This window comes from Aphis gossypii, unplaced genomic scaffold (assembly GCF_020184175.1).
Source record: "Aphis gossypii isolate Hap1 unplaced genomic scaffold, ASM2018417v2 Contig00398, whole genome shotgun sequence".
NCBI classification, from domain to species: Eukaryota; Metazoa; Arthropoda; class Insecta; order Hemiptera; family Aphididae; genus Aphis; species Aphis gossypii.
Window position 1 is genome coordinate 1 of NW_026083091.1, and position 72,089 is coordinate 72,089.

At 31.4% G+C, this 72,089-nt stretch overlaps 4 protein-coding genes and 3 pseudogenes across 4 annotated transcripts; 3 read left to right on the forward strand and 4 right to left on the reverse strand.

The window, feature by feature from the left end:
- Positions 1-137: 137 nt before the first annotated feature.
- Positions 138-1,177, reverse strand: LOC126554005 (uncharacterized). The gene is made up of 4 exons (XM_050209122.1): positions 897-1,177; positions 651-790; positions 341-577; positions 138-283 (listed from the first exon to the last, which is right to left on the reverse strand). The coding sequence occupies exons 1-4, from the start codon at positions 1,013-1,015 to the stop codon at positions 174-176; spliced, it is 606 nt and encodes a 201-aa protein (XP_050065079.1). The 5' UTR covers positions 1,016-1,177; the 3' UTR covers positions 138-173.
- An 8,364-nt stretch (positions 1,178-9,541) lies between these two features.
- LOC126553998 (uncharacterized) lies at positions 9,542-10,293 on the forward strand (annotated as a pseudogene).
- A 13,101-nt stretch (positions 10,294-23,394) lies between these two features.
- Positions 23,395-24,809, reverse strand: LOC126554004 (uncharacterized). Its single transcript, XM_050209121.1, has 2 exons — positions 23,827-24,809; positions 23,395-23,747 (listed from the first exon to the last, which is right to left on the reverse strand). The coding sequence occupies exons 1-2, from the start codon at positions 24,206-24,208 to the stop codon at positions 23,722-23,724; spliced, it is 408 nt and encodes a 135-aa protein (XP_050065078.1). The 5' UTR covers positions 24,209-24,809; the 3' UTR covers positions 23,395-23,721.
- A 13,887-nt stretch (positions 24,810-38,696) lies between these two features.
- LOC126554003 (uncharacterized) lies at positions 38,697-40,249 on the forward strand (annotated as a pseudogene).
- Positions 40,250-45,867: 5,618 nt separating this feature from the next.
- On the reverse strand, positions 45,868-49,371 carry LOC126553999 (putative nuclease HARBI1; annotated as a pseudogene).
- Positions 49,372-60,378: 11,007 nt separating this feature from the next.
- Positions 60,379-63,061, forward strand: LOC126554000 (putative nuclease HARBI1). Its single transcript, XM_050209119.1, has 5 exons — positions 60,379-60,493; positions 60,584-60,702; positions 61,462-61,658; positions 62,246-62,393; positions 62,519-63,061. Exons 1-5 carry the CDS (start codon positions 60,379-60,381, stop codon positions 63,059-63,061), a joined length of 1,122 nt encoding a protein of 373 aa, XP_050065076.1.
- A 293-nt stretch (positions 63,062-63,354) lies between these two features.
- LOC126554001 (uncharacterized) lies at positions 63,355-66,852 on the reverse strand. The gene is made up of 5 exons (XM_050209120.1): positions 66,083-66,852; positions 64,181-64,425; positions 63,851-63,904; positions 63,629-63,775; positions 63,355-63,529 (listed from the first exon to the last, which is right to left on the reverse strand). Exons 2-5 carry the CDS (start codon positions 64,225-64,227, stop codon positions 63,355-63,357), a joined length of 423 nt encoding a protein of 140 aa, XP_050065077.1. The 5' UTR covers positions 64,228-64,425; positions 66,083-66,852.
- Positions 66,853-72,089: the final 5,237 nt, after the last annotated feature.

The following is a 72,089-nucleotide window of genomic DNA, read 5'->3' on the forward strand; positions in this document are numbered from 1 at the left end:
TCTACTACCTCATCATCACTGACATCTAAGTACATTTAGAACAGTTAATCAACTCTAAGTGAACAGTAATAAATATATAAAACAACTTTATTCTTACCAAAAATATTTCTTCTTTCATGATGGACATCATGATTTTCAACAACTTCATCTGAAAGAAAATAAATAAATGCATTTCATGTTTTAAACCATAAATTCATTTTATATTTACCATCCATATTATGGTTCAATACTTCTCCATTGGGTATATCTAGCAACTGAGGTACTTGATTTTCAACAGCTTCATCTAAAATAAAACAAATGTAATTTATATTATATTGATATATTGCTTTCTCTAAATTACTATAAATTTGTCCTATTGCCAGTGCTCGCATTCTTTCTTCATATCCAGCTACACTATAAGAACAACGTTTTAAAAATGTTCCTACGCTTATTAATCCTTGCCGAAGTTGATGACTTGCAGACTTAATCCGCTTATCGTTGGCGACATATTTTGCCCGTTTTGTATGTAAAATGACTAAACCATTGTCTGTTTGGTTAAGCTTTATTGAATAGTTTTCAATAAGTTTGCATATATTTCCTTAAAAAAAAAAAATTGTTTCAACACAATAAACTAGGTTATAAATGTAGTGTAAAAAAATGTTTTATTTTACCTAAAAATACCCAAATATTTGGATGAGAAGTCTGGAACATTTGTCGTAGTTTATTGTGAAACGATTCAACATTATTATTAGTCCTAAATTTTTTTTTGTATACAGACAGTACTTCTACACCAACGTTTTGCAGCCAATATCTGTTAAAAATTAATTTTAATAATGATTTTTACAAATATTTAGTAGGTATTACAAATACTAATCATTGCAGTCATTGCACTCAATTAGAGCTTAAGGTTTACATACCGTTCATAGTAATTGAACAACCTGAGCATATTTACATTATGCATAGATGCATAACGCTTTGCTTCAATAAATCCTTCTTCAATTCGTTGAGCTGGAAGTAAAGGAATTACCATAATCATCTTCAATGTTTTTAAAGCGGCTTCATTAGTGTTGATTAAATTCAAATAACCTGAACATTATTTCTTTTTACAATTTTGATCGAGCCTCGACATAGGTACTTTGACGATTCTTTGCATTTATAGTACCTATAGTAATAAATTATAATTTATAAGTTTATCATATAAAAGTTAAATTTATGTATTGCATTTAAATAAACATTTAAACATGTTTGATGGTATATAGGTATCTAATGATTATAATTAATGATAATTCCTAGTTATTAGAAAATATTGAAACATTAATTCTATATTTTTATAAATCATTGTAAGATATAAAGATGTATATTAATTGATTTATACATTACAATAATATTTAAACATATTATTGAAGACAATTAAATAATAATTGCCACTAATATTTTGGTTTATGTAAGAATTTCATCTATAACACAGTATTGCAAATTTGATTAAATTAAGATATATTATTAATTGGATCCATGTAGGTATAAATGTATTTTATATCCATTTAGTATCCACAAAATTATAATTAAATAATAAAAATAAATAATATATAGAATAGCCCAAGAACATGAATGTAACTACATTTTGTTAAGTAGGTAATATGGAAAAATAACTACTTGCTTTGTTTACATAATAATTTCCTTAACACCCCTGCTATTACTTTTGGATTCTAAGAGAAACAACGAAGCTAGTGGTTTTACACTAGTTTATTTCTTCTTTTTTTATTCTATATAGGAAGCTACAAACTAGTTTTATATTTGTATTTGATGTCAAAAAAAATTGTTTATAATAGATTAAAAAAATAAAAAAGAATAGAAAAAGATTACACATTTACAAATATATTATTTGCAATAAATTCAAAATATAAATGATTACAGCATAGGCGTAACAAGACTTCAAAGTTGGAGGCTTTAGTCATTCATAGCATTTTTTTAAAAAGTAAATAAGGTGGAGGCTTTGCCCCCAAATGTAATATAAATTTAAATCAATAAATTAATATTTTTTTTATTATTAAGGTGTGTGTATAATAATTATCATAAAAAGTGCAATGAGGAGGTAAACATAAACTATTAAAATGTGTTATTTTAGTTAAGTACAAAGTTCTTGATTTTTATATCAGTGAAATTATAGAATTTATATGGGTAACATAATAATAATACACTTGTCATTACAGTTTAAGCTTCTGCTCACTGTATGCTCAATAGGTAGGTACCTATATTATATTGGCATTTTTTAAAAAAAAAAAGGTTTCAACAGCTATAAGAGACAACTTAGAGAACTGATTTAGAAATATAGTTGAGTAAACTTGAGTAGTTGACATTGATGAAAATGTTATCATATAACATCACTAGATGTGAAACTTGTTGAAACAGAAAGTGATAGATGTAGTATTTTATATAAATTTAGAAAAACAGATCACTACTTCTACAATTAATGTTACATTGGGTCTATTATTCTGGGTGAAGATTATTTTTGTGTTTACTTTATTGACAATTCCTATGCAGTATGTAGGTACTGTATAATTAAAATTATACTTACTTGGTATTGTTTCTTTTTGAGCCATTTTTTACATAAATGTACCCTTGATGCTCCATGATGATTGAAACAATTTAAAGATAAAATATTAAATTTCAACTCACCAAAAGTCTATAATCTATATTATGGATATTAATATATTATACAAACTCGAAACTATAGATATTAATACTAATTTATTAATTGTGTACGTTTTATTTTTGTCTGAGCGATATTGTAACCAAATACTAATCTATAGTATTTGTTGTAACTATTATCTTATCAGATTTCTATAAATAGTATTAAAAACTATCTTAAACCACACGCACATCGCCCGTATTTTATATGAAAAAAAAACGTGGGCAGAATTAAATAATAATAATTGTGAAATTTTTAATTCGATGTTTATTACGCCTATAGACAAATATGAGATTGAAAGATAAACACAACAAATCAAAAATCATACAACTTTCTTTGAAAATGGTCTAACAAATCTTATTCTAAAAAAAACTGCTAGTATACCATATCGTACCCACTGACAAAATTATTTAATCACTCAATCTCTTTGGGTATCTATTTATCCATTTATTTGCTTAAAAGATGTATAATTGTACATACACCTGATGACCCCACAATCTGTAATAACTATTACTATAGAGTATAGACCAATAACCTTATCTTTATTGCTATCTAAAATATTTGAAAAATGCCTAAAAATCAGAATAATGACATTTTTAAATAGTAAACATTTTTTCTCTAAAACCTATTTGGTTTATGACTGACAGGTATACTGATGATGCATTATTTGAAATTAATAAATGTATTTATTCAAACCTGGATTAGATGTAAAAAAAGATTTTGATTGTATAAATCATAGAATTTTTTTAAAAAAAATTAAACTATTGCGGGTTGAGAGGAAAAATGCATCATGAATTATTAATTAATACCTATCTAACAAATAGATCGTAAGTAGTTAGGGTTTACGATTCTATAGTACGCCATTAGAGGTACCATATGGTGTAAGTACCTCAAGGTACGGTTCTGTAGGCCTATATTTTATTATATGTATAAATGGTTTGCTGAAACTAATCTAAAATATAAACACAATTTGCTATGCAGATGATACTGCTATTTTGATTCACTTTTTCTAAACTCAAATATTATTATAAACAAAATTAAACCTTGGTTTGATAATAATCTATTAGAAATAAACCTTGACAAATCGAAATATATTTATTTTTTTATAAATCTGGAAAATATTGATTCGAAATATAAGATACTCGTTAGTTTAACAAACAATCATAATATAGGGCATAAACAATACAGGTGATAATAAATCCACTGCTTTGCTTTCTATAAATAAAATTAAATACCTTGGTGTAACACTTGATAATAAACTTTAATGGGATCATCACATAAACAATTTAACCAGTACAATACATAAGTTTTTTTTATATCTTTCATGATGTTAAATATATTTTCATTATACAGATGAAAAGACTTATATATATTTCGCTTGTTCAATCAATAGGCATTGAATTATGGAATAATTGTGTGGGGTCAGGCATATAACTCACATGCAAATTCTTTAAAGTCAACTATAAATAGCCTACTTAAATTCTTATTAAATAAACCAAAATATTCCAATAATGAATATGTGTACCATACTACCATGATCTAAATGTATATAACGTCAAAGCTTTATATTTTAATAATATCTCAATTGCTCTATACAAACACAGACATGATACTATATTTTCTATCAAACACGAATATTGTACTAGATACAAAAATTATTAACATATGTTAATAATTTTTAATATTTAATTAATATTATTATATTATAATAGAAAAATTCTATTCCTATTGTAATACACTTTGAAGGGTTCTGAAAATTAATATTATATTTGATTTTCATAGTTTAAGACATTTTAAGCTGTAAATAAAACACAAAAAAATGTTAACGAAATTGATATTGTATAAATTTTACGACCTTTCACTGGTATTATTTGTTTTGTAATATTGTTTTTGTGAACTCGTTACAAACCCTCCACCACAAGCTTTTAGCTTATTGGAGGGTTGCAAATATGTATATACTCGTATTATTTAAATATCTTTAAATTTTGTTTTTATTGTAATTGTTTTTAAATACTGTGGGATATTAATTTGTATGTACGAAAAGAAATTATTTTCAAAAATAAATTATTATTGTTATTATATTATATATGAATCGTGTTTGAAAAACATAATAATAAAATCAAAAACTTGGAAAGCATACGCGATTATAATTTATAAAAGCAGCCCGTTGTCGACGGAAATTGAAACCTTTTGACAGACATTATTACATTATTATTATTAGGTACATTCATTGGAAATTTTTAAATCAATTTTTTAATCAACAAATTGATGATTCAATTAATTTATTTGCTTCAAACAAAAGGAGATGATGTAATATGTAAATTCAATCAAATAAAGTTGTTTTTTGTTTAAACTTTATTATGTTTTTCTTATAAATATTAGAACTAATAGTGTAACTTTATATGTAATTTTTCTTTTAAAAAATTATTAATGATACTATGACAAAGTATAAGTAGATGAAAGATGTTGCGGTAAATCTTCCCATAAGTATTTAGGTACTTGCAATTTTTTTGCCCCACTCCCCTGAGCTAAATTCCAGCGGGCGTCCCTGCCTACAGGTATGATCATAAATAAATGTTTTTATATTACCTACATTGATTTTATATGGTTATATAGGTACATTGGTTTTATTAGTTTTTCACTTTTACCAGTTTTAGCAAGTCACGTTTTTTTATGTAAGTACCAATGTCTTCGGGTAGCAATACTGATCTAAAAATTTCATATATATCTATCTCAGGATTTATTTTATTTACAAAATGTATTATAGATGATCTCCTTAACTACAACAGTGTCTGATAGTTGATACATTGGTCTAAGACTTAAAAACTTGTTTTTTTTCTCCTTGTATATTTATTACATAATACATATACTTGTTATTCCACCTTGGTTCTTTATAGGTAACTTTTTAAAAATTCGAAATAAAAAACTACTGACAATTTGAGAAACAAAAGTTATTTGAGTTAAGTATACAACAAATATTACCTACTAATAAAGTGAATGTTCTTAAATAATTTTTTATATGTTTTGGCACAAGTCTTAGTCACTACAGCTTGATTCTGACAGAGACTAATTAACTTTAGTCTTATCCCCAAAATTGTTAAAGACTCGACACTTTATTAACGAAGGTCTTTAAGACCATACTAACACTTTTTAAACAATTTGAACCAAATTAAAATCTAAGAAAATTATAACCATCCAAATGGATTGCCACTCATGCCCCTTAAACAGAAATATGTGGTATTATGTAAGTCCAGAAATCTACGGTCCAGGTTTGTACGGTCCAGATTTGTAAGGTCCAAAATTATACGGCCCAGATATGTACGTTCCTGATATGTTAGGTTTGTACAGTCCATAATTCTACGGTTCAAAATTATACTGTCCAGGTATGTACGATCCGGGTTTTTACGGTCCAGATTTATAAATTCCAGGTTTATACGTGTCCCCTTTTTTACCTTCAAAGCTTGAATTTTATAGCACTCTAACCGATGAAAATATTACTGATGACGATTATATACATGCGAAAAATGTATGCAACGTGTTTAATATAAAGACATTAAGTGAATATAGCGATCATTATTTAAAAACTGATGTTGGTATACTAGCTGATGTGTTTGAAAATTTCAGAGACTTATGTTTATCTACTCTTGAGCTAGATCCTGCTTATTATATGACTGCTCCAGGATTTGGGTATGACTGTATGCTTAAATATACTAAGATCGAATTAGAAAGGTTAAAATGTCCTAACATGCTTTTGTTTATCGAGAACTCAATTCGTGGGGGAATAACTCAATCAACTAAAAGGTATGCTAAAGCAAATATACCAAATATTGAAGGATTGAATTATAATTATAAAGAACCGATTACATGGATAACATATCTTGATTGTGTAAATTTATATGGAAAGTTTATGTAACCTAACCTTGCCAGAGGTCGTAATTAAACCGCGTTACTACACTACGTCTAGGAAATATTTTTCTCGCTGGTCGATGTAGCTCATTAGCTATACTCTCTAAGGTTGTCATTAAACTATAATATTTCTCTCGCGTAGTTCTTCTAAAATAGATATTATTTCATTATTAACACCAGTATTACCAATACTTTGCGATGATGTTAAAAGATTTAATTTAGTTACTAGTTCATTCGGGTCGTCATAAAAACTAATTGCGTTTGCGGTATTACATCTTTATATAAACCTGAACCTTTCTTAGGTGCAGTGTTAAGTAAAATTAAAAAAAAATTAAACATATTTTAACTGCAGGATTTGTAACCATAGAACTGTTTGCTTCTGGATTAAAATAAAATGGTTCGTTTTTCATGGTCGTATCATCATTAACATTACTACCTACGTTTAGCGTTCGAACTAAATAAATGATCCTTAATTGATGTAAAGTTAATTTGAGGAGATCTAAGGTTGTTCATTTTAGCTATATGTTCGTTTAACTGTTTTTCTTCATGTTTCATTCGTTCATATAGAGGTTTTACAACGACTGACCATTCATGATACTTTGAGGTTTTAGGTTTCTCATCTTCTTTTAAATGAACTCCAGTAGTTTTCAAAATGTAATAGTTTTCTATATCTTCTATAGTTGTTTTTTTCGGTTCCTTCTCACATAAAAAGACCATAGTCCTATAGTCCATGGATAGTATTTATCGAGCAGCTGTAAGTTACCATGACTAAAAATTATAACATGTTTTCCAATTTTATATGAATCACTGACTTTATCATAATACATACCGTAGGATTTATCATATCGTTTTATTGTAGAACGTTTATTATTAAAAAATGTTCAAATGATGAATTTAATTTATCGTCATCATCTTCGTTACTAGAGCATATGGTTTCTATTTTTTTTAGTTCAGTTGGTTGTGAATTAGGTACATAAAGTATTTTTTTCTGTCCGTGTACTTAATGGTTCGATTATTGGCTTAAATACATCACGGTAATAGTTGTCAGAATCTATAACACCACGTTTCATTTCCATTATTTTCCGTTTAATATTTTTTTTTGACGCTATTCAATTTTCTAACAAAACTTTTTCTTTGTTCATTGTAAATTATAAACCCAATATAACTGTATCGGATGACTACTGATAGCACTATGTACGGAATAACAGTACTACAGTGTATATATATATATATATATATATATAAATTATTTTATTTTAATAAACGTATGGAAACCGCATCTATATCTTCCTTCATTCATTTCCGAGTTTTATCGATAACCAAAAACCCATAATCACTGTGATTCCAACAGAAATGAGACATTTTCCGAAATTCTGAGAAATCCATATCTGCAGACGAATGATCGTTAAATTTATGTCGTAAATTTGTATAATCTGTTTCAGTATTATTAAAAAGTTTGAGTTATCTCTTACTAACTGTTTTGGTATTTTTAGAATACGTTTGCGCCAAATAAAATTCAGAGCTAGCACCTGAATGTCTGCAAATGCTGATGTATTCTCTGATTACAGATGTGGACCACATATAACATCATCAAAAATTATAATAGAATTTTCTTAGTTAAGTTCGATTTTATAACCTTATCAACGCTTGTAAATATGAAAAAATTAGCACCTTGTACATCGTCTATTATTTTTTTAATAAAACATATTTTTCCTGATTTGAGGTTATAGAGTATAAATAAATATTTTCAAATCTTAACCCATTTGCATGAGTGATCAGATTATACATTATATTTGTTTTTCCTGAATCGCTGTGACCGACTAGTATAGCACGTATAGTGTCAGGTAATAACGAACTGTGTCTTTATGGTTTTTTTACCATCTGAACATCTACATTTATAACCTCTAATTTATCTTTTTGATCAATCAAATCCATTTTTTTTTATACATACTCTAGAATTTTCAATTGTTAATCAGTTATTGATGACGCGTTCAACTCGTAAGTTAAAATCAAACGAGACTGACAAAAGATTTGTAAGTTCCCTTATAAATAGTCTCCCAGTTGAAGCATGTTTCAGGCTATCAGTATTGTGGTCCTGGTACGAAATTAAAAAAAAAGACAAGATCGCGGTGATAAAGGAATAAACCCATTGGATGCTGCTTATCGTGATCACGATATTGTGTATGAAAGGAGTAAAAAATTAGACGATAGACATAAAGCTGATAAAGTGTTAGAATATCGTGCTTGAGAAAAATTTAAAGCAAAAGACACTCCTAGAAAGAGAAATTGGTTGTGTACGCGGTAAAAGACGTGATGAAAGCTAAAAGAAAAATTGATATGCTTGTAAAGGTAAACGGAAACGTGTTACAAAAAATAATAGTATGCTAGCTGCGAAGAAAAAAGAACCTCGAAGAAAAAGAATAGTGTAAAAGGTTGATTTCAACCCCAGGACAGTCAGGAGGTGCAGTTCCCTTAATACCTATATTAGCAGGATTGTCAGCACTTGGTAGCTTAATGTCTGGAGGTGGTAGTGTATATAATGCGATTCAAAATTCAAAAAGTAAAAAAGGCAATGGTTATTATATTAAACAATAATGGGTTGAGAAAAAAAAATAATAATAATGATTACGCTACCTGATAGATCGCTTTCGACCCAAGATATTATAAAAATACGTTAGAAAGTTGAAAATCAATCATTTCCGTGGTGTGTTTTCACGTGATAGCTTGCCTAAAAACCGCACGTCATTGAGTGTGGTATATTAAACTTAGACATATCTTCAGGCGACTGGAGCCATTGGGTAGCGTTTCATAAAATGAAAATAAAGTCATATATTTCGATAGTTTTGTGATTTACCTCCACCAATTGAATTACAACGTTTTTAAAAAGTTTAAAATAATATATAACTATTCTAACTATCAAGACTTCAATACATTTAACTGTGGACATTTATGTCTTGATTTTTTACAATGCATGAATCTTTTACACTAAGTTTAACTGGAAGTTCGACTGTATTGACTGCAAATTATTTTCCATCTCTAAACGTTTACGAGGATTCAGAAATAGCTTTGTTATCTTTACAAACGTTCAATTCATTTCCAAATATTATAAATGCATTTAATAACCGACTAAAAATAGAAGTAATTCCTTCAAAGAGAAATAAGTATAAATTATACACTTTTGAAATCAGTTTGGAAGAAGGATGCTATGAAATAGAAGATTTTAACAATAAAATTGAAAAGAGTTATCCCAAGTTAATAACAAGTATGGAACACAGCTAACATTCAGTGTACGTATTGATCCTGTTGATTTTAGAACGTACATAAAATGTAATGGAATACTTCAGTTTAATACTCCATATAGTATAGCACCTGTTCTTGGGTTTAAAAAGGTAAGACGTGGACCGTTTTATGAAGCTCGTAGATCGGAAAAAGCAGCAAATTTAAACACAATAAATTCTATAAAAGTAATGTGTAATATAGCTCAAGTATCATTCAACAACCATCTTTAAAGTCATTCGATTTACGAGTTTTTCCCGAGTGGAAGGACAGGATCTAAAGTAATTCAATCACCGTCTAATTTAATATATTACAAATTAAACAAAACAGATATTAATTCAATAACTGTTCAGTTAGTTGACCAAAACAATAATCCAACTGTCGATTTTAACGAGACGTTGACAGTTGTTCTGCATATTAAACGTCACGGATCTCATTATTAAATTTATATCTTAGATTTTAAAATATACGAGTCAGTTACTTTAAGTTTAACTGAGAATGCTACCATATTATCTGTAAATTATTTTCCGCCTATAAACCTTTACAAGGACTCAGAAATGGCTTTGTTATCTTTACAGTCATTTAATTCATTTCCAAATATTAATGAAAATAATAATAATTTTGTATAGAAATAGTTGACAATGAAAACAATAATGCTCCTATGATGTGTTATATTAAATTGGAAGAGGGATGTTATGAAATTGAAGATATTAATCACCGAGTTAAGAAGCAAATAGATGTCTATAATAGTGAAAACTTAACCAATTAACATTTGATATTTCGGTTGATCCTAATGATTTCAGATCGTATATAAAATGTAATGGGATACTACACTTTGAGATTCCATATAGTATTGCACCTGTATTCGGTTTTGAAAAAAAACAATATAATAAACCAGTGTATGAAATTCTTCGATCGGAAAAAGCAGCAAATTTAAACACAATAAATTCTATAAAAGTAATGTGTAATATAGCTCAAGTATCATTCAACAACCATCTTTAAAGTCATTCGATTTACGAGTTTTTCCCGAGTGGAAGGACAGGATCTAAAGTAATTCAATCACCGTCTAATTTAATATATTACAAATTGAATAAAACAATTATTGATTCGATAACCGTTTAGCTAGTTGATCAAGATCATAATCCGATTGATAATTTGGTGAGGCATTGACAATCGTGTTACATATTAAACGTTACAGATCTTGATATGGGATTAAAATTCAATATAAATCCACTACTTCGGATCAGTTCAACTAGTCATAAGACTAAAGTGGTACCGGTAAACATCAAATAAAGTAAAAAATTGACGTTGAAAAATAAAAAATTTTACAAGCTCTGGGTTATCAATTAAAGCAAAATGCCCTGAAAGTGATAATTTAGATATAAGTTCACGGTATGAAACGGATTCTAAATAACAAAAATTGAATATCATTCATACACGCCGTATACTACATCCTTAATAATAACGACGAAATACATAATATATCAATCCAGCAAACAGATGTTTATCCGTATCTACACGAAAGCTTTATTTTTTGGAAGGAATGTTTCGGAACCTGACAAAGTTAAACTATCTAATAACGGTACTCTTATCTCTTCGAACAAATACGCGGCTGGAAATCAATGGTATAGAAGTTGATTGCACGCGTGTTCTTGAATCACTAGCTCGTTGAAAGGATACTTATCCGGTACACCAGACAACTATAATTGTTATGAAAATCTGGCTGGAATTTCAAAAACGCAACACAATCAGCAAATGATAAAGGGTGAATTTAGTGCTTGCATTCCATTGAAATATTGGCTAAGTTTTTTTGAAGACTATAGAAAAATATAGTTTATTCTAGACTGGAATTAATATTAACTCGAAGTCATAGCGATTTAAATGCATTAAGCTTGAAAAGTGGTATAAATATTACTACAGCTAAAGTTTCTTTAAACAAAATAGTATGGAAGGTTCCACATATCACTGTTGACGATGGAGAAAGGTTTGAAATTATTGAAACTTGTAGAAAAAGAAAAAGTTTGTTTATTCCTTTCAGATCTTTTGAAACTTTTGAATATCCTGAACTAGAACCGCTAAAAAAGTTGTATGGAATTGAAAACTGCATTGAAATTAGAATAACCGCGATTTATAATAATCGGATTGCAAAAAGGACGAAAAATACGTTAGAAAAAGACTGTAGTATATTTGACCATTGTAATCTAACAAACGTTAGAGTATTTCTGAACTCAATAGCTTATCCGTAAGATAATTTGAATTTAGATTTTACAAAAAATAATTTTACCTTATTATATGATATGTAGGTATACGGAAAATCCGATATTGAGTCCTTCTACTTTTCTTTCAAACGCTCCACTAGTCATTGATACTTCGAAACAGAACGATTCAGCCACAGCCTCAGCAGTAGATGTACAATTAGAAATTGAAGCTTCAGAATCGCTTACAGTGTAACTGCTTATTGTTTATTGATTCATGATCGTATTGTAGAATATGTACCTTTTACTAGAGAAGTAAGAAAACTTGTGTAAATACAATTTATAATAATAAAAAGTTTATTTAATATTTGTGTCTTTTCTTGAAATAATTATTCAGTAGGTGAACAATATACTCGTATGTGTTAACACCGTATTGTGTTACATGGTAAATCTGAGTTAGCGTAAAATTTTAATAAAAAAAATTTTGAGATTTTTTTTTTTTTGTTACACAGTGAACGTGTGTAGAAATCTCTCTTTGTAAAAAAGGTGCTCAGAACATACATTATGTTTTTTGAAAATCAGTGTTTTTTACTGATACAGCGGAGAAAAAAAAAGTTTGAGGGGAAAATTCTCCCTTAAAATTTTGAAATCTCCGTAATCAAAAGGTGCTCAGAACATACAAATATATACTACTCATGTACTAGTATTTACTTATTCTTGTAGGTGAAGAAAAAATGTATTTAAGAAGATGCATTTACATAATAAATTATGACTATAAAAATGTATATACTATAATTAAATTAAATATATTTTTAAAATACTGATCATATTATATATGATGTTAAAATATTTTGCAAGAACATATTTTTATCTTTACAATGATATATTTTTAAAACATCATCAAAATGTCTCACTAATGATTATAAAATATTTCAGAAATATCAAACCGGCGGCCAAAAATATTTGTACATATTGTGAATATATTTATTATGTTCTAAATACCATCTAAAGTTGTTTTTAAAATATTTGTAGTTCATAAATGATATTTTAAAAATAAGTAGTTTATATTATTGCTATGTGGGATATAGACAACTGAATTTTCAATTTTTCTGAATTTTTTTTTAAGCGTCGATAAATTTTTTTTGGCCCTATAAGATACTTGAAAATTTTTATACAAAGTTCCTCATATGTTATTCTTATAGTGATAAAAAATTTATAAGAATACATAGCCACAATTTTTTTATTAGATTTTTTGAAGTTCACATTTTGACGAAAAATTCGTCAAAATTATGAAATTGCAAATATTGTAGGTATAATCATAAAAATGTTTGTATGAGCAGCTAGAGTTGAAAATTAATACAAGATTTTTCATAAGTTTAGCTTACAATAATTATAAAAGTACTTACATTTTGGTGTATTCAGGCCATTAAAACACAAACCACCTTTTTCACCAATGTAGTGATCTCTCACTATCGTTTATAAATGAGTGCTTGACATCTGCAGTTGGATCAAGTTGTTGGGAAAAGATTACGGTTTTTAAAAGTGAGACAAAGACACAATGTTAATACAAGAGTTTATTAAAATTAAAGTTATAATTTGTTACAATAAAAACAAGTGTATAAGAATTTGAGGACAGCACGTTAAGTAGCTGCCCGAGAAAAAGTTAATCTTAGCAATTCGGACATAGACTAGCTCTATGCGAATGTGAAACTAATTCTAAATTTTAAGACGGACAGAGACCTGTATTTATATGGTTCTCTGTACCCCTGGTTGTACATGATAGAGACTAGGAAATGGACAAAAAGGTGTGTTATAGAATGTTGTCATCGTAGCTGCAAAAGTGGTTTTGCGCCCAAGACACTTGACACTGGATGGACTTGTTGTTGTGCTATTAAATCAAGGCGTGCGCATCTATGAATTATGTGCATGGCTTGATTGTCAAAAAGTGTTAAATAAAAGTCGTTTGTGACTGTGTTTTCCCATACGCTTTGATTCTTGGAAATTGCCATCAGAATTAATTGCGTATCGCTACGAGTATGCTAATAAAATATTTAAAAGCGAAGGACATTGTAGTACATGTAGATAAGTTAAAATAGAAAAGAAAAATAGTGAGAACGACTCCGGCGGCTTACTACATTCCTCCCCTCGAAGCTGGAAGTCCCCGACTTTCTTACTTAAAACCGTAAGGTTGTAAATTTGCATAGTGGGGCTCCGGGCTATTTCTTGCTGTAAGTGGAAATTCAATTATGTCTTCGTTTTGATTTCTTGTTACTGGTGGATTAAGCTCTTGGCTTTCTTCTTGAGTATGTTCTGAAAATTGGGTTTTGCATTTTTCCGTTAATTTCGTTTATGCTGTGTATTATCATCAGTGTCATAATTATAGCGACAAAACTTATGGTTATATATAATGCATAGTTAAACATTTGTTGTATGTCTTGAATTTCCTTGATTTCTATGTTGATTTTGCTTTGACTGTCCAATTGATTTTTTGAGTTAGACACTAAGTGTAAGTCGTCCATGTTATTTGTTTTTACATGATAGTCTTTCATTAAACCGTTAGTCTCTGTTCGTGGTGAATATTGGTTACGATCTATTATTGATTTTGGATTAAAATCTGCGTATTCAGATCTGTAATCAATTTTTCCTGGTAATAATATGTCTCTTGTGGCGAAACCTTGCAAGTTTCGTTTAAGTGTATTACTCCTACTCCTTCGATTGTATGGCTTGTTGATTCTTTGTCTTCATCACAGGTAACGAATAACACGTCATAGTTGGTTACGTATATCCATTCATTTTTGAATCTTTTTTATGAAAGATAGTTGTACCGATTTGAACATGCATTACTTCACAATTGGTTGGAACTTTTGGTGGATCCTGTAATAGTAATACTTCGCATGTGGGTCTAATGTTACGAGGATGTAAAGGATTAATTTCAGGACATAATAGGAAGTCTCTAGCGTGTTTACAATGAGTATAGTAAAATTCATCATAGGTTGCATAATGTTCTTTAGACTTACTTATAGCTAGATACTTATTAATAGGTTTTATATAAACGCAATCGTTGCCAGTACATACTGGTACAGGTATTAAATTATATAAAATAAAATCATTTTGATAAATTAAAGGTAAAGAAATTATAAAACTAGGTTGTCGTTAGCATAATAAATAGCAATATCTGAGAGTTTCACCAGTTCATAAATGTTAGTTATGACTAAGTCAGTGGGTAAATCAGTTCCCCCTGGTAATGATACTTTAATATCTTTAACGTGTTCTAATAACTCCTGTGGAGTTATTAAACTTGGGTGAATAACTCCTATCTTTGCTTGATGTATTATTTCTAGTAACGTATTTGTTTCCAATATATGTTTTGTAATTAATAGATTAACTTGTATAAATGTTTTGTTAAGTAGTTTTTAACCTGTTGTTCATCTGTAATATTTGTTAATTCGTTTATTTCTAATGACATATTAACATATTTGTTTGTTCCTATATCATGGTTTAGTTGAACCACTTTAATTTGTTCTTTAATCAATTTAGATTGTGAGGTATTTTGTGCTACTCCTATGTTAAAGTTAAACTTTTTATGCATTCTAAGTTACATATTCCATAAATTAACCTAGCTGCTTTTGCTGCGAATTTAAGAAGAGCATTACGTTTACTAATTACGTGTCCTATAGAATCTAAAACTTGTGTCTTTTTGTGTTGTAAATTGTTAATTATGTCATCGGTTACAGTAAGTAGACCGTTACAGTTAAAGTTATCTGTTACTGGGTTATGCATATGTGTAACACATAATACTTTGTTTTTTCAATCATAGTATTTATGTAGTCAAATTGTTCGTTATATTTAGTGAGACTAATATATGCAGTAAGGTCCCATTGAGAGGTTATAAGTTTCAACGGTCCGCGATTTTCGTAGTAGATACCGGAATGTTGAGTTAAATGTTCGTCTGTGAATCTTAATGTTCCCGACGTGAACGGTATCATTAACATTATTAGTCTGAAAGTTGTTTATGAAATTAATAAAAATGATTATTCATTTACTATATTGTTAAAGTAAATTGTTATGAACTACCTAATATCAGTTATTACTAAAAGAAAGTTGTATTTATATATAATATATATTCCAAAAAGTAAAAATATTAAATAAATGTATTTAAAATAAAAAAATAAACCCAAAAATAATAAAAAAAATAATATAAAAAAATAATATACCCATTTCCATAAAAATAAATGCCAATATAAGCTGAGTTGGCTTAATAAAATAATGAATACGTATATTATATAAAGGAAATTTAACCACTGATGGCGTCATCTATCTGGACACTATATCTAAGTCGTAGATATCTAAACAGGCATCCAGACCAAATTACATCGGTTACGGGGTTATGTGCTTCTATGCACCCATGATCCCTCCACAAGTTAGACCGTGTGCTTCTGTTAGACACAGCGCACGACCGTTTTTTGTTATATCTCCGATATAATGGGAAACTATAATTGTTTTTCCGTACAGTAGTTGTAAGTAAAATTTTCCGTTGGAGTCAACGTCCCATCCCCTCATTGAAAGAGCGATGTGCGGTGCCCTAAAGCGTCAAGTATTTTGATGTCTGTACTACCCTCCCATAGTACGATCACATCGTAATTTTTATTAAGTTAAGTATTTGTTTTTTGGTTAAGTTAGTTTCAGTTGAGTGGTCCGAGTCATATATCTGGGCAAGTACTGGGTACAATGTTTTGGGTTTGTCTTTAAAATTCTTACTAAATGGTGAACCATGTCTTTCCATTCTTTTGGCGTAACCGCTCTATTTTCTTTTAGTAGCAACGCGCGCCCTTCCAGTTTCGTTACTAGACCTGGCGAGTGTCGACCCATTAATGCTCCTGATATAAGAATTAAGTTGTCGCGCCCTAGATTCGTAAACTCGAAATCCATGACTGCGTATTGAATACTAATTCATTATCCACACAAAAGAAAAAAATACTTATGTCAAAAAAAAAAACAAAACACACAAAAAAAAATAATAATAAAAATAAAATGAAGTAGAAATAGAAAATTAAATGAAAATAATAGACAGAAGGAAACAGATTGAGAGGTTTAGAACAAGACTAGATTACAGAAACGTAAGTCTAACATAGTCAATATGTCTGTTGCGTCTTCGGCATTGTCTATAAGTTTTCAAGTAATGACAAAAAGGTTTTGTAAGTGGACGTTGGCTTTTTGTCATGTCGTGTGTAAAATGGTTTAGTGTTCTAGTTATGTTTAAAATTTCTTCAGCTGAAAAAGTTTGAAGTAAATTTTTGTTCGCTAGATCGATATGTTTTAATAAACAATTTGGTATTTCGTCGTGAACTAAAACATCAGCGTTGTGCTGTTCGCGTCCTATTACGGCGCTAAGTTCCTTTAGGAAAATATGTTGTTTAATTCTAAAACAGAAAAATAAAAGAAAAAAAAAAATTGTAAGGATAGAAAAGTAGAGAAAAAAAAAACTGAAAACTAAATGATTGTTAATATAGATTAGACTTATTGACTTGAACTTTGTTCATCGTCGTAATACCGTTTACATTATTTTTATGAATACGATACTCGCGTCTACCTTTTTGTATTGTTATGTTTTCGTTGTCATGTACTAGTAACACTTCGTATGGCCCTTGCCAATTAAAGCTTAGCACGTTTTTCTTATTATGTTCTCTAATAAGTACTTTGTCACCTACGTGAAGTTCAATTTCGTTTAGAGATTTGTCATAGTAAGTTTGTTTGTTTCTTTTTTCTTAATTAAATTGTCCCTAGCTATTTTATGAGCTTCCTGCATCATACGTTTAAGATCGAATACATAGTTATCGTAATTGTATTGTGGTTCTGGGTCTTTATTAAAGGCTGATGGAATATTTGGTTTAGTACCGAACACAAGTTCGTAAGGCGTAAAATTAGTTGAAGTGTGAACAGTTGTATTATAGCAAAAAGTTGCGTAACATAACAATTTATCCCAGTTGCTATCTTTATCGACAAAACTTCGTAGATACGTTTTTTAACGTTTTATGACTACGTTCGAGAAAACCGTTTGTTTGTGGATGCCAAGCAGTTGTCTGTACCTTTTTAATGTCTAGTAGTTTACACATGCCCTTAAAAACATCGGATAGAAAGTTGGTTCCACAATCGGTTAGAATCGACTTTGGAATACCATATGTGCATACGTAACATTCGACAAATGCTTGTGCTACAGTAGGTGCGTCCGTAGACGATAATGCTATGGCTAACGCGTAACGAGATAACTCATCTTGTAGTGTTAGTATATACATATTTCCTAATAAAGTTTTTGGTAATGGTCCTACTATATCTAGGCAAATGCGTTCGAACGGTTTTACTACTGTGCTGGTAATTAACATCGGTTGTTTTGTTTTATTATGGGATTTATTTTTCTGACAAAGCTCACAATTTTTAATATATCGTTTTACGTCTTTTTTAATATTACGCCAGTTATGGTTTATTGGAGTCGCTTTACGGTACGCGATACTCCTGCGTGACCCCCTAGCGGCGAATCATGATGCTCGTAAATTATTTGTTGTTTTTCTTCTTCTGTATACTGTCTACCACTATATATTTTAACTACGATGTTTGTACCTTTAAAGATATATCTGAACATCGTTCTGATTCGTGCATAATTTGTTAAAGAGGACTGACCGTCTAATTTAATGGTTGAAAAGGCGGTTATGTCGTTGTTAATACAATACGTTTTAATGTCTACTATTGCTTGGTACACGCCCTCTGGTTCAAGAGGCGTGTTATGTGTTTTTAGCATATTATAGAAAATCATCAGAGGCAACGTATCGGAAATTACACAAAACCGGTTTTCGTCCGAAAATTGTATTTTATTAGATTGACATTCTCTACGATACCTCTTACCTCGGAATGGGTTATTTTTTTGTCCCCCGGTATCGGTATAATTGTGGTTTCACTTTCAATGGCCTTGCTAATGCTGTCGTTAACCTCTACAATTTTCGAATTAAAAATCGGTTTGTCTTCCGCGGTTCGAAATTCTCCGAATGTTTATTATCTACTGTTTGATCGGTTTGTATTACTCGGATACGCGATAAACAGTCCGCGTTTGAATGTTCCGGTCCTGCCCTGTATTTATATAGTATAGTCGTAATCAGCCAACTGTAATCGCCAGCGCATTAATTGAGACGATGCGTCTTTAATACCAAACAGGTATGTTAAAGGTCGATGGTCGGTGATTATGGTAAAGTGTCGGCCATAGAGATATGGTCTAAAATATTTCACGGCCCATACGATGGCTAACAATTCTTTTTGAATAACGCTATAGTTATTTTCGGCTTTGTTTAGTGTTCTACTCGCGTAAGCTATAGGTTGGTCATTAGGTACGTCCCCTTGAGAAAGTACGGCTCCTATGGCATATTGTGAAGCGTCAGTACACAAGTTAAATTTCCCTGCTTCCCAGTCTGGATAGACTAGCAATGGCGGGTTCATTAAAGCCTTTTTAAGTTCTTGGAAACTATGTTCGCAATTGTCAGTCCATGTAAATGGTACGTCTTTTTTAAGTAAGTAAGTTAGTGGTTTTGCTATTTTCGCAAATTGTCGACGAAACGTCTATAGTAATTTAGTAGTCCTAGAAAAGATTTTATATCTTTCGCGTTTTTAAGCTTGGGATAATCTTTAATGCATTTTATTTGTTAGGATCTGGTGACACCCCGTTTTCGTTAATTACATGTCCCAAATAGATAACTTCTTTCCGTAAGAAAGAACACTTTTGAGGTTGTAATTTTAATCTATGCACGCGCAGTCGATTGAAAACCTGTTCGAGTTTGTGTTGGTGGTCGTTTAGACTGGACCCATGTACGACGATATCGTCAAGATACGCTGTACACATTTCCTCTAGACCCATAAGAACGGATTTCATCGCGCGAGTAAAAGTAGCGGGTGCTGAACTTAGTCCAAATGGCATACGTAAATATTCGTAGTGACCCGATTTAGTGGAAAAAGCAGTTTTATGCACATCAGATGGTTCAATATTAATTTGGTGATATCCGGAAGCTAAATCTAGAGTACTAAAATATTTAGACGACCCCAGAGATTCGAGAATTTCGAGCAAGTTCGGCAATCCGTATGCTTCGTTCTCGGTGACTTCGTTAAGTTTTCGGAAATCTACACAAATTCGTAACTTGGGTTTCCCTGCCGAATCTAAATTCTTTTTCTTTACTACTACTAATGGAAAGTTAAATGGTGATTTAGAATCGCGTATTATATTACTATTTTTCATTTCCGTAACTTGTTTTTCGATTTCTTCTTGGTACGCCCAAGGTAAACGATACGGACGTATGTTAATAGGTTTTGTGCATCGCGGCGTGTTTATTGTATGTGTCACTACCTCTGTGGCACTTAAATAATCGCCGGGCAAGTAAAACAGGTCCGCGTAATTACAACAGAGCTAAAATATTATCGCGCTCCTCTTTGTTTAAATCGTTCGTGTTAAGTTCGTTTTTTAATTTCGTTATGCGATCCGTTTGGTCGTTATCTGCAAAGGATGCTTTAAGTACGGTTTCATAATACGGTTCCCATTCAATATGTCGTGTGGTTAGCTCGTCGATAATAAAAGGTTCCTCCGAAATATTTATTATATTGCTTATTATTGTATTAGTGCTAACCGGACTGATGCTATTTGCTATAATAACGTTTTCGTTGACGTCTTGTTTTTTATAGTTATCGCGTCATGTTTAATATTTTCGTCGTTTTTAATTAGAAGTACACAGTTACTTCGCGGTGGTAATATAATATCTTTTAAACCGGTTTGTTCGGGTATGGTTAACGTATTTTTATTATAGTCCATAATGACTTTGTTTTGTTTTAAGAAATTTCGCCCGATTATACCTGATTCGTTTATTGGAAAATCGTCGAACACGACGTCGAATTTTACAAGGACGCCTACTTCGCTAATTTGCATAGTCGTCACTATAGTCCCGATCGTAAAAATAGGTGTTTCATTGATACCTTTGATAGTTCGTTTTTCGTATTCATTGATAACTACCTGTCCGTTTAATGCGGAGAGTTTAATGAGATTCATTTCTGCACCTGAATCGATTAATAATTTAATATACTGTGGATCGAAATTATGTGAACTACAGATTATGTGTTCCTCCTCGAAATTAGTAACTACTCTTACGTGATTTCGTTTTATTTCACTGACGGTTCGATTCAATTGACTAGTAGTGGAATTTTCGTTTTCATTCTCGTTGCTACTAGTGCTATTATTTTTTTCTTCGTTATACCTACGTTTTCTACAATCCTTAACAGTGTGGTTATTTTTTTTACAGTATGTGCAGAACCTAACCTGTCCTTGATATTCTTTTTTACTACAACGGGTTTTTCGTCGCGATTACTTATGGGATTTCTAAAACCTGTGCTGCCCGATGTGCTCGCGTTACTACGACACTCGTTTGCATAGTGCCCATTTTATTACATTTATTACATTTAATATTTTTTTTATTCGCGTTATTTTTCCCGTTATTTTTATTCGTGTTAAAGCGTCTATTTAAATTTCTTATGTCCTCCTCTTCTTCGACAGCAAGCGTAATAGCTTCTTCGAGAGTAAGAACGTTTCGCGCTCGTAACAGACTTCGAATTGCGGGTTGTGCCCCGTTAATAAATGCATTGCGCGCTCCCGATTTATGCGTGTTCGCGACTGCGGCGGCGTCATTTTTATTTAGCCCTACCGTTAGTGCGCTTACCAAATCGTGGTAACATTTTTCGGTGCGTGCGGCGAAGCTTTTAATATCTTCGTCGTATTTTTGTTTAATATTGTATAGATTTGTTTGTAAAAAACCGATTGAGTGCGTTGCCCCGAATACTTCCGAAGGTGGGCTTCGAGTGCGGGCCAATCCGGAATACTGCGATAGCGTACTGCTTGAAAAGCTTCCCCCTTTAAACTTGTTAACATTCGTTTGAAAATCATAGGTTTAAGAGTTTCGTGGACGTTTTCCATTATATAATTACATTCAAGTATATATGACGCTAAATCTGTCTCAGATCCCCCCGTAAAGGTCGGAATCATGCGTATTGCAGATTCAATTCCTAAAGTTACACTCATGATGGTTGTTCGTAAAGTTTGTGGGTTGTATTTAATTATTTCCCAACACCGATTAGGACTCTCAGACATATACTAAAGAATTTATTTGCTTAACGGCAACTTACAAAGTGTTCATTGTTTGTCTGGCCCTGTGGTTGTCCTGCTTTGAAAACTGCGCTGCGGCTCGCTTCGCTGCTAGGCTCGATTTGTTGACTTGTCGCAACTTATCCGTGATCTCCTTCCGTTGATCCTGATGTTGACACACTCGAGGTCCGCTGATGTACTTGATTTTGGGTTGGATACCAAAATTCTTCTTTCAGGTGACCCCACACCTGACACCAAAAACGTGTAGTGATCTCTCACTATCGTTTATAAATGAGTGCTTGACATCTGCAGTTGGATCAAGTTGTTGGGAAAAGATTACGGTTTTTAAAAGTGAGACAAAGACACAATGTTAATACAAGAGTTTATTAAAATTAAAGTTATAATTTGTTACAATAAAAACAAGTGTATAAGAATTTGAGGACAGCACGTTAAGTAGCTGCCCGAGAAAAAGTTAATCTTAGCAATTCGGACATAGACTAGCTCTATGCGAATGTGAAACTAATTCTAAATTTTAAGACGGACAGAGACCTGTATTTATATGGTTCTCTGTACCCCTGGTTGTACATGATAGAGACTAGGAAATGGACAAAAAGGTGTGTTTAGAATGTTGTCATCGTAGCTGCAAAAGTGGTTTTGCGCCCAAGACACTTGACACTGGATTGGACTTGTTGTTGTGCTATTAAATCAAGGCGTGCGCATCTATGAATTATGTGCATGGCTTGATTGTCAAAAAGTGTTAAATAAAAGTCGTTTGTGACTGTGTTTTCCCATACGCTTTGATTCTTGGAAATTGCCATCAGAATTAATTGCGTATCGCTACGAGTATGCTAATAAAATATTTAAAAGCGAAGGACATTGTAGTACATGTAGATAAGTTAAAATAGAAAAGAAAAATAGTGAGACGACTCCGGCGGCTTACTACACCAACAACTGGAAATTATATCCTAGGCTAACAAATCATCTTCGTTCAGAATCGTTTTTCGTATACAATGATACCTATCATTGCATTCAAATTTAACCTACCCTAGTCCTAGGTCAACCCCACCCCCTAATGTACAGTAGAACGATACCCACTTGCCCACTTTTTTTATTTATTTTTTGTTTTAATATAATATATATTTATTTTTGGATATAATATATATTACTAGCCGACCCGTCACAGCTTCGCCCGTGATTGGTTGTTTATTTTGCCTTCGGACCATGATTTTAGTAATAAATAAATTTGGACGGCCAAATTTATGAACATAAGTCATTCTAATTTTTTTCATGCATGTAACGTTGGGAGCCAGTAAAAGAGGAGGGAAGAATTACTTGTTGCCCCACGTTATTAGCATTAATATTTGCATCATTGTAAACAGCATCTCGGAGGTTAACATAATCATCCGCACGTAGTTGTTTTTGATGGTTACGAATAAAGTGTAGTCTTTCAGAAATCATTTTTGCCATCATATCTACGGCGAATTGGCTGAATAATTTTTTGTAATAATGTAGATGATTTAGACTTGTTTCTCTAACCATAAACCTATAAGAATAAAATTGCATGCAGGAGACAGTTTTTGTTGCATTTTGGTTATTTTTCTTTAAAATATTTATGTGATAACCGTCTTCGCCTCTAGTATACATCAATGGATATTGTAGTGCATCATAAGATCTATTCAATTCGGAAACTCGATTCAAGTGTCCACTCCGACCGTGCAGAACTATATCTCTGGGACCTTTATCTTCATTAACTAATAATACAGCTACTTCATCGATGCTAGATGCATTATATTGACCTCTGTGTTTATCTTGAGGAACTCTGGCAGCATGAATAATTAACTTAAAGTTTTGCAACTCATCAAATGACCTCGACTCCAGATTAGATCTGAAGCTCTGTATGAGGTGATTATTTTCACGCAAAACTGTTTGCAATGATTCAATGAGACCTCTTTTTAAATTTGGAATCATATTTGTTCGAATAGATATTTGATCCGACTCTGACATAAAATATATTTGTAAAAATTTAGCATTATTTCCAATTTCGGGTAATAAACTACCTATTAAATGATGCACTTGAATGATGACCCTGAGTTTTAAAAAAGTGCATGAAGTTCCCTTCAGCTATTTCGTTTGCTCCAAACGATGTCATTTGAAACAGAGTATTATACCGTCTAGAATTATCAAAGAAATGTTTTGATTGAGGGTGAGAATTATCAATTAAACTTTTAATTAGGTCTGGAAGATCCTCAAATTGGTGTAAAACAACTTTACTGTCAGCGCAGCAAAGTCAATGAGTTTCATCTTTCCATTTTTTTGCATGGTACTTAGGACATAATATAGTCATTCGTCCAATTTGAAGCGCTTTAATATTTAAATTAATCAATCTCGAATTGATAATTAAACGCTGATTTCATACTCAAAGCGTTTCGTTGCTCCTGTGCAAGTGTTTGAGAACGTTCTGGTGTGTTATTTTGTTGTCTTCTGTTATACATTCGAGTTGCATTTGCAGTTCTTCTGCCAATGAGTGCCCTTTGCGCTCTCGGCATGATAATGAATTGGTCACTTTTTTTTTTTTGCAGTGACAGTTGTTGTTTTTTTACAAAAATGTTACAAAAACGGTGAAAATAAATAAAAATAACAAAAATTTTTTTACCATGGTTACCGAAAATAAAATAGTAATAATAATAATAATAATAATAATAATAATATAGGTACAATTGTTTTAATTTATTATGAACTTTTATGAACTTTTTTACTGACAAAAGTGGTACTAAAACCTTCAGTAGAGTGTCGGGTTTCAGCCAAATCGGTTCAGTAGTTTTCTCGGTTAGCGCGGTCGAAGAAAAACCCTTACAATTTTATATATAGTATATAGATAGATTGATTTCAGTTCCATAAACTCGCGGTAAGTCAGTCCGCCAGAAGCTGTTTGGAGGTTGTTTTCGTATGAAATGCATAACAAGTGTCATATCATCGTTAGACTTCCTGTCCACCTGAAAAACTATCACAACGTGTACTTTGAACCCGGACAGGTACTAGAGCGAGTACAAAACGCCGCCCTGGCTCGAACTAAACTCACGGCTTTCTTCGCGCTTAACGCCATCAATATCGAGGCGAGACAATACCTGTACCATGAGATACCGGTACACTACACTTGGAACGTGACACGCAGATCATGGGCGCGACGGCAAAGAAAGATGACGTACGAGACGTTGGCTTGAAAATGTACGTCGTCAACCCACTTGATCGAGATCGATTTCATTTGCGATTGCTACTTCTGCACAAGAGAGGTTCACAGTCTTTCCGCGATATGAGGACAGTAGACGGGGTGATGCATCCAACCTATGCGGCTGCAGCAGTCGCAATGGGACTTTTGGAAGACAACCGAGCTCTGCGGGTTTGCATGGCAGAATCGGCAACATTGGACACTCCAGTTCAGCTTCGTTACCTATTTGTGACGATACTATTGTTTTGCGAGACCGCAAACCCACTGGCGTTGTACCAAGTCAGCAAAGCTCACATTATGGAGGACTTAAATCAGCGATTTCGAGACGCTGAGCGCGTTAGAGCGGCGTGTCTCAACGCCATCGCGCAGTTACTTCAGGTTCACGGGAAATCGCTCTCGGACAACAGTTTGCCTCTATTGGACGTCGCACTGCTAGAAGAAGACCCTGACGATGACATTCTGTGTGCAATAGACGCGGCGGTATGTTGGGCTGTACAATTGGACGGCTTGAACGACGAACAACGGATAGTGTTCGATCGTGTGATGGCGGCCATAAATGACAACAGAAACTACTCAAAAATGTTCTACGACGACGGACCCAAAGAATCAGGTAAAACAGCGCTATACGGATGCCTCATATAGTCTCTTCGCAACCAAAGGCGATCCGTGTTGTCCGTTGCATTTACAGGAATTGCAGCATCGCTGATGGAAGGCGGCATGACGGTTCACTCGACGTTCGGGTTGCCGTTCGGTACGCTGACTGACGATTCGACGTCGACCATCACCATACAGTCGTTGCGCGCTCAGAGGATACGTGACGCGGCACTCATCATCTGGGATGAAGCGCCAATGTCACCGGGACTATACCTCAAGGTGGTCAATAGATTGCTCAAGGACATCATGGGATCACAATTACCATTTGGTGGGAAACCTGTCCTGTTCGCCGGCGATTTCAAACAGATACTGCCTGTCGTGCGCATAGGGACAAGGAGTGACATTGTAAGGTCGTCGATTAAATATAACTCTCTGTGGCGCGACTTGGAACAGTCCAGTCTGACGCGAAACATGCGTGCCGACAATGTCGTGGACTTCGCTACTTGGTTGCTACAGCTCGGAGCGGCCAGTTGTCAGCGGTTGACGGTGTTCGGAAGAGCGTTGAAATCCCCCGAGAAATGGTATGTGACATTGCTAATTTGATTGATTTTGTTTTCCCACAGCAAAAACATGCGTTGACAAACATCGACGAGTTTGCTCGGAAAATAATTTTATGTCCCAGGAACGACGATTGCAGGAAGGTCAATCGCACGGTGTTACAACGCATCTATGGAGTTCACCGGAGCTACACGGCCATAGACACTGTTGTGGTCGATGACTCCGACGAAGTGGCCAATTATCCGATAGAGTTCCTCAACACTCTGGAACCGGACGGACTGCCGCCGTACAACTTAACGCTAAAGGTGGGTTCGATTGTCATGTTGCTTAGGAACCTAGATTTTAAAAGACGCCTTTGCAACGGTACGAGATTGGTTGTCACTGAACTGCGACGATACAACTTCAAGGCGAGGATGTTGTCTGGTGGTGCACAGAACGAAATAATCATACCTGCGATATCACTCACGTCGTGTGACGAAGATGACCTGCCCATCATAATGCGAAGAGTGCAATTCCCTGTACGTTTGTCATTTGTGATGACCATTAACAAGTCACAGGGACAAACGTTTTATAGAGTTGAATTGCTTCTGCCTTCACCGGTGTTCACGCACGGACAACTGTACGTAGCCTTTTCACGAGTGAGGAACAGATAAAACCAGGGAAATCGGAACTAAAGTAAAGTTAAATAAAAATATTTTATTGCAACCGTGTCACGTATGCATGGATATATATTTTGTATATACACTTATTTCACGTAACATGTGATTCTATGATGACACTCACGTGAATTTTCAAAATACTATTTAAAAAACTATTTTTACATTTACACGTTACAAAATCTAACATTTTATAAGTTATCCTATATTGTTCAGCATTAAGTGTGTGTATGTGCTCTCGAATTTCGATTCAGTCTCGTTAATTTTTCAACTAAATTAAAAAAGTTTTAAAATAAATTATTATAATGGGCAACAAAAAATCAAGTTGGGTTTGACAGTATGCAAAAAAAAGGAAATATTGCATTCTGCCTTTTATGCGATGAAAATGAAAATAACGAGTTTATTTGCAATAGAGGTACAACTGGATCCATTGGCGATTTATTCCATGAGTAGCAATACAATACAATAGAAAAAAGAAGGTAAATCGTCTAACAATAGTCTCTAGTCATATTTATACGTAAAATTGTTGTAGGCATTTGAAATATTCGTTTTTGTTTAGTTTTTTTTTTTAGAAATATCGATAAAAAATTTTTGGCGAATCAAAATACTTGCAAAAATGTAATACCACAAAGTTCCTCATAAATTAGACTTGACTTGTAGTAAATAAAAAACAACGTGTATAAATATAATTTATTTTATAGCATTTTAGCATTCAAATTGTTAATTTAATTAAAAATAATATATGTATGAGACTGCTGTATTATAATATTTATATTATGTCTGTATGAAAAATATCAATAAAAATATTTCATACGCCTACGTGTAGTAAATACGTATTTTATAACATATACATATTAAAACATATAAATATTATTTATACATTAATATATAAATTCATTAATATATTCACAAAATAATAAAATGTACAATACAATACAATATTGGCCTCAATCCAAAATCTTTAAAATAATCACAAAAATTGAAACCTAAACTTCTTAAAAATTAACTTTTCTAAGAGACCTTTGATTTTTAAACGTTAATACCTGTATGGTATTGTTACGTAGCAATTACGTAACAAATTAATCAAAATTTGTTAAAAATTTGCTTAAATTAAAATTCATAAATATGTAATACCAGAGGAAAATTAACAGTATATTATGGGTACCATTAAATAGTAAATACCTACTATCCGTGTACAACTTAATATTATATTATATGTATAGCTTTAATTAGCTTATGCATATTATAGTACAATATTATATATTATATTACAATTTTATAGTGATTCATTATAAAATTATAAAAATACATAGGCACAATTTTTTTTTATTAGCGTTTGAACTTCAAATATTGACAAAAATTCGGTAAAATCATGAATATTTGCAAATTATATTGTAGTTAAAATTTATAAAAAAATTTGTATAAGTAGCTAAGAATTTCAATTTTAGGATCGTTTTAATTTTATTATTTTTATATATTTAATAGATACAATTCTGATTCAGATAATGAGGTGCTTAATACTAGAAATAATTTAGAATCTATAACAGAAAATTTTAATAACCAAGCCACTACCCCTTCAAATACTGTAGACCTTCCAAGTACTAGTTCTTCGAGTACCTACTCTGATTCAATATCGAATACAAACTTTATTTCAAATTCTCAAAAAAGTCGAAACGCCAAAAAATAAATAAAATTAACACTATGGCAGATACACTTCTTAGCTCTGAAAGAATTGAAGAAATTCATAAAGCTCTTTCGAAAATGATAGCTATAAATCAGATGCCTATTTCATTTTGTTCAAGTCCCGGTTTCAAACATTTTATGAATGTTGTCCAACCAAATTATAAGCCATGTTCTCCAGAAAGTGTAAAAAATCGTTTAAAATTATTGACAAGTGATATAACAAATATAATTAAAAATGAATTAAATGAAGTAACAAGTGTGTCATGTACAACAGATTGCTGGACATCCCGATCTCAGGAATTATATATTACAATTATCTGCCACACTATCGATAAACAATGGATTCCAAAATCATTTACATTGATTACTCATGAAGTTGACGAGTGACACACAGCTGTGAATATAGCACGTCATTTAGAGAAATCACTTGTAGAGTGGGATATCGAAAAAAAAGTAATTGCAATAGTAACAGATAACGCTGCAAATGTCATCAGCGCTGTATCACAATTAGAACTAAATGATAATATGGAAAAATCTGGATTAACATGTGCAGCAAATTCTTTGCAGCTAGCTGTTAATAAACTCTTTCGGATGATGGCATTCAAAGTATTCTAATGAAGTCAAGTAAAATTGTTGGTCATTTTAAACATTCACCGATAGCAATGAAGGCTTTGGAGAAAATGCAATAACAACTTAATAAAGCAAAATTAACTCTTTTACAATGTTGCAAAACGAGATAGAATTCTAGTTTTTTAATGTTAGAAAGATTCTATTTAAATAGAACACCTATCATGAATGTTCTCTCAGACCGTACCATTACAGTATCCAGTATTGCATAAAAATTAGGAATTTCAGAATCTGAATGGTCAGTTATTGAAAAATTATTAGTACTTCTAAAACCTTACTACAGCTAAGCTCTTACTACATTATTTTCCGGAGAATTAGAATCTTCTGTTTCAATGGTACGACCTTTAATACTGTTAGCGGCAATTTAATTTTTTATTGTTAGGTCCGACGATTGTAAGGGCGGAGGCACTGTGTGCCCTGGAATGGTCACACTGCGCCTCGTGTCCAAGCTTGTACGGACGACTGCGGCGGCGGTACGTCGGTGTAGTCTAGACTAGTTCAGTCTTCTCGTTTACCCTCGTAGCGACCGGTGACACCGCCTCCTGTCCCGCGTCCCCGACGACCGTAGTGACCGCACGTTACATTTTTAATTCGTTTATTGTTTATATCGTTTATATCGTTAAGTAATTTGTTTGTTTTATACTACTAATGTGTTTGTAATAAACGTCGAATACACTAATAATTTTTATATCTATACCGTGAACCAGAATCCTGACCCGTGGTTTAACTGATACCGACCCCTTTTCGGTTTAAACTAAATTCTTCGTTAACATTTCAGAAGTGGGATTTGGCTTGAAGACCCCCACACTCGTGAATCCGAGTGCGCTGACAATCGAAATTCCGAAATCGTGTCCCGTTTGTCACGAGGTTTCGGTTTGTCACGTCACATTTCCGTGTGCGACTTCGGGAAAACCCATCACTCACGTAACGTATACGACGTTATCTCTCTCACGCCGATCGTGCGAGTGCGGCCGTTCGCGACTCCGACGCCGACCGTGTGAGGGCGCCCGCGACTCCGACGCCGATCGTGCGAGTGCGTACGCCGGTCCGTTGCTATCAGGTGTCGGCGCGATACTACGTTTCACGACGGTTGTTTATTATGTGCTCTACGCTATAACATTGTTTATCTGTTAAGTTGTTGCCGTTCAACACGGACTGTTCAAAATGGGCAACAAGACTCCGCCGTCGAACACTCAGAGTATAAAGACCCCGACTTACAACGAATTGTTCGATCTGACCGAATCGCTGAAATTACGGTTAGAGTTGTTGGAGAAAATGCGGGAAAGGGTTAAATATCGCAGCCCTCGACGGTAGCAACCGGAAACTCCGAACCACACTCTTATAGCGATTATCGAATATTGCCGGATCTGAACCGGACGGTTCCTGTATTCACTGGCCACGAATCAGGTTGTGCAGCCGAAGACTGGCTGAGTACAGTTGACGCTCTGGCTGGCATTAATAATTGGCCGGTACCATATAGACTGCAGTTTATAAAGTCGAACATGTCTAACGCAGCCCGAAGCTGGTCCCTCACCGAGGCGTTCATTGACTGGTCTGATTTTAAGGTGAAGTTCCGTGCTGCCTTTGTCCGAACACTACGTATACAGACCGGTGGAAGGCGCTGAGCGAACGTTTGCAGGGTGAGACTGAGCACATAGCTGATTACTTCTATGATAAGCTTCGACTGTGCCAGGCTTTGCAGCTCTCCTTTACCGAAACGCGGGACCACGTCATCATGGGTATCCGATCACAAGAACTGGCTGTGTATGCCATGAGTAGGGACCACCATTCTTCCGCAACATTGCTGGCCGACTTGCGTGAATGGCAACGTTTGTACGAACTGCGACGGGCGCAGTTCCCGATGACATCTTGGACACACGTAGTGACCACCGCAAAGACCACAAAGTAAAAGACACCGTCAATTTCGGCAATGACAAGCGATGGTCCAACGACATCGTCTGAGTTACCGAAAACGTCCTCGGTACGATGCTACAATTGCAGTGGGACTGGACACATATCACGGGACTGTCCCAAACCACGAAAGCCCTGTTCAGGTTGTCAGTCGACGACGCATTCGCGAGGTCAGTGCACCATGAACCCGCGCAAGGTCGCGCCTCCCGACGAATCGTATCGCGTCGAACCGGCATTAAGTTACCCGAAGGCGAATTGTTTCATTAAAAGTGTATTGTTCAACGACATACGCGCAACCTGCCTGATCGACACGGGATCGTCAGACGTTCTAGTGCGGATCAGCCTCGCCGAACGTTCTGCGTCGGAAATCCGCAAAGTCTCTCGTCCATTGTTCACAGTCGGAGACATGAACTCTCCCGGTGCGGTGACCTTAGGTGAGACCACAGCAGACGTGGTGATCGACGACGTGAGCGCCGCCGATCATCCTGTGCTCGTCGTGAGTGACGACTCCATTCCTGTGGACGTGATCGTGGGCCGCACGTGGCTGTATCTACCACACATTAGCTATTACAAGCGCCAGGTAAATAAGGGCACAGGCGAGAAACGATTGTGCGTGGATTACAGAAGGCTTAACCAACAAACGCAGGACCAACCATATCCGATGCCGGATATTGATGACTTATTATCGCAGTTCAATGAGGGCCGGATATTCTCCACGATGGCCCTCTCCAACGGGTTTTTGCAAATTCCACTGACGGAGGAGGCTAAGGAGAAAACCGCATTCGTCACGGAAGAGACCACTGCAAGGTTCGAACGAATGCCGTTTGGATTAAAAGGGGCCCCCGGCATGTTTCAAAGAATTATGAATACCGTCTTCAAAGAATTGCTGAACCAGGGATTGATTTACGTATACCTGGGCGATATAATAATCCCCTCTAAGGACTGGGAAGATATGCTCGTTGCGGTTAGACGGGTATTCGATTCGCTCCATGCAAAACTAAAACCTGCGAAGTGCACGTTTGGTGCAAATGAGTTTGGTTTTTTTGGGTTTACCGTAACTCAAGGTGTTATACGACCGGGACGGAAGGTGCACGCAATTAAGACGTTCCCGCAGCCTCGCGACGCACACGAGGTGCGCCGTTTTTTGGGCCTTACTGGTTATTTCCGGCGCTTCATAGTCAACTACGCTAGGCTGGCTACTCCGTTGACGCAGCTCACCGGTAAGGACGTGGCTTATGAGTGGGGTGAAGCGCAACAGGGATCATTTACCACGCTCCGCGAATTGTTATGCGGTGCTCTGGTGGTGCGCATGTTTAACCCGAAGGCGGCGGTGACGCAGGTACACACTGATGCTAGTGCAGTGGCATTGTCGGGAATACTATTACAAGGACCGACCACCACCGATTTGCACATTGTCTACGTGGTTAGCAAAAAACGACCGACGCAGAGGCAAAGTACCACAGCAGTCGGTTGGAGTTGTACACGGTCATATGGTCACTTAGTCGTCTGCGCCCGTACCTGTTGGGCATACGGTTTACCGTAGTGACCGACTGCCAATCGTTGGTATACTTGAATATTCATAAGACCGTCAAGCCGCAGATCGCACGATGGTTCGAGATCTTGCAAGAGTTTGATTTTGAAGTAAAATTCAGACCTGGTAACCGGATGGCACACGTGGATGCCCTGAGCCGTGCCGTTCCACCGACTCTCGACACGGAAGATACGTCGGTCGAGCACGCACTTACCGAACGACTCGACGTTTTTGTTGCTATGACCATTGCAGACAAAGTGCGGTTCATGCAGCAAGGTGACGCCGCGAGTGCGAACTTAATTAATTTGATAAAGACGACGAAAACACTCACCAAGCACGAGAAGTCCCTGACCGAACCATATGAGCTACACGATGGTGTCTTGTACCGAAAACATGCCGGACGATCATTGTTAGTCGTGCCCCGTTCAATGAGGAAAGGGATTGTCATTGGTGCACACGATTATGGAGGGCATTTTTCATTAGATAGAACTATTGCAAAAATCACTGAAGATTATTGGTTTACCGGTTACGCCGATATGTCAAACAACACATCCAAATGTGCCTGGATTGCCTAGTACACAAGGTACACGCCGGCAAGAACCCAGGATATTTACATCCCATACCGACTGGCAGGCGTCCGTTCGAAGTGGTTCACATAGATCACCTCGGTCCTTTTGAAACTAGTGTCACAGGTAATAAGTATCTGTTGGTGCTGGTGGATAATCTAACCAAGTATACGCATCTCTATCCGTGTCGGACTACCGATACCACAGGTGTATTAATCGCCTGACAAAATTCTGCGATACCCGTGGCATTCCCGGATGTATTATTAGCGATCGTGGTACCTGTTTCACTGGGAAGGCGTTTGGGGATTTTTGTCTAAGTCGAGGCATCCGCCATACGTTAAATTCTACTCGCCACCCACAAGCCAATGGGCAGGTCGAGCGCGTAAACCGGACCATTGTGCCACTGCTTGCCATAATGACATCCGATCAAACTCGTTGGGACGAACGAATTCCGGAGCTCGAGAGGCATCTAAACTCCGCCGTAAACAAAACGAGCACTCGTACACCGTTGGAGGCCCTCCATGGGTACCGATCTAGGTATGTGGGAGGCGTGGTCAACGCCCTGAGACGTTCGAGTGGCGAATGGACCGATCCGAACGACATACAGGACACGGTACGAGACGCTATTGCCACAGGCCAGGCAAACATGAAGACCCATTACGACCGGAGGCGTTGTCTAGGAACAAAATACGAAGTGGGGGAGGTCGTTGTCATGCTACGACAACCACGACCAGATCAGCCTACAAAGTTGCAGGCAAAATATCGCGAAAAGCCTCTACACGTGATGGAGGTGTTACCGGGCGACACCTACAGAGTGGCTGAGGTGACTTCCGATGGACGAGGTCTACGCCACCACCGCCCACACTTCTCAGTTGAAATCTTGGAAAATACTACAACATGCTGATAGTGAAAACGAGGTCGAAGAAGAAGACCGAGACGGCGATGTCCGACGTGAGGTCGAAGAAGAAGACCAAAACAGCGATGTCCGACATGAGGTCGAGGGTGAAGACCGCGGTACTGAAGGCAATCCGACTGACAGAAGGCCCAGCCGGATCCGACGGCCACCCGCGTATCTGTCCGATTACCGTTCCTATTAATTACTGTATTGTGATCTATTTAGTTGTAAAATTATTTATTTGTTTAAAATTATTTACTTGTTGAAAATTATTATTTGTAATGTCGCCTAACGTTTTGGCTTGGCTCACCCCAGACCGAGGCAGCTCTGACTGGCCAGGAAGGACCGAATGTTAGCGGCAATTTAATTTTTTATTGTTAGGTCCGACGATTGTAAGGGTGGAGGCACTGTGTGCCCTCGAATGGTCACTCTGCGCCTCGTGCCCAAGCCGGTACGGACGACTGCGGCGACGGTACGTCGGTGTAGTCTAGACTAGTTCAGTCTTCTCCTTTACCCTCATAGCGACCGGCGACACCGCCTCCTGTCCCGCGTCCCCGACGACCGTAGTGACCGCACTTTACATTTTTAATTCGTTTATTGTTTATATCGTTTATATCGTTAAGTAATTTGTTTGTTTTATACTACTAATGTGTTTGTAATAAACGTCGAATACACTAATAATTTATATATCTATACCGTGAACCAGAATCCTGACCCGTGGTTTAACTGATACCGACCCCTTTTCGGTTTAAACTAAATTCTTCGTTAACAATACATAAGATTTTCACTTCCCATTATGAACATGCTGTCGAAGATGATAGTATGACGGAACGATTTAAAAATACAATTTCATATCAACTAACTACTCGTTTTGAATTAATATGGAACGAAATTGTATCTGCAAGACACATCGCTTCTTTTTTTGATCCAAGATATAAAGATATGGATTATGAACCTGTAGAAGCTAGAGAGATAATTCGTTCACATGTCTTGCAGATTATTCAATCAAGCGCTCCGACCATTACAAATCATAACGAAGAAGAAAAAACCGATTTTCAGATGAGTAATGTGTTAGCATTTATTTACAAAGACTTTACTGTTGGTACGAATGATGCCTCTACGCAGTTTACAGGATATTTTTATAGATTTATTTTCGTACCATTTTTTTACAAAGTGTAGATGTAAGCGAGGTCCCTAGCAAATCGTTGTTCGGGGTAACCACGTAATTTCGAAAACACTACTTGAATTTCTCCACACATTTTTTCCATGTCCTCGGTAATTTCTAAATCTGAACTTGTAAATTCGTCAGACCTGTTTAATTCAACCAGTGAAGAAAGAACATTTCCTTGCTCCGCTTCAAACGACTTAACCGTACGTTCTAATGTCCCGTGACGTGCGAAAAATATTGGTCGTTTATGCTCATCCGTGTCCGCTTCCATAGCCAATGCATGTATTTTCCGTATTGAATTTAACGCCGCGTCCCTTGCGACGCGTGCTCGCGTTAATTCTTGTTTCGAAAGTTTTGAAGGTGCCATACTGATAACAAAATATCCGAAACGAAGGTCCAAAAAATGTAAGCGAGGTCCCTAGCAAATCGTTGTTCGGGGTAACCACGCTTTAAAATGAATATGTCTTAACGACAAGTGGACTGTATGTATAATTAAAATATATATAATGAGATGTATTAAAATACAATATAACAAAGTCAATATAAATTATCAATTAATACACCAAGATATAATTGTATGGAATTACTACAATACACTATTACAATAAAATTATGCCAATATATATAAAAGAAACAATAAAACAAAATATATTGAACAAAGTTATAAAAAATTATACCAATATATATATACATAAGAAACAACAAAACAACAAAGTTCTTACCACGTACTGCGCCACTGCAACAGCCGACAAAAAAAACACCAATAATTACGCGGAAATTACCAACGCAAAAGAATACGGTGACTAGCGGGTCAAACGGTCGCGGCGGCCCATATATATAGGGACCGTCGTGGATAGATCAGCAGCGGGGGGAGGGAGTGTCGCGTCTAGAATATTCGAGTTTGTCGTGGTGGCTCAGGCGCGTTTATCGAATGATCGAGAATATCGTCGATCATTCCAGAGCTGTATTCAACAGTAGATGTCTATTATTTTCTTTATTAATTAACTTTTTATCTTCCCGAGTTAGTTTTCGAATTTTTCCGCCAACTCGGTATTTTTTAGTTTTTTGTATTGTGACATTGCGTGGCATAGTGTCCCCTTTGGTCACATTTGTAACATACAACTGATTCCATGTTTCCTTTCATTTCTCCTTGTCTGTCCTCATACCTATATCTTTCCGGTGTTCTTGACCTCGTTTGTCTATCTTTACTGCTGCATCTGTCTCTACTGCCTTGTCTATTATAAGTGTCTATGTTTTTTTTTATAATTATCGTATTGTTGATATCTTCTCTCTCTTGAATATGATCTATCTCTATTATTTCTCTGATTTTCCCTTGAGTAAGATCTACCCCTATTATAATCACTCGCGTCCTGACTTTGTTCCCGTGACCTTCCTAGGTATGGACTTTTGTACCTATATTCTTCTGTTTTATTATAATCTCTATTTCTGTCGTAATTTCGTCCTCTTGTATCTCTATCTAGTTTGTACGTCCTGTATCGTTCTTCGTCGTATCTGCCTTCAAATTCAACTGTTTTGTTAGATTGTTTACCCAGTATGTTTAAACGCTTTACCTCTTCACTAATTTGGTCTATTCTTCTCTTATATTCTTCATTTTCCTACTGAAGTTTCTTTTTCTCTTCCTTTTCTTTTTCATCGTGATACTTTTGTAATTTTATTACTTGTAAATTTAACCAAATACTATAAATGATAATACGAGAAAGTCAATGATAATGTGGCGAAAACTAATGCCCCCAGTTTCACTATTAGTGGCCTACCTTTGCCCCTTATTATTATTATTTTTGTTCATTAATAGACGAACTAACGAAGAGGAAACTAATAATATTTAGTTAAGGTAATATAAAAATAATTGAATGCACTTTCAAACTTTATTATATATTTACAATTTACATAATAATGATAAATAAATTATTTATAAATAAAATAAATAAATACATATTAACCAATATGTGTTATAGACTATACCTACTGATATGAAATAGGTAAATATTTATTTTTATGAATGGGTAATTTTTTTTAACTTTTTGTTTGCTGTTTTAATTTTGTATTTGGCCATATAATTATTACAACTTTTTATATAACTATTAATTAAAACATTTATACATTTTTTGATGAATTTAAGTTTACATGTATTACATATATTTATTGTCCTTATACATACAGTCTGAATCAAATTAATAATTTTACTTCTTACATTGGCTTTTGATTCCAATAGCATTTTTTGAATATTTTCTTTAAATAAATAAATCATTCTTTTACAAAAATCAATCGTTGAATCAAATGGATACAGCAAATCACTATTTTCATATTCTTTCATTTCAATGAAAGTAGTACATGGGTTGAATACATCTGTGTTACTTTTGTTTTTTGCTGCCAATTGATTGATGCATTCAGGATGTTCAAGTTTACTGCATGCCCATCCTGTGACATAAGTTACTGCAGATGAATTATGTGGATCCATGAGTATACTGTTAATATTTGTTGATGACAAATATACATCAAGTATATTGTTATAAGTTTCTTCATCATTTTCAACTGTATTATCCCATGTATTAAATGAATTTACTTGTAATTTAATTGTTTTTATTTCATTAAGTTTGGTTAAAAATTGGCAGGCATCCATTTCACAATTTCCTTCTTTTGATGGTGTAAGCAAATTATTACACATCAACATTCTTATTGCAGATTGAAATTTAGTAGCATCTGGAGTTGTATTGTTACCACCTTTTGCTCTAATTATGGAAAATACATTTTCAATACAATCTTGAGTTAACCTTCTGGGGGGCTATTCAGAAACTCATACGAAAAAGATCCGTATACGAACGATTCACACAATTCATTTTCGTATACGAATGGAAAATAGTATTCACAAAACATTTATATTCTTATACGAATCTGTGATCCGTATGGGAATAATTTTCCCATGATGAACAGCGGCAACGTCGCAATTTTTTATTTTTATCATGGAAGAAAAAACTATTTGTATTGTTGTACGTAACATTTCCCGCGTTTCATTAAGTTTTTTCTGTTTTGACCGTTAATTGGATTTTTTTTTCAAAATGTCGGTAGAAAAAAGATTTAAGTCTAAGTCGGTGACAAACGACCAAAAATCAGCTATGGTCGATTTTTTGAAAAACCACGAGGAATTGGCTAAGGGAAACATTCCTCTACCTTCACACAAGCCATAGCAAGGCAACAGTGGGAAGAATTATCGGGAGTATTAACTCAATTCCGGGCCTATAAAAGACTGGAAGACCTGGCGCCGGGTAAATTAAAAATGTTTAAGTAACTTCCACAAATTAATTTTACATAAAGGCATAAAGCTGCACACTTGTCTTATTGAATAATACATATATAATATTATATAATTTAGGTATCTATTTAATAAATATACATATTTGACTTATACATTTAGTCTAACTTTTATTCATGTTAAAAAGTATCTATTTAACTATTTTTTGTTGCATCATTTTGTTAGGAACCTCTGATATAAAGGAGTATAGAGTATAGATTATTTAAAAGTTTTTTGTTATGTATAAGAATTCCATGAACTGGTTGCCCAGCGAGCAGACCGGGCAGCAAGGAATTTGTTGAGACAAGCATTTTGGATGAATATCGAGCCGGCCTGCCGATGGACGCCTTTTCAGTAGTGTTAAGACAGTGCTAGTGTAGAGTATAGAGTTAATGTGCGGAACCTCATTTAAATTGTATGCAGATCATCTTTTATTATCAATAAATACTTTTATTCATTTTTTTCGGTAAATGGTGTTATTTCTTCGCGTGGCGTACCGTTCAAAACAAATACACAATTGAGTACCGGAACACAGTACGCACTCAAAAATTTACCTAAAATGGCATTTAATGTATTTTAAATTTATATTACACTTTAAATTAGATTAGTACAGTACACAATATAATACAATAAATAAACATACTTATACTAATATTACTAATATATATAATAATATAATATACTATTACTAAATTATTACCAGATGTTAAGACAAAATATAGGATTTATTGTTAAGGTCAGTATGGATTAACTATAACATTACTGTTTACTAATAAAACTCTTACATAAATACTTATTTACATAGTGCATTTTTCATAATATAAAAAAAATATACAAAATAAATATGATTGAAAAAAAAAAGTACAATGATATAATAATACACAATTATAATTCGTTATATATAATTATAGACATGGCAAGATCTAAAGGCTGATGCTAAAAAAAAACAGGCACAAATAAATAAAAATTTAAAAGGTACTGGAGGCGGGCCATCAACAGCTGGATCACTTGATAGTTTAAGTGAAACGGTGGTTGGCATGATAGGTGTAGTGCCTATTTCTGGGGACCCTTTAATTACGGATTATCCAATTTGTTTTGACTTTGATTCCCCAAACAGGTAATTTATTTTAATAATATTAATATAAAGAGTTATTCGAATTAATTTACAGTTAACTAATTAGATACTATGTTATAGACAACAAAACCAACCATTAGTTATCAATGTACCAAATAATGAAAAATTAGATGAATTGGATTCAACAAACATGTAATATAACAACATTTTAACTTAATAATAATAGTGATATGTACTGTCCCTGAATTTTTTCATTACATTTTGTTTAAAAATATTGTAGAACAACAGTTACATGACATGAATAATGCATGTAATTATTCACAAAAAAAAAAAAAAAAAAAATTTCACTTTCATTCTACAATTATTATAAAAGACAGAGTTAAAGTATAATTTAAGAAAGATCAGGGGTTACTTATGAGTCAGTATTGGACATGAGTAAAATAACAATTTATTTAAATTTAAATTGTGGTGTTGAGATTTAATTTCAAATATAAGATATTAAACATGTTAATAGTAGGATACAGTACATGTTAATTTTGCATGATCCAAACACTTTTAACATTTACTAATTTTTCATTTTTAGTTTAGTCACTGATTCATTAATCGCTAAAGAAGCATTAGAGATACAAAAATCTCCCAGTTTTATGGATGTATCAAAGTATAATTTACATTTAATGTGTAATTAGATCTAAAAATGTATTAAAATGTTTTATTTTTGTTTTTTAAAGTGATGCTCTTATAAATACCGAAAAGGCGGAATCTAGTCGAGGTGTTAAGCGTTCTTTGGAAAATAAAAACCAAGAACCAGACCAAAGGCAAGTGTTCCGTACTGATATTATTAGTATTTTCAATATATTATAAAATACATAATAAACCAAAAAAATTTTAAATTAATTAAACGCTCATAAAAGTACATAACATTTTTTAATAATTCAATTTAATTAATTTTATAGTAACATTTTGATGTATTCTAATTGCAAAACAAAATAATTAATTATTTTAGTGGAAAGAAAAATGAAACAAAAAAAAACAGATTAGATAGAACGGTAACTGCTGTAGGGGTGTTGGGCGAGGCGAGCAATGAGCGAAATGAAATGCTGAAAAATTATTATGAAGCCAAACTAAACCATTTAAAAACAATGGAAAAACTTAAAGAGAGATCAGTCATTGCAAAAGAAAAAATTGCCAATGCACTTCAAAAATTAATAACTGGGACTGATGAAAATGAATAAGATCTTTAAATTATTACCTAAACCTTTTCTTTTTTTATTTTTCTTATAATGATAATATGTCTTTTTCTATTTCTTAATACCTAATATATCTATATCTACACTAACTGAATAAACTTACCTAACTAAATCTACCATAGAAAAATGATTAGTTACTTATATTTAAAATACTAAAAATTCCTAGCTAAAATATTTAAATTATAAATTTTTCATTACAATAGATATCAATTTCTCATATTATTTTCAAAGTATGGCTTACAAGGAGTTGTAGTTTGTAGATTGCACACATATTGTTACAATTCCTCCAAAGAAAAATAGTGAATTATATCCAGAACATATCTATGTCAATTTTAAAGGATTTCATTCAATCAATTATCAACTTGTTTGAACATTTTAATTGAGGTATCCAAATACATCCATTGTTCTCACATTTGGAATGAAAGTAACATGAAAACAGTCATGACAAGCTTGCATAATCAAATTTTTACTTCACAATTTTGTTAGGTTGTAAATACTGCAATACCTAAAAAATGGTTATATGTATTAATTAGATAATGACAATTTTCTCATAACTGAAGGAGACTGTGTATACTTTACAGTCATGATTGTTAACACCATTTTTAAATTTTTAAATTAATACACCAAAATACAAGTTCAACGAGGGTTTACCATGCAACATTCACCATTAAACGCTGTAATGGAGTTTCCAAATTGCATTTTCAGTAATTACACTATTGATTTTATAACATTATAAAATCAATGGCTATACGCATATACACACATTAATCTTAACAGAACTTGCATTTATAATTATTGTAACCAAATATCGAGCCAAATATTGTTTAATCATTTATTGACACTGTCCTCTCCTCAAAGATATAATATTGCATTATTTGCCTTATCAAGGCTTTAACCCTTTGTCGACCGACGGTACTTATAAGTCCACCGAAATAAAACGTGTATGAAATATCATAAAACGTTATTTTTGTGTTTCTAATGGGTCGGTACTCACGAGTACCATCTACCGATTACATAAATATTATTTTAAAAGCGGTCGTACTATTATTAAATATTTTATCGGCGATTAATTTCGGGAACTGCAGCATTCAACACATACACATGACTTGGTATTTTTCCTTTCTATTTATATGTACATATATTATCATTTTATCGTAAGAAATATTTTGTTTATGTTTAGATATATGTCTAGATGGATTATCTGTTTCTGTTATTGCGATTTCATTATCGATATAATGAAATATTTATAAATAAGAATATGGACTTGTAAGTACCATTGGTCTTTCACGGCGGTGACATTAGTCAGTTGTCGACTAGTAATCGTCGCCGTCGTATGTAAATGTTTGATTACTGCCGACGTCTCTGTGAAATCGTTTTTTTTTACGTACCATACACATTTTTGTGTTAAAAGTCAGAATTATATAACCATAGGTAATAATATTATTTTAAAATGGCAAATAATAACGATGATTTGTTACTTCAGTGGTTAAATGAAGAGATTCCGTTAGATAATAATGAGATTACCGACGAAGAATTATCGGATGACGAAGACAATATTACGAAAGGTAAAGATTTTTTTTCTGTGATCGATAATAATCCATCTGTAGAAAATATAGTGACAAATGAATTAGAAATTGAAAATGAAGATAGTTTTGAATTTATTCTGGATAATACTGATATTAATTTTTCAAATATAATTGAGCCAGTAGAACCTGTAGTGATAGCTGTGCCGACTTCTACTCAAATTGTCAATCCCCTCGACACTTCTGGCCCTTCTAATAATATCAAATCTCCGCCTTCCAAAAGGCTTAAAAACACTTCAAAAAAAAAAAAAAGAAGATATCTCACAAATTCGCCGTAAATGGAAAAAGATAACTGTCAAAACATTAGAACCCGATTATTCACTTCCCGATGGACCCGTTGATGGCAAATTCAAGGGGGAAACTGCTACGTCAATATTTTTGGAATTTATCGATGGTTTTATTGATCAACTTGTGTATCAAACAAATTTATATAGTATTCAAAGAGGACGTCCTTTGAATGTAAAACGTTTTGAAATTCTGAACTTCATAGGTATAAATTTTTTAATGGGATACAACAAACTGCCAAGTTGGAAACATTATTGGGCAACATCTGATGATTTAAATGTTCCCTGTGTGTCAAATACAATGAGCCGTAATCGATTTGATAATATTTTATCAAATCTTCATGTTCAAGACAACTCATTGATCCCAACAAATAATAAAGATAAACTGTTAAAACTTAGGCCTTTCATAAATTACTGTAATGAAATATTTTCTACATCTTACCATGGAACGAGAGAACTAAGTATTGATGAATCGATGATTATTTTTAAAGGTCGTAACTGTATGAAACAATATAATCCTCAAAAACCTATCAAACGCGGATATAAAATATGGTGTTTATCTGACCAAAGGGGATATATAAAAAAATTTAGTATTTATCAAGGCAAAGATGAGCAATTATCTGATGAATTTGAGTCATTTGGTTTGGGTGAGCGTGTTGTATTGAATTTGACAAAAAACGAGTGGAATAAAAATAAAAAATTTTTTTTTGACAATTATTTTACTTCATTGCCATTGCTAGAAAAACTAAAAGCAGAAAATTCACTAGCATGTGGGACAATCCGATCAAACCGTAAAGATGTCCCGGAATTATCTGAAGATAAAAAAGCGCCTAGAGGTTCATCAGATTATCGCATTACCAACACTGGTATTGGTGTTTACAAATGGAAAGATACCAAGTATGTTATGTTAGCATCAAATTATCATGGTTCAGAAATAACAACTGTTACAAGAAAGGATAATTGTGGTCGAAAAAAAGATATTCTATGTCCACAAGTTGTTCGTGATTATAATTGTTATATGGGTGGTGTAGATCATGCTGATCAACTTAGAACAACTTACGGTGTTAACAGAAAATCAAAAAAGTGGTGGCACCGAATATTTTGGGGTTTATTAGACATTATGTTTGTAAATTCGTATGTGGTATACAAGCAAATACATGGAAGTTACTTTGTTGGATTTTCGTCGTTCAGTCACACAAGGACTTTTGACTTTACGAGAACTTCCTAAATCAAATAAAAGACAGTCAACTTCAACACCAAAAAATAAAGGTCCGGCAACAAAGAGGAGAGGAAAAGAATGGTCAGTGTCAAAAGATGTGCGTTTAACTAATCGAGGAATTCATTGGCCAAAATTTGTTACTAATCGAGGACGTTGTGAAGTTTGTGCTATAAACGGAATTCAATCAAGACCATATTCAAAATGCTCCCATTGCAATGTATTTTTATGCTGTAACGATAAAAAAAATTGTTTTGCGGACTATCATGATATAGATTGTTCATAACTAGTATAACTCATATGCATAAAAAATTATTATACCTAATGTATTCATAAGCATAATGTAAAATAACTACTTTTTTTTTAATTATAATATTTTTATTTGACTGATATGGAGTTATGATTTTCTTTTTATTTAACCAGCATATAAATTGACACCTATTAATTTCCATGATAAAAAAGTTTTTGGTAACAAAATAATTCATATGGTAGGTATTGACCTAATAATATAACATTTTTTAGACTAAAATACTTAATTTACACTTAGGAGCTATTGAGGTTTTTAATTTATATGTAAATATTCTAAAAAAAACTTTTACGCTTATTTTTACTAAGAGTAACATTTTTAGAAATAAGAGAAGAACATTTTTGTTTTCTAAAGTCGTAAATAAATTTTGGTATATTCCACATGTTAAAAATTATATGGCAAAATTACTGTTGGTACTTTGAAGTACCATTAAAAAAAAGCCTAGATGACCGACGGTACTTCCAAGTACCATGATCCTAACTCAAATTTGATTAAAAAAAAAAAAAAAAAACCAAAAAAAATGTCTTAAATAGGTCAAATATAATATGTTTATGCAAAAAAAACTTTAAAAAATATTTTGATTCGATGCTTGGTCAACAAAGGGTTAAAATAGTATTAATATAAATTGTGTTACAAATTTGAGTATTGAAGAAAACGTACCATTCATTGATGAAGATTTAAGTAGCACAGTAATCCGTGGACAAACCGCGAGGATTTAACTATCCAAACGGCAAACATTGGTATATCACGAGGCGGCTCTCCAATTCAAGAATTCCACAATTTCCATATAATGTAATAAATGACACGATGTGTTTCTGTGTTATAGAGCAGACGCCAGACATTGATGTAACAATAGAGCAACTGATTTACTGATCACACATTTATGAGAGTATGAAGTACCAACTAAAAACAGCCAGAATGCCAGTTCGAACCGATGACACATGACCGGGAAATTACGTCTTAATAGTAGTTAATACACAAACACTACACTGCACAACAAAGACACGTATTATATCGCAGTATCACAACACGTGGTCATGGACAATTCATCAGCCAAACGTGGAATGGACGGACGAACGTTGTACGCCTACATAGTAACGAAATTACGGAAATATGGAAGACCGAACAATATTGATTGTATATAGTGATTGTACTATACCACAGGGTACAGAATCAATTATACTGCTGACTAGCGGCTACACTGCTGCAGCAGAGCTATGTAGACGGATCATTAATATTGTGCCTTGTGGCGACGTGGTGCAGGGGAAGAACTGTATAGTGTATCGGCCGGTTACTGCTTACACGTCAGGGTGGCCAACGTTGGTACAATGGTGACCAGAATGAATCTAAATAATATGGGATAATATGTACAGTTTAATCAGCTGTGACCTGTGTTATTAATTAGTTATTAAAATTAAGATGAGTGGAGGTAAATTTGTAAAAAATATATAATATATCAAAACAATAGTTAGTACTCACATAGAAATAGAATAGAGATTACTCAAGCAGAAGTTATTTTAGTTTGTAAAAAGTCTGTTAACAATGTTTTGACGGAAACGAAGGCCGGCCACAAGTTCCGGGTTTTGCCTACTTTGTGACATTTCTTCATTGTCAACAGCTTGGTAAATTCCAAAATCATCATCCTCAACCTCTTCATTAATTAAAGGTACATTTTCTTCAATACACAAATTGTGTAACACAACACATGCCAACACTATTTTTGAAACCTTGTTGGGTGAATAATGCAGTGTTCGATCTTGAGAGAAGACAGCTTTAATAAGTAAACAAAAAATATTTGGTTACAATAATATTAATAGTGCCTGATAAGGTTAATGAGTGTATATAATGTGTAGCCATTGGTTTTATTATAATATATAATATATAAAATCAATGGTACCCTCGATGGTACCTATATAGCTTACCGAAAACGCATTTTTAAAACTCCATTACAGCGTTCGATAGTAGATCTCGCACGACAAAAAACTTCATTGAACCGGTATTCCGGTGTATCAGCTTCGACGTTTAAAAACGGCGTTAACAACCATGGCCGCAAAGCATACCCAGAGTCTCCTTCAGTTAACATAAGAAAATTAGTAAAGTAAAAATAGTTACAAACAATACCTATTGACATTAAAACAACTTTTTAGGTTGTGCAATTTTTACCTAACAAAAAGTATGAAGTAAAACCTCGATCATGCAAGCTTGTCATAAATGTCTTAACGTGACTTTCATTCCATATGTGGGAATCATGGGTAGACCCTGGCCATCAGGCTGACACATTTAAAATACGTAAATTGACATCACATATCTTCAAAAATCAATAGTTCAAACAAATTAATAATTAGTACCTACGTATTTATAACGTATAAAAATGCATAGTTGAATGTAATCGTAAATAAATCAATTATTAATACGTATGCCAATTATCTTATTATGATTTTAATAATACTAACGAGTTGAGTATTAATTGAATGATATCCTTTACGATTGACGTAGATGTGTTCGGGATATAACTCATCATTTTTCTTTGGTGGAGTTATAGCAATATGTGTACAATCAATAACACCAACAACTCCTTGTAAGCCATACTTTGAAAAAAATCTGAGAAATCGATAATCGATATCAAATGTAATAAAAAATCAATGATTTAAATATTAAAGCTAAGAATTTTGAGTTGTAGGTACCTAGTACGCACATCATCCAACTCACTGAAATTTCTAGGAAAATGAGCAAATTTATTAAATATGGCAGGATTGGAAAACGCATTTGTCACTTCTTCAATAATCCTACTGACTGAAGGTTGAGACACAGATGCATGTCGATTTTTACCAACATCCATCTGATAACTTCCAGCAGCAAAAAATCGTAAAGCAATAATAACTTTAAAAAAATTCGTAAAATGCATACAATACCTATTGGCTATTATAAACTTTTTGTTGAACTGTATTATTGTTTATAATAGGTATGTATATTAGTTTATCATTGATAAATTATCAATAATAGTCATCACGACTTATTATGTGCCTATTATAGTCACTTAATAATTATACAGATACCTTGTTATATAATATATAATAAATTAAATACTCATAGCCCCATAGGCTATATGCAGTGGTGGCGTTACACGCGGGGGCCAAGGTGGGAAAATGCGCCCTCCCCAAAATTTGATTTTGCCCCTCCATTGCCCCCCTATAACTTAATGTTAAAAATATACAAGTAAATAAATAAATAATAAATTATTATTAATAAATAAAATGGAGGATATTTGAAGTTTAACTGTACCTAGTACATTTGTGATAATAATAAACTAGATATACCTTTTTTTTTATTTTTTTTATTTAGAAATATAACATATCATTACAACCGAAAAATTTTCAGCAATAGATACTTTCCTGAAAATATGGTAACCTAGAAAAAAATTGACAGGTAAAATACGACTATACAAAAAATGGCAAAAGTCGTAATTTAAATGTTGGTTAATCGCTGCAGCCATCGGGTATCATTGTACTAACAAATCTAACTTAAATATCATTACTTATTTAATAAAGTTATTAACATAACTAAATCAAAACCGTAAGTGCAAAAATTAATATAAATGTAAATAGTTTATTTCCACAAACGTGCTTTTGAATTTATATTTATATTTAGAGACTGCAGCAATTAGTTTAATACATTTTAACCAAAATTAACGTTTTTCACCTTATCGTTTTTTGCCTGTCGTTGTTTTGGGCGAATGTAAGTTCCTACACGAGACCTAGCAGGTAAACAAGATACATATGTTAGTTCCTACACGATAAAATAAGGTACATATGTAAGTTCCTACACAGTAAAAAACAGGTACACGTGTAAGCTCCTACACTAAGTATATTATAAGTTATCAATCTAATATCAGTTATATCATATTATAATACTTTCATACATTTTAACCCTTTATTCTATATAATAAATAATTCTTTATAATATTTAATAATTTACCTAATAATAATTCATCATTTATTGTAAAAAAAAATATAAGTAGTGCATTTTATATAATATTTAATAATTTTAAAAATAATAGTTGTAGTATAATAATAATTCATCATTTATTGTAAAAAATATAAAGCAGTGCATTCTATACAATATTTAATAATTAACCTAATAAATATTAGGTATCAATTTAATAATTTTAATATAATAAAACAATAAAAAAAAAAAATATTATATTTTATGAGGTTTATTTCTGAAGCTTATAGCTTTAACGTAGTCATATTGATTAATTTGTTTAGTTGAATATTCTTTTATTTTTTGATTTATAAAATTTTTTTTTCGGCATGTTTTTGACTTATTTTAATTACTAAATTACTCTCAGTTGTTCTTATTTTTATGTATGTATTAACTTGAAATAATTTGAGAATTTCGATAATTTTAAAAATATGCGGATGTTGATGATAAAAATTTGAATTAAAATCCGAATGAAAATTTTCGCATGCGTTTGTCGTGTGTATTCTATCAGAAGATTGTTAAGCCCATATTTTCGGTGGAAAAATACTATTATTTGTAATATAACTAAATTATATAAATTAAATTAGATAGATAGCTTATAAATTATATATTATACAAAATAAAGGGTTAAAATGTATGACAGTATTTTATAGACGTGGATTGATAACTTATAATATATTTAGTGTAGGAACTTACACGTGTACTTTTTTTTTACCCTGTAGGAACTTACACATGTACCTGTCTTCCATCGTGTAGGAACTTACACATCACATATGTAGGAATTAACGTATGTAATTGTCTACCTGTTACTCTCGTGTAGGAACTTACGATTCCCCGTTTTTTTCCGTGTAATTTTTTACCGATTTCTGAGTAGCCATACATAAATGCCCCACCAGAAAATATTTTTGCCTGGTATCCCTTCTCAATAAAAAATGTCTGGCCCCTCCACTGCCAAAATAGAGCAGTATAATATAATATAGCCTATATGCTAATTAGGCTATAGTACCCACTACCCTTAACAGAAATCTTGACTCCCTCACCCTCCAAACAATAATATGCAATGCTCTCATTAATTATTAAATATAATTCAATAATATGTTATTATTTCAAGAATATAAAAAAAAAATAATCGTAATTTTCTTCTACCTATAAACTATAGGTACAGTATTTACGATCATTAGTTGCTTATAGTTACCTACCTACACTAAAAAAACTAAATCGATTTTGTCAAAAATGTTTTTAAGTAAATTTCCCGTTTTCCCGATACTTTTGAAAATAACTTTGAATTTTAAAATTTGGATTCTCAAATGTCGAGCGTATTGAATTTTCTCTCTCATCAGAAAATATGCTGAAGTTTAAAAACAAAGCATTAGGTAAAAAAAAATGTTTACTGACAGGAAAAAAAACCTAATGTAAAATAGGTGAAATATTATATAATTATAATTATATAGTTTCAGAGATCCTTACTTTGCGTTCAATACTGAGTCCTCTAGATGTAGACGGTACATTCATAAAAGGCGTAAGCAAAGTTATAACCCTTTTAGCCAAATTTTTGGACAGCCGATACCTTTTAATGAAATTACGGTCTGACAAGTCTAAGAAAAAAAAAATATAATAGATACATGTTTATAATAGTGACATAATATTTACCAATAGGCAATAACATAATATAATATAGGTAGTGAATATGAAAGAATGTAATTCACTTTTTTTTTGTGGGGGGAGATGATAGGTGATTATTGACATTTGAATATGTAATATTATTATCATGTTCATCGTGCTATTGATATTTACGATGTGTAATATATAATTAGTATTAGATCTTATGCTTATAAAACACGAGGTACCTAGCTTTTAGTCCAACTTAAATACACGTAATAATAGGAGTTTTTTTTCCAAATTGTGCATTTTTACATGCATGTCAGATGCCAAATCCCTAGGAAGCATGTTTGTTTAAGTAGGTAATTCTTGAAAATATGTAACTACACATTCAACGTTTCGCTAATCGCTACCAGGGACGGCTTGGCCCACCGGGATACCGGGAGGTTCCCGGTGGCCTGACCTATTGGGATTTATTATTGGCCTGACGGCTCAACGGCTGAATTACATTATTTTTAATTTTTTTATACTATTATATTATATTATTGTTAATATTTGTAAACTATACCCAATAGAAAAATCCCGATTCGAACACCGTAAATTGTAAATATTTAATAACTAATAAGTAATAACTAGAATTGCCCATTTAACATGGATATTTTATTTTAGTATGCATAAACGCATTATAGTATTGTATATTATGTTTTGTTGGAGGGACTTCCCCTCACGCTCACGATTGCATGGTGGTCAGGGGTGCGCGGGGTTGTATTCATAGCCCATACGCCATCCATTTACTCTATTTATAGTCAAATCCAACTATATTGATGATCGATAGCAATTATTACGTTATTATAATATTATGAGACTTGTTTACGCATCAGCTATTTCCCAACATTATTAATTTTGTTTAAACGGTCTTTAGTCTTATGGGTGCATTTGCGTTTTGAGCTCTTCATCATGAATAGTCTCCGCAGTAGACTGTAATATGAACTAGGAAACGTGCGTTACATTAGTGTAATAATTCATTAGTACTTATTTGATAAAAATATTAAAAATATACGTTACCTTTTGTATAATCGTTTTTATTTAATATAAAACCTGTAAAAAGAAAAGGAGGAGCTGCTCGAGAAAAGAAAAAAGGAAAAAACAGTTATTGGAAGTCGGGAAAAAATATACGAAATTAAATTCATTTTTTTCAATGAATACTACAGGTAGGTGTCTATTTGTTTACCTATTAAATTTTAAAAGTACTCTAGTTTGTAATCTAGTCATCTAAATAGTTATGTAATAATTAGTTGACTGTTTGAGATTAGTTAACTAAATAAATAGTGTATAGCCAAGTTCTCAATAAGGTGGACGGTGGTGTATAGATCATTTTTTAAATAGGAGACTGGTGTCGAAGCAAAATATAATGATCTAGTATATGAACCTAGTACTGTACCTAGAACTTAGAAGTACCTACATAAGTAATTTTATATTTATTTGTTTATCTTTATATTTATGTATCATAGATGGCCAACGATTGGATGATGTAGAAAGTTTTAACAATGATTCACCCAATCTAAATCAAATTGTACCAAGTATTTTAGAAAAAAATGAAAGAGAAATTGAAGAAATAAATGAAAATGGTAATTATTAATTAATTCAAATATTTGTATTTGTTAAATTTTTACTGAATGTAAACAATTTTATGTTGAATACTCTAATATTGTCACTATAATGGATATAAGTGCATTCTATAATTTAGTAGAATTTATTTTAGTTGATTATTGAGACTTAACTAAACTAAAAAAATAAATTATATATTATACAATTGTCAATATTATCATAATATATGTAGGCAGTACTTGCTAGCATAGTAGCATACTACCTTATAATAATATTACAATATTTATTATTATATTACCTAGTACCTAATAATAATAATTTCTGTAAAGAAAATATTATGACTAACATTCTACATATTTATAAATAATAAATAAGCATATTATACCATCTAATATAATTTCATAATTATTACATTTAATTTGATTATAAAATAATTTTGACCAATATGGCTGTACATTAAAAATTAAATTACTACTTCTTTTTTTTTTTTTTTTTTTTTTTTTTTTTTATTGTAGTTGATCGTGATAATGAACTTAGTGAATTGGATAATAATGTCATTGATGCTTTTAAGAAACCAAACTTGGATAATATTTCATTATATTTAAAATTGGATCCGTTTCAACCTACAAATGATACTGATTTACCATTTGTATCAAAAAAAGCATTTTTTCGAAAAGATGGTGTCAAAAGATTATGGATAGGTTTCTGTAAGTCAACTAATAAACTTTTCTGTTTTGTTTGTTTGGCATTTACTTCTCAAGATTCTGTTTTCATAAAAGGATTTGATGATTGGAAACATGTGTACCAAAGAATAAATGAACATGAAAATAGCCATACTCATAGTCACTCATCAGAAGCTTTTTTTCTTAAATCACAGAATAGAGACATTAAAATGTTGTTGACAGTCAATCAAAACAATAAAAAAAAAAGAATATGTTAAAAAAAATAGACTTATTTTGGAAACGATCATAGATGTTTTAAAGTTGATTGGCAAGAGAGGGTTGAGCTATAGAGGCAATAGAAACGAAGGTGCTCACTCTTTAAACAATAAAATATTAGACCACGGAAACTTTTTAGAAATAATAATTTTACTAAGTAAATATGACCCAGTTATAAATGAACACTTCAATACCATAATTGCTAAAAGTGAAACAAAGTTCCTTGCTGGTAAGAAGGGACGTGGAAATTTGTTAACGTTTTTATCAAAAAATACTTTACAATCTATTATAACAATAACTTCTTCTTTAATATCAAATCAAATTGCAACAGAAATTGAAGAATCAAAAATGTTTTCTATTCTTATAGATACAACACAAGACGTAACTGTAATTGATCAATGTTCTATTGTAATAAGATATGTTTTACATGATAGAGTATATGAAAAGTTGGTAGCTGTTAAACCATGTCATGATTCAAGTGGAAAAGGAATGTCAGAACTTCTTTTGAACACTCTTCAAAAATTGGAAATTAATGTAGAAAATTGTATTGGAAATTCGACTGATGGGGCTGCTAATATGCAAGGACAGTACAAAGAAATGACATCATTTTTAACAAAATCATCCCCTAATCAAGTGCATGACGTATGGTGTCATAGTCATATATTAAATTTAGTATTATGTGATGCAATTAAAAATCCTGTTTTAGTTGCATCATTATTTGGATTACTCAGCAAATGTGCTCAGCTCTTTAAAGAATCGTATCTGAGAATGGATGTATGGCGTGAAATAAGCTTACAAGAATTTGGAAAGAAAAATGAAAAAAAAAACAATAATTGTGATGTGAAACTCGATGGTGGTCAAAACAAACCGCTCTTGAACACATTTTCGGTAAATATCAAAATCCAACGGATTCAATGTATCCATGCCTCATTGTAGCATTTTCTAAAATAATTAATAACCAAAAATGCAATCCTGATGTCCGATTAAAGGCAAATAATTTGTTAAATTCACTTTTAAAGTATGATACCATCTTGACAGCACATATTTTTTCTGGAATTTTTAGTATAACTGGCCCTTTGTCAAAATATCTCCAAACTAGTGGCATAGATTTACTCAAATACCAACAGTTAGTAAAAGCAGCATTAAAACAGTTAGAAACATTTAGGCGTGGAATGGAAGACACTGTGTTGTTCAAGTACTAACAGTTGCTTATAAGTATTTATTGTGTCTGCCCGTTACCCAAGTTGCTTGTGAACGATCTTTCTCTACCCTAAAATATATAAAAAATCGGTTAAGAAGTAAACTTAGTAATGAAAACACTGAAGCGTTTATGTTAATGGCGGTTGAAAAAGAAATGTTGGTAAATATTGATAATGATCAAATAATTGATTTACTGTCACAAAAAAGTAATCTACTTTCATCATGTCTTTAAAATTTGTATTAACTTATTATTTATGTTTAAAACATAAAATTAATTATAAAAGCTTAATTACTTTATATTCTTTTTGGTTTGTTATAATATATTTATAAATTATGATTTGTTATAGAAAATTCAAAGCATAGTATTGCTTATTTATATATTACAATTATGTTAAATAAATGGTTAAATGAACTTTTTTTTCAATTGTTTAAAGAGAATATATACATATAGGCGTAACTATATAGGCCTTTGCCCTTTAGGCTTAGAAATTGAATTGAGATATACAGTCACAAAATATTGATACTGATTAATTAAAGGTCCATTTATTATTTTTATGTCCTCTTACATTATAAGCTTAAGTCTAAAAAGTTAGGTAAATAAATAATTATAAAATTAATTTGTAGTGTTGGTGAGGGGGGGGATAAAACCTCATATAACTTTGCCTTCCCCACGTCCCCCCTTATATAAACGTCTATGCCGTAAGTATTGAAATGTGGCCTGGTGTAATACATTTTCCCGGCCTGAATTTTTCTCCCAGGCCGTCCCTGATCGCTACGAATTGTATGATATTTTAGAAAAATAAACAAATCTAACTTATGGAAGTACCTATGACTCAACCACCTCGAGTTGAATAAGTTTCAAAAAAGTTTTCAACTTACCTATAAAAGGATCTACTGCTGAATGCTCATGTCTAGGAGCAGCATTGGCATTTTCTTCAACTTGTTCGAGGACTTCCATGCCGGCAAACAATTCATATAAATCCAAATCGTCCATCGTTGGATTTTAAATTTAAAATAATAAAAATCTCAACACAATGAAAAAAACACGTTAAACGGTTAAACTGTAAAAACAAGTCACGGGTGTGCAGGTATACAGTATACACGGTGCGATTGTTAGCATTGTACTGCAATAATGTTTAGAAATGTAATTTTATAACTCGCCAAAATTTAACTTTTTGATATAAAACTATAACTGGGATTTATATATTATAAGTATATCAGAGACGACTTAAACAAGACGATAAGTAAACTATCTGTAGATAAAAACGGTCAACACAATCAACGTTTGATTATGATTTATTTGTGTAGAGCGCAGATTTTTATATGCATTAAAACCAACCAAATATGCGCTAAAAAATCTTAAATACTTATGCATAAATCTAAGCACTAAAATGTTAAAATATGCATGAAAAATAAAAAAATATGCATAAAATGATTAGCAAAAAAAAAAATTAATTTTTGAACATTAGTAAAATAAAGTCAACGTTTAATCATTGTCGTAACACTCGTAACCGTTGTTTTCTTATCTTAGTTTACATATTTTATTTATCCGACTATTGATCTAAGTCTTAAGGCAATATTTGGAAAAACCTTTTATTCCTACAAGTATACTTATTAATTTACTTTGATATTAATCGAAATTATAACAATATAATATTTTTTTCTTATTTTATAACAGACAAAATAGGTAGTTTATATTTAAAAAATGTATAAAAAAAAAACAAAAAAAAACATTCAAATATGAAATTAAAATTTTAAAATAGAAAATTGCAAAATATACAAAAATATTCACTAAAATAGTTCCTTTTTTTGAGTCATTATGTCATGAAATAATATTGTAATGTTCACTTAGCATAAAAGCATACGAACAACCAAAATAAATGCGCAAACGCATACAAATCCGCGCTTTACTTAGGTTATAGAGCTTATAAAATATTATCTATAATTTTTTTCTACGTACATCATGTTAATAATTATTTTTTAATTCAGAATTCTTGATGCAATGAATATTATACTTAAATATATTAAATTATTTACATGATACCATGATATTTTAATAAACATAAATCATAAATTATGACTTTAAGTCTAGTCATTCAATGTTTAAACCGGAGTTTAAACCATAATCTAAACCTTAAAACCGGTTAAATAACATGAATCGGCATACGGAAACCCATCTGAATCAACCGTGTGAATATTTTTCACATGACATAATTGTATCCGTATACGAAAAAGTGTTTAGAATACGGTTTTTTGGGATCATGTGAAAACTCATGTGAAAACCACGATTTTCGTATACGGATCTTTTTCGTATGAGTTTCTGAATAGCCCCCCTGGTTAGTAAAAATTCTATGGAATATTTCTGTGTTTAATTCTTCAAACAGTAACTTAAGTGCATTTATATTTTCTCTCCATCCTTTGATACACGGAGGCTGCTTTCCTGACTTATTATGAATTTTCAAATTATTTAAAAACTTATCAGCATTTTTTAAAAATTCCCAGAGACAGGAATCTTTGGTCAATGGTCTCCTCAAATGTTTTGGTTCATTATATGTTATACTATTAAAAATGTCAAAAAGGCTATCAAAAAATTAAATACATTTGGCAGTGTATGTTGCTTTACTTCTCATTTTATTCAGTGCCACTAGTGTTAATATACCAGAACTAACTGTATGACTTAATGTTTGGGTAGCCAAACAAACCCGCATTGGGGAGAATGGTGGTAGATCCATGTGAATGTTTTTTAATTTTGGTGCTAATCTCAAGGTTTTAGTTTTATCTAAATTATAAAAAGTAACCAAATCTTGCCAGGAATATACTTCACCATCAATGGAAATGTCATACTTTTTAAAGTTATTTCTTATAGATTTTATAAGGTGCGGGCTATCATGGAAAAAATAAATGTTTTCACCTTCAAAATTAATGTAAGGTTTTGTATAAGTGACTCCAAACAAATTACGCATGCACAAGTTATTCGTTCCTTGATCACAAATCATCACTTTTGGTATAAGTCCTATTTCTTTTAATTTTGTTATTGTATGTGCAACAATTTGTTTAAGCCTATATCCTTTGACTGGTCCACTTGAACAAAAAGTACCCAATAACTTGTTTCCCAGGATTAGTGAGACCTTTTATCATTACAACTAAGGCTTGGTCACAGTATTTAATATTCTTTAAATCAACTATTGAATTATCTGCAAAATCTTCAAAACCACTAAATAAATCATTTTTCGAATTGTATGAAATTAATTTTTTGATTGACATTTCATCAATGATTATAGACACTAGTTTGTCCTTATCTTCAACAGACGTAAACTTAGTTTTAAGTATTTCAAAAATATTTGAGTTCAATCCACATGAAACATCTAATAATTGAAGCCAATTCCTTAATGATCGTACAGTTGGAAGACATAGCCATTTCCGCATGAATTTATATGATTTTGGTGAATTATAATATAAACTAAGGGCAAATAATTTTTCATTTTCCTTGTACCTTAAACCTTTCTTTTTCATTTGACTAAGTCTTAGTTGTGTTTGTAAAATAAAATTATTATTTATGGTATTTTGGAAAAGCTTTTTATTTTTTTCCAAAACATTTAGACTTTTCTTTTTAAACATGGCTATTCTCAATTTTTGTTTGGACACTAATTTTTGGTAAGCAATTATTTTTAATTTCAATGATTTTTGCCTTTCTGAGCATAATTGTTGATCATGCATATGGTGTACAGGTAATTTGTAACCTATATAATACAGTATTTTTATAATAATTAATTAATAGGTGCCTACTATTATTATTAACAGTGGTTAATAACTACCTACTCTATATAATGGTGTATACTCCAAACATAGGTTAGGTTAAAACTTAGTTAGCACTCAAAACTTTTTCAATGAAATTGTTAAAATCTAAAATTTACTTACAACACTCAACAATCCATTATCCATAATCCATCCCAAATCAAATAAGTAATAATAACAAAACAAATACATACATGCAACAAATAATATATTAATATGCAGTACCTATAATAATTAATAAATTCAAAAGTATGATTGCTGGGCAATATTTTTGATCATGTTACTCATTGCCATTTTGTACTAGATCACATAATTATGCTTATAGTAAACATTATTACAGATTGTATATTTCATAATAAAATAAACAAAAAATATTGAATAATAAATATTAGATTTATTTTATTAATTAACTAACTAATAATAGGTATATTACAAATCTAAAAGTTACTTACAAGCATTATTTCGATAAGTTATGCTATACACAGACACAAAAACAAAAAAAAAATACCACACATCATTGGAAAACCAATACTTTCATCACTTCGTTCAGTATCTAAAAAACACACTTACGTTTCTTAATATTATTTTCTGAAGCTGTTGGTAGTGGCTTAACAGTTATAATATTTGGAGATTCCAACTCAAGCTCTGACTCAATAAAAAGTCTACGATGGCATAATTTATTCATTGACTTCTCTTGTACTTTAGATTTACCTACATGTTAATTTTTAAAAAAACAATGTAAATTATAAAATAGTGCAAATAGTGCAATCAAATAATAAATAATTGCAGTATAAAAAAAAAAAAAAGTGGGCAAGTGAGTACCGCTCTGCTGTACATTAGATGCCGTATGGATCATTATTATATATTATAGGAGTGTTAAATTTTAATCCAATGATAGTTATCATTGTATACGAAAAACGATTCTGAACGAAGATGATTTGTCAGCCTAGGATATAATTTCTAGTGGTTGGTGAAAAAGGTGGTTTATGTTTTAATGGCCTGAATACAACAAAATTTAAGTTCTTTTATAATAATTGTAAGTTAAACTTATGAAAAACCTTGTATTAAATTTTCAACTCTTAGCTACTTATACAAAAATTTTTATGAAATATACCTACAAAATAATTTGCAAATATTCATGGTTTTGACGAATTTTGGTCAATATTTGAACTTCAAATGCTAATAAAAAAAAATTGTGCCTATGTATTCTTATAATTTTTTAATCACTATAAAAATAACTTATGAGGAACTTTGCATTAAATTTTCAAATATTTTGATAGGGCCAAAAAGATTTTATCGACCCTTCAAAAAAAATTTTTCAGAAAAATTGAAAATTTCAGTTGTCTATAAATAGCTCAAAAAAACTCAAAATATTTTGAAAATTAAATCAAGTAAATAAAATGCCAATCTTAATAACTGGTAAAATTTTCAAGTATCTACGACTTATACTTTTTGAATTATAACAAATATCAAAAATCGTTTGAGGCTAAACCGTTATTTAGCGCGGTTTTGTAAAAATTTAAATTTCAAACACTCATAAAAATTTTTTGTCTGAATCCGGTAGAGTTTTTTTTACAGATATTTGAAAAAAAATGTATGGAAAACCTTGTACCAAATTTTCAAAACTTAGTTATAAAAGAAAAAAAATTTATGATTTTTCAACTTCAAAATTACTTGCAAATTTTCGCGTTTTCGACAGATTTCGTAAAAATTTGAACTATAAACTCTTATAAAAAAAAATTGTGACTAACGATTTTTAATTTTTTTTAGCTACAATAAAAACAACTCATAAGGAATCTTGTGTTAAATTTTCAAAACTTTTTGGTCATCCAAAAATTTTTTATCGACACTTTAAAAAAAATTTCTCAAAAAAATCGAAAATTTCAGTGGTCTATAAATAACTCAAAAAAAGTCAACATTTTTTGAAAATTTAACTATATACAGATACTACTGACATTAACATTTGGTGAAAATTTCAAGTATTTTCAGTGATAAGTTTTTGAATTACAACCATAAAAAAAATCGATTTGGTCGAAAACTGGTTTTGCGTAAAAATTGCCGTTTTTCCGTCATTTTTTTTTGTTTTTCTCAATTTTTTTGAAAAATGTTGGAAAATGTTAACTTTTTACCTCTATAATGCACCAAGGATATTCACTTTTACATCGGAAACCACCCCCATAGTTTGAAATTGGAGCATTATTTCGACTAGTTATGCTGTACACAGACACAAAAACAAAAAAAAAAAAAAACACACACCATTGTAAAATCAATACATTCATCACTTCGTTCAGAATCTAAAACACACACCATTGTAAAATCAATACATTCATCACTTCGTTCAGGGGGTCTATTCTCAAAGCGGTCGAAAAGGGTTTTCGATCAAAATATGATCGAAAAACATTTATTTTCGATCGATTCTAAAATCCGTATTCTCAGACCAGTTTTCGATCGTATATTCGATTTTCGTTTCGACTGGTATTTTGAGATCGAAAAGCTTGGTTTCGATCGTATTCTTCATTTGTTCCTCCATATAATTCGAGATAATAATAGCTTACGGAGTATAGTTTTAACTTTTAACAGTTTTTATTGTTTAACAATTTAGTTTTATTTAATATCATGGCTAATGACGATATTGATCTTATTATGCAATTTAATATAATGCAAAATAACATGCTCGAAGAATGGTTTACTGAACCTCGAAGATACATGGCACAAGAAAATCCATTTGATGGTAATGATTTTGTCCATAAATAATAATAAGTTATTGTAGATAAATTACCAAGTGTTAATTACTTGTTTATATACATTTTTGTAATTTCAGTTTTAACTGATAGACAGTTTATGGGGACCTATCGTTTAAGCAAAGTTCTTGTTGAAGAATTAATTGACATATTATTGCCATTTATAAAAGCGTCAAACACATTAAGTGTGCAAAGAAAGGTAGGTTAAAAATATACCTTCTATATTTTTATAGTTTGCAGGTTTCAGAAGTAAGTGTAACATTTTTCTCGATAGTTTTTAGTAGAAGACTTAAATTAAAATTTATAACATGCCATACTGCTAAGTACAGTTATTTGTACGAGTAGGTATGAGCTATCAGCTATAGGTACCTGTAATTTTTTTTTAAATAATAGATAGGTAATATTGATTATACATATTAGGTACTAGGCGTGATATAATATAAGGTTAATAGGTTAATGACCATAGTCGTCGTATTTTGATTCTTTTTGAAACTATTTATAGCCATGAGAAGTTGTCGTTTTTTTTCATTTATTCTCAATAAATAATTTTTCACTCAATCAAATGATTTGTAAAATAAGGTTCAATATAAGTTTTAGTAGCATAAATAAAAAAAGTCGAACAGAATTTTTTTATCTTAGACTAAAAGTTTACCGGAATGTATTTATAACTAAGAGCAATTTTCTATTTTTATTAATTTAATAATGAAAGGTTGTATGATTGCGTACTTAGCTGGCTCACCGTCTTTTCTATGAATCTTTTTTTTATGCAACGATATCGTTGAATTCAAATTTAACACTTCTATTAGGATAACATAATTTAAAACTACTATACAGCAGAGTGATACTCACTTGTCTACCATTTTAATTAATGACAACATAATATGAATCTTGAATAATATGGTTAAGCCGTTTAGCCGTAAAGGTCCTAATGGCTATTGATTTTTTAAATTACACTTAGGTTCTCACAGCTTTGAGGTTTTATGCAAGTGGGAGTTACCAACAGGATATAGGTGAGCATAGAGGTGCAGCTCTCAGTCAAGCATCTGTCAGCAGGTGTCTTACGGAAGTAACTGAAGCTTTGAATAACCCTAGAATTATGAATAAGTATATTCATTTTCCTGCAAATTTGTTAGAACTAAATATTGTTCGTCGAGGGTGAGTTACATTTTAATAATAATTTTAATTGCTTATAGTTTTTGATAGTGCCGTACATTAAATGGACCACATGGTATAAAATATAATATTTACATATTCATTCATCATAATATTATATTTCTTATTTGCCAGTTAGTATTGTATTATTTAATTAATTTGTTTATATATATAATATATATATATTTATAGTTGTATTATAAAATCATTAATATCAGGCTATTTAGATGGCCACTATCTACGTACTTTTACACAATTAATTATATTTACCTATTCTTAGTTCTTAACAAATATAATATATTTACATTTATCATATTTTTATGATGCTGTAAACCTGGGGTCGACAACTCGCGGCCCGCGATTACAATTTATAATGAATTATTAATTAGTATAAAAATATAGAATATCACATTATGTTAGTCGATAAAAAAATTAAACTTTAAATAAAGTAAGGTGTATGGCTCGTGAAAATGTTTTTTATTTTATTCCCCTTGACACCAAAAAAGTTGCGACCCTTGCTGTAAACTAACAATAGTTTGATTCTTATGGTTTTAAAATATCTAGTTATTAGTTTGAATATTTCCCACCAGATTTTATGACAAGTATTCAATTCCTGGGATCGTTGGAGTTATTGATGGAACCCATATAGCTATTGTCCCTCCAAAGTCTGATGATGAACTATACCCTGAGCATATATATGTCAACCGAAAAGGTTATCATAGTATAAATACTCAACTTGTGAGTCCTTAAACATATTTATTTAATATTATTTAGTAGGTATAAGTATCATTGCATAAAAACAAACAACTCAATAATTATTATTTAATTTAATAGCAATTATCAAAATATTGTTATTATTATAGATATGTGACTCAGACTTAAAAATATTGAACGTGTGTTCAAAGTTCCCAGGAAGTGCTCATGATAGCCATATATGGCGTTTAAGTGTTGTGCAAGATGTGTTAAGACATTTACATACTATTGGACAGACATCATATTTTTTGCTTGGTGATTCTAGATATGGACTTAAACCATGGTTGATGACACCGATATATGAACCCCTAGAAAATAGTCCAGAAGCACGGTATAATAAGTGGTTCGGTAAAACCAGATCAATAATTGAGCGTTGCAATGGTGTGTTGAAAATGCGTTTCAGATGCCTTTTAAAACACAGAGTTCTCCATTACTCGCCAGAAAAGGCAGCTAGTATTATTAACGCATGTGTAATATTACACAAAATTTGTATCACAAATAATTTACCATTAGTAAATATTGAGGAAAGAGAAGATATTGATTTAGGCATATATAATGATTTACCAGTAATTAATTATGTGAACCAAATTAATCCAGAACTTACAGCAGGAAAAAGATACCAACAACAAATTATTTCTAGATACTTTCAATAAACACTTCTTTATTTAACAAGATATCATTAAAAAATAAATTATTAAAATTATATAAGATAGCATATCATATTATTTTTTTTTATTAACTATAAAATTTTTTTTATCAGATATTTTATAAATTTAGTATGGGTAGCAGATTAAAACATATGATAAAAAAAGATTAATCTAAAATAAATTATAAAAGGTACCTATATATTTTATATTATTAAATGTTATATTATATTTTATTATAGACAATTTTCTAATGATATTTATATGTTATAAAACCTTAAAATATGTTAAAAAAAACAGGATTATATTAAGTACTTTTTTTCTAGTGCAGCTGCGATTCTTTCTTTTGCTTCTGTTCTCCTTTTTAAAAGATGAAGTTTAGCAATATAATAATTTTTTAAAATTTCATTTCTTGCATCATTTGTTTCTACCATATGCATAGAAGCATTTACAGATTCTTTTAAGACACCAATTTTACTAAAATGTTTTAATTATATTATGTTAGAACTTAGAATTTTTTAATTTGTAAATAAATATATTATATTACTTTAGGGGAAAAAATAGGAATTAAAATACCTTTTTGAATTATCTGTTGTTAAATTTGGTTGACCATTAACCTTACCAGCAAATTGTATATTATTAATAGCAGTTGTGAAACAGTCATCAACATTTAAGTGGGTTGGGTTTTCTTGTACAGGTAGGTTGAGATCACTTATATCTACACTGATGGATTTTTAAAATAATTAAACTACTAACATAATATACCTGTCATATTATATTTAATTAACATTAACATACCTATTTAAATTTAAATCATCTTCAATTTCAGGTAAAATATTATCAGTCACAGGTCTAAAATTATAATATTATAACACATTTTTTTAAATATTCACTATATAGTAAATAATAACTACTGTTTGTAAAAATTACTTTGTAAAACAAAATTAAAGGAAAAATTGGTCAATAACTTAGGTATTTAAGTAGGTAACATAAAACCAATACAAAAAATTGTGGTCAGCTAAATATAAAATAATAGTTTTATTTTGAGCAATACTTTGGTTGGATTAGTTGATATTAAAACCATTTTTACCTTATAAGAGTGGTATTTTATAAATATTTATTACTTACAATAAAACACAATTAGGCTCAACAACCTGTTCATCTTCTATAACCATCTGATAACCTTCAAAGCTTACAGTAGGTTCAGCAGTGTTTGGATGTCCACTAATAGGTACCTCTCCAATAATATTTAAAATTTGATCTTCCCATTCATCAGTCCTTTCATTTTCATTGTCCCCCCCACCAGTTCTTCTACAACTTTTTTTGTATTCAACACTTCTTGTCTTAACATTACTTTTTAAGTCTATCCAACACTAAAATTTTATAGCAAGCAATATTATATGTTGAAAATGAGTCATAAGATCTAAGTTACACTTAGATCATTGTTAAAATAATAATAATAAAAATATTTTGTGTAGTTCACAAATATTAAGATATTCTTGTAATTATATAATATCATGTACTATAATATCTACAGTATATTCTGACATTTTCACAGGCTTCTTATGGATTCTACAATAATTAGTCAGTAGCATGGCTACTTCATTATTGATTATTAAATTGAAAATATATTTATTAATAGAATATTATGACTACATTTTTAAGAATTTTGCTTTTTAGAGAATTTTTTGACATTATAAGTACATTTTTTATGTTTTAAAGTAATTTTTATATAGGAATTGATACAATTTTATAAAAATTAAGCAGCACCTGATTGTACAGTGCTATTATGAAACACAAGGTAAAAGTATAACAAATATATTTACCTAAATTGTATATTTAGTTTTTGGAAATCACTTTCAAAGTAAAATGGAAAACTAGTAGATGATGAATTTGATACGAATACTAATAATAATAATTAATACCTAAGAATAAAAATATATATAATAAAACAAATTTGTTAAAAATAATTTTAAAAGCATCTAAAAAAAAAATTCTGTTATGAGTGCACTAAGTTGTATGTTTTAAGTCATTTTTCTAGTTTTTTAGAGCATTTAAATCCGTTCCCTAAATTTATGAGTATTAAATTAAAATTTTTACATTGATCACACCATGAATTTAGAAAACTGTCTTGCACTCTTGCATTAAAGCACAATGGGCATAGGTATACGACAAAAGTGAATAGGTTATGAGAAATACGATTAATTACTTTTTTCCATTTTAATGGATCTTTAGTGGCTCCTACGATTGAATTAAGTTCATCACTTATTTGTTGCCACAGTTGTTTGGCATTTTTATTTGTATATGAAGAACCTAATATTCCCTTTTGAAGTTCCGGGTGTGACTGCTTGAAGGAAATTAATGCTTCCTTCTGAGCAAATGATACTGACTTACCTTTATATTTTTTGGACATTTTAAAATTTTATAGACTTAACTTTTACTTTAAAAATTTGTTGCTCGGTTGCAGGCGTTTAGCTAGTGTAGTAGTGTACAGTCTTTATATACGGAACAAAGAACATCCCTCGTTATTTTTAATTATTTAATTATTTTTTGTGATCAGCTGTTGCGTTTTCTCATGGAATAATAAGAAATTAAGTGATAACATTTCAATAGTCGAAAACTAGATCGAAAATCACATATTCGATATTTGAATTTTCGATCAGCTTTTGAGAATATCGTAAATCGAAAAATAACGATCGAATCGTTTATTTCGATCGAAAGTTGACCATCGAATAAATATTTTCGACGTACGTTTTCGATTGATTTGAGAATAGGCCCCCAGAATCTAAAATAGAACTAACCTTGGAAATTAGTAATGGATTGTACCACATGAGGACTCAAAACTTTAGGTAATGATGTTAATACAGATGGAATAGAGTCTTTGAACAATAATCTGTATATATACATATGTAATTTGAAACAATTAGGAAATTAGATAATATTTACTTAATTAATAATTACTTAGATGACTTAATGTCTTAATATATAGTAAAATTAAAGACTTTACTATGTAACAGTTGAATAACTCACGTTTTATTTCCTACACCTTTCCATATAATATAATCAGATGATTTGAAATGATCAGAACATATAACTCGGTTTTTGTTTAAAAATCTAGCACCTTGAGTTTTAAAAACATCCATAATTTCTGAACTTCCACACCACTCGACCCATTTTTTACACCTATATTAGTTTGTATTTCAATCATTAAATGCAATTTCTGGTTGTATAAATATATTCAAAATTATATTACCAAAAATAATATCAAACTATTTAATCTACAATTGTTATTTATTTTTATTTAGAAGCATATTTTTCTGTACAGAAACTTACAATTCTTCATTGGCTGGAAATCTATGAAAAGCCAAGTTTGGATTTATTTTCCCTGTATTGTAACAATATTTTGTTGAACATGACTTTTTAGAACACATTTTCATAAGTTTATACAAAACGAATGAAAACAATTTACAAAATAAATAGTATAGACATAAACTAATTAACTACAATAAGTACCTATACATCTTGGTAGTAAGTCTCATAAAAGTTTTAAGTACAAAGCAACCATTGCTGTTTATTTATAGTGCTTATACGAAAGCCAATGGTTATTTTTGTTTACAACCATTTCACATTTTGGCGGGATTTAATATTATGTAAATTACACCTGGGATATAGGCAAAAACAGTACAACTGAGGGCTCCGTATGTCACTGCTGATTATCATTGACATTCTCGTATTATCATTTATAGTATTTGATTTAACATATCCGTATATTCACTCGTGGTTGCTCCCTTGTTATTTATTCTATGTTGCATTAATTCAAACTTATTTAGGTTTTCTTTTAATTTTCTTAAAGTAGTATTATCCTGTATAGGAATTGTTTGTAAAATATTTTTTTTAAGACCTTTTAGTACATAAATGCAGATATCTTCTTCATTCATTTTATTATCAATCTGTCTACACAAGCTTTCTATTTCTGTCATAAAATTCGTTGCTGTTTCGGACTCTCCCTGTCTCTTATTTTCTAAAATTTTTTTTAATAATGCTATGTGCTCTATAGGGAGATATTGTTCTATGAACGCCTCTTCCATTTCCTTCCATGTCCAGCTATATTTTATATTGTATAAATTGTCCAAAAAATTGCTAGCTGTACCTCTTACAAATATGGGTAAACATTTTATTTTGTCTTTTTCCGACCAGTTATTAAACTCTGTAATCATTGAATATTGTCTCAAAAATATTTTTACGTCCTCATTTCCCTTGAAATGTTCCGGAGTTACGTGTAGGGTTTTCGGTCTTTCATTCATGATGTTTTTCTCTTGTTTTCTGTCTGTAGTGTTATTTATTAGTTGTTCCTCCTTATTCACTTTTATAATTAAATCTATTTTGTTGTTCTCACTTATTAAATTAATTTTATTTCCCGAATCAATGTTTAAATTTTTATTTGCACTGAAAAAAAAGATGTTCTTAATATGAATAAACGCCATTTATTGATCATTTTGTTTGACACAACGAATGTTTTTATTATTTCAACATAATATTGTTTATTGATAAACAATAATTGTGGTTAATAACATAAGCTTGTGTTTGTGGACACAATTAATTTTTACTCATCAGTTGTACTCAATATATTTATTAAAATAATAATTGATGATATTAAAACGATAAATAAATGGTTTGTTACTTAAATAAGTGAAATAGTTAGACTAATGAATTTGATTATCCTATTTATAAACGGTATTAATATTACGTAAAAGTAGGGTTGCCATACGTCCCGGTTTTACCGGGACACTACCGGTTTTTAACTAAGTGTCCCGATGTCCCGAGAAAGTGTTTCGGGACAGCGATTTGTCCCGGTTTCAAAATTTCACTCGATAAAATACCGATTTTCAATTATGAAAAAACATTATCTTCCTACACATTACAAAATGCAAGATTATATGCTCGATAATCGTAGGTGGGTATTTTATTTTTAGACTTTGTATGGTCAAACCCAAAATATATTACCACGATAATCATAAACTTAATGGCTTTAATGAAAACCGTTACGTCACTACGGTAGTATTGTAATAATGTTATCTACTTTAGAGTTTATTAGTTTAATGTTCAGTATCGTTGTACACGTAAGTTCTTAGTTCACCGCCGTATGGCTACGACTATAGATTTTCGACTTCCGTTCGTGTAAAATAACTAAAATATTTAATTTTTTTGATTAAATTAATTTATGTGAGCTTTTTTTCTCGTTGCGACATAATGCCACCAACACGGAGTGGTAAACGGTTATGTAGATTTACAGAAAAATTGCAAAGTGAATTCACGTTTTTGAAAAAAGTTCGTAACGATAACGATTATGATGTGTACTGCACAATTTGTTCGAGTTCATTTTCCGTCAGTCATGGAGGTCGTTCAGATATAACCGATCATTTAAAAAGAAATAAACATAAAACGGCGAAACAATCATCCACATTCAGTTCAGTAAGTAATTATTTTACACCTTTAATGGCAGATGATATTACATTAAAACTTGCAGCAAAAGAGGTAACTTTTGTATACCATACAATTTCGCATTCTCAAAGTTTTAATTCAATGACGTGTACATCAACTTTAATTCGTAAGCTATTTGACCAAAAAAAAATTCACAGCTGCTCGAACTAAAACAAGAGAAATTGCTGTAAATGTGATTGCTCCTTTTGCTGGTCAGTTAACGATAGACGATTTAAAAAAAGTTAACTTTGTATCTATTTTAGTTGATGCTTCTAATCATAAAGCTATTAAATTAGTACCAGTACTTGTACGTTATTTTTCACCTACCACTGGTGTAAAAAATAACATTTTAGAGTTTTCTAATTTACCAGGAGAAACTGCTGATTTAATTTATAACCAAATCATTAAAGTTCTAAATAATTTTAATTTAAAAGAAAAAATCATCAGTTATTCTGCCGACAACACTAATACCAATTTTGGAGGTCTTCAAAGAAAAGGAAAAAATAATATTTTTACAAAATTAAAAGAAACCCTAAACAGAGATATTTTAGGAATGGGTTGTTACGCACATATTATTCACAACAGTATTCAGTGTGCTTCAGATTCTTGGCCAATTGATATTGAGAGTATAGTATGCAAAATTTTTAGTTTTTTCCATATTTACACAGTTCGTGTTGAAAATCTAAAGGAATTTTGCGATTTTGCTGACGTGCAGTACAAGGATTACTCTCTCATTCAAAAACAAGGTGGCTTCTCTTTTTCCTGCTATTGAACGCATTATATCAATTTTTGATGGTTTAAAATCATATTTTTTGTCCCAAAACAATTGTCCAAATGCTCTTAAAATTTTTTTTGAAAATGAAAGTGCTTTGTTATGGCTTAAGTTTTTGTGTAGTCAGTTAAAAACTATAAACTCGTATATAAAGAAAGTTGAAAGCCAAAAATTATCGGCGATTGAATTAATGATTATTATGGAAGACCTTATGGAGAAAATCGAAAACAAAAGAAAAGATCGGTTTCTCACGGTAGAAATTAAAAATATCGTAACAAAACTTGAGGGCGAAGGACTTATCAATAGAAAAAATTTCGAAAGTAAATGTGATGAATTTTATGTACTTTGTTACAACTATTTACAAAAGTGGAACAATTCAAATCAACATGTTACTAATTTAAAATCAATGAAATGGATAACATTAGCCCCAAAGACAATAGTAAATTGGGAAAATGTCAAGAAATCAGTAATCTTTATAAAAACCATAATGTTAAATAATATTAATTTTGATGAAAAAACGTTTTTTGAACAATTCAAAATTTTTGAAAAAATTTTTCATCAACAAAATGACGAGTGGCATTGTCAAGAAATAGAAAATAATGGATATACATTTTCAAAATATTCACCGATAACAATCATGCATTTTTTGAGCTATTAAAAGTTGTTGAATTTAGTTTTGTTTTACCGGGTTCAAATGCAGCTGTGGAACGTGTTTTTTCACTGATGAATAGCACATGGACAAATTCAAGAAACAAACTTGATATAAAAACGGTAGAAGCTTCTCTTATCATAAAAACGTGCTTCAATAATATATCTTGTGAAGAATTCTACAACCGAATTTCGGTAAACAAGTCTTTATTAAAACAAGTTCATGGATCAGCCAAATATGTAGTAAAATCAACAGAAGAAACCCTGGACTCCGAAAGTTCCGAAGACTAAGAATATAAATTATTATTATTATATTGCTTGTAAACATAATTTATTCAAAAAAAAAAAAATATACATTCCTATAATCTATTTATATATATATTATAATAATGATCAAAAAAAGTAAATATTATTTTATTATTATTTTTAATTTATATACATATTTTTCTTTCATATGGCGATATATATATATATATAATATTTATCCATTCAAAATGTCCCGGGTTCAGAAAAATATAATCTGGTAACCCTACGTAAAAGTATATTTTTTAATTCAATGTTTATGTTTATTGAACTTAATAATATGATATTTATAAACGTATTGTCATGTTAAAGAACGATTATCATTAATCTAATAATTTTGGTAATGAATAATATAAAAAACTTATTATTATATCAATAAACGATGCCGTTAATACAACGTATTTTGTAAGAATGGGTAAAAAACGTATTTATAAATACCATAAACATTATTCATTATATTAAAAATAATGTGATTGATTTGTTTATCAATAATATAACAATGGTGAATATCACGTACAAGATTTTGTTATTAACAACCAAGTTATCATTCCATATCGCGGATTCAATATTTTGACACTTTTGACAGTGCTCAGTCCGTTAACCATTTCCTTTTAAAACAAGTTAAAAGTGTGGTGCTTTAAAAAAAGGTGTCTTTCGTGTGCTGTCGACAAAAAGCCAAGGTAAGTTATACACAAATATATTATATATAATTATTTTTTTATATTCTGAAAGGAGTGGGGCCATTTTTTTGTTATATATAACTCAAATGTAGGTATGTAGAAAATAAGTGTGTTTTTGTTTTTCGGAAATGTATCGTTTTGGAAAAAAAATAATGAAAATAGTAGGTATGTTTTGTATAATATTATACAAACTGATTGAATTTAAAATTAATTATTTCTATGAAAAAGTTTTTATTGGGAAATAAATAATAATTATTGTTAGCAGGAGTGGCTCAAGGTATAGGTGGCACTTTATTAGGGGGCAGTATTTTCATAGCAGTGTTATTATTATTTTAGGGGCGGCCTAAATATTTGCCTAAAATTTGATTTTGCCTAGTGCACTATTTTTGCTTGAGCCGGCCCTGATGGTTAGGATTAGATCCTTTTCATAATATGGACACGCGTATCATATGCTTGAGTTTCGTACATGTGCGATTCAGTTTACATTGTTTACAAATATACGCGCCGACGACGGCACTGGAGGAACCGTTTCTCCCGTAGCTATCGCGCGTAAGTACATAATATTTTGAAACGCAGCACAATGTATACGCGTCAATGTGAAAGACTACTAAATAATTATACAATATTTATTATTATTATTATTTTTATTTATTACTTATTAGACACCGTACCAGACAAATCATTTAACAATGTTATATAAGAATAATAATTGAGGCGCTTAGTTTCAAAACAAATTAACCCACAAATCCAATATTCTTAGAAAATACCTATACCTAATAGTACTTGCAGAATTTTTTATTTTTCAATAATTTTTGTAACAAAATAATAGTAAGTATCTATAATATAATTTGAATATGAAATTTTTTTTCAAGGATTTTATTTTTTTGAATATTGGTTAGTTTTTTACCTTAAGGTTGATTAGCCCGCTTTAGCAATATAATTAATAATAAAATATACTTATTTAATCTGTTCTAAATATTTTTTTCTAGGTGTCATTTACATACATAGGTTCTAACTTATATTAGTATATATATATATATCTATATTCTATATCTAAAAAAAATGTTATGTTTCATTTGTAAGTCATCTCATAATGATCTTGATAAACTTATTTTACATTTTAAACACTCACATAATTTGAATAGTAAATCTC

Coding starts and splice junctions, on each gene's coding strand:
- LOC126554000 (XM_050209119.1), top strand. CDS start 60,379: ATGGCTAATGACGATATTGATCTTATTATGCAATTTAATATAATGCAA. Junction 61,659..62,245: donor CTAAATATTGTTCGTCGAGG/GTGAGTTACATT, acceptor ATTTCCCACCAG/ATTTTATGACAAGTATTCAA. Junction 62,394..62,518: donor ATAGTATAAATACTCAACTT/GTGAGTCCTTAA, acceptor TTATTATTATAG/ATATGTGACTCAGACTTAAA.
- LOC126554001 (XM_050209120.1), bottom strand. CDS start 64,227: ATGGTTATAGAAGATGAACAGGTTGTTGAGCCTAATTGTGTTTTATT. Junction 63,776..63,850: donor GATGATTTAAATTTAAATAG/GTATGTTAATGT, acceptor AAAATCCATCAG/TGTAGATATAAGTGATCTCA. Junction 63,530..63,628: donor ACAACAGATAATTCAAAAAG/GTATTTTAATTC, acceptor AAAACATTTTAG/TAAAATTGGTGTCTTAAAAG.
- LOC126554005 (XM_050209122.1), bottom strand. CDS start 1,015: ATGATTATGGTAATTCCTTTACTTCCAGCTCAACGAATTGAAGAAGGA. Junction 791..896: donor TTGTTCAATTACTATGAACG/GTATGTAAACCT, acceptor AATTTTTAACAG/ATATTGGCTGCAAAACGTTG. Junction 578..650: donor AAATATTTGGGTATTTTTAG/GTAAAATAAAAC, acceptor TTTTTTTTTAAG/GAAATATATGCAAACTTATT.
- LOC126554004 (XM_050209121.1), bottom strand. CDS start 24,208: ATGTCAGAGTCGGATCAAATATCTATTCGAACAAATATGATTCCAAAT. Junction 23,748..23,826: donor GTATACTAGAGGCGAAGACG/GTTATCACATAA, acceptor TTATTCTTATAG/GTTTATGGTTAGAGAAACAA.